The sequence below is a fragment of the Hakea prostrata genome, chromosome 8 (genome assembly GCF_041222555.1).
Source record: "Hakea prostrata isolate BN-2017 chromosome 8, UWA_Hpros_2, whole genome shotgun sequence".
Classification (NCBI taxonomy): Eukaryota; Viridiplantae; Streptophyta; class Magnoliopsida; order Proteales; family Proteaceae; genus Hakea; species Hakea prostrata.
In genome coordinates this window covers 4,979,414-5,051,502 of record NC_142607.1, presented here as the reverse complement: position 1 = coordinate 5,051,502, position 72,089 = coordinate 4,979,414, and the positions used below count along the sequence as shown (strand labels likewise).

Below are 72,089 nucleotides of genomic sequence, written 5' to 3'. Positions count from 1 at the left end.
CCACAAACTTACCTGACTAGACCTTCGGGTTCTCGGACCTGCAATACGGATCTCGGGTTAGAAATATGGGGGTTGTTACAATTGTCATTACCTTAAATAGCGTTGATGATTATCCAAAGATCAAAGAGAGAGGTTCCAAACCTAGCAAATAAACCCTAGACAATCATAGATACAACATTAGGAAAGAAGCCTAAAAGATTGGAAAGCAAACGAATCAAATTGAGCAAAAAATAGAGCTACTGACTTGCTTGGTCGATTGGTTGGTCTACTGACCCAGTCGACCAATTGAGTCAGTACGAAGCAAATCAGTGGATTTTGATTCGAAACTCAATCTACAAGATTCAAAACTTCACGAAACTTGGAGGAAACCTTTAGAACAGTATTCTAACACTAAAGAAGTATAGATTAGGCAATATGATTAAAAACACTACCTTCCAATATGAAATCATGATTCCCCAACTGGGTGAAAATCCTAGAATTCGATGAAAAATATATTATGAAATCACGGAAAATACTAGGTGATACGGAGAAATTATGATCAAACCGGGTTCATACCTGGTTCGACCCGAGAAATTATGATCAAACCGGGTTCATACCTGGTTCGACCCTCTACCCCGGTCGAGACAGAGGGAACCGACTCGCTCCCGAGCGAACCGGATCCAAAAGATGGCTTGCTAAAGAAGAAAACTGATTCAGCTACAAGCACGCCCTAATCCTACTTATGGATTAGGGTAATTACCCTAATGATGGCAGACTCGAATTGACGGCTGCGGCTAATCATTATCGAAGGGATAATCATCGCATAACCTAAAGAGTTATCTCAGGAGTCCTTTACTAGTCCAAACTAGTAGAAGTCTGTTGCTCAACGGATCTATCTGTTAAGATCCAACGACTACCCGAAGAAGGCTCAAGTGCATCCAACGAAGGAGATTCGAAGGTACACTCTATATAAACCTCACTACCATACGAGGTGAGGGAGATCGAAAACACACAATCTGAGACTCAGGTTCAGATACATACTAATAGACTTAAACTATCAGCGGCTTATGATCTAGATCACCTTTCCCAATTCTTCATTCCTTAGCTCTGTGCTTCTAGCAGAGCCGTTTGTGATTAAGTTCATCAACTGACTTAGCCTTCGGAGGTGGACTCCCGACCCCCGCGGTCGGGCCACATCTGACGCTTTCGTTTTGCAGGTCATCACGAGGAGATCTAAGGGCTAAGCAGATTTTGGACGCATCATTTGGCGCCGTCTGTGGGAAACAACTTGAAAAGCCATGGTGACTAGATCAGCAGCCGCAGCAGCCGCTGCACAGTGCAATTCCGGTGTTCAAATCCCTGGAACGAATAATCCAGATATTCCCCAGGGAAGCCAAAATCCTATCGAGGTAGATGATGGTCAGAGAGGACGTAATCCTCCTGATACATTCCAAGATCAATTGGATCAAGTAAAGATTCAACTTTTGAAGGTGAGCCAAGCACTCCGCCTGCTCACCAGACGAGTGGTTTTACCACAAGAACTTGATCAACGCGATTCAGGGAGACGTGCGTTACCACGTGATCAAAGATTGGCTGAAGACCGGAATATCGGTCAGAATTTTCGTGAAGGAGACCGAGGACCTAGGAGGATTGATGATCAACCTAGGCAAGACGATCGGTTCGACAGACCGCAAGAGAGTACAACTGATTCAAATACAAGGTTGGATACAGGGGTAAGAACTCACTCACCAACTGTCAGAAGAACCGTTCGCGATGATCGAGCAGTTCGCGACGAGCAGAATGTTCGGGAAGGACGGGCTGTTCGTGATGATCGGATAGCACAGGATGATCGTGTTAATCGAGGTCGTGATCATATTGCTGAAGATCACCCGACCCAGATTGGTCAGGAATTGGCCAACATCAATGAGAAATTAGGGCAGTTGGCTAAGGCAGGATTGTTGAGGATATTTACTCAGTCATTCGGAAGACCCCCTTTGCCAAGCCAATTGCGGGATATCAGTTTCCCAATAACTTCCGTTTGCCTACCTTTTCTACATTCGATGGCTCCGGAGATCCAACAGCTCACATCGGCTATTACCAACAGACCATGGCAGTTTCAAGTAATTCTGATGAAATTTTATGCAGGGTTTTTGGTTCATCTCTAACTGGAGCAGCACAAAAGTGGTTTTCAAACCTCCCCTCTGGAAGGATCATAAACTTTGATGAATTGGCGCGCAAATTCATAGGGCGATTCCGAGTGGAATACGAAGTCAAGAAAACGGAAGAAACCTTGTTTACTGTCAGACAAGGAAAGAACGAATCAATCAGAGAGTTTCTGAAAAGATTCAACAAAGTAACGATGGAGATAGAAAATTTGGATGAGCAAGTAGCCAAAACTGCTCTATTCACGGGACTCACTAATCGGAAAATCCTGGAGTTATTACTACAAGATATGCCTGCGACTTATGCTGAGTTGGTATAGAGATGCCAGAAGCAGGCTGAAGTCATGGAGATTCTAGACGCACGCCAAGGAGATAATAAAGTTTCCAATAAGGAATGAAGGCTCTGAGCGAAAAGCGAAGCCAAAGAAAAATGTCCGTGATCGGGCTGGAAAATCTCAGGCTTGGCGCCAAAGGTCTCCCAGTAAAAGTGAGTATACTCCATTGAATGTTCCTCGGGCTGATATTTTAAATATCATCAAAAGAAAAAATATCTTGAAGTGGCCGCCTAAAATTCTTTTGAAACCCGGAGAGCAGCAGGATCGAGAAAAGTATTGCCGATTCCACAAGGACTATGGTCATTATAAAAATGATTGTCGTCATCTGAAAGCAGATATTGAGAGATTAATATCTCAGGGACATTTGTCCAATTTTGTTAGCAGAAGGAGGGAGGAGCCACATGAGCCACGTGCGGCTGCTCCTAAAAGGGATCGTTCGGTTAGTTCAGAACGATCAAGGGAGGCCCCGAAGTCTAAGAAGGGCAAGGAGGTGATTGAAGCTACTCGGTCACCGATCCTTACCATCTTCGGGGGACCAAAGCCCGAATCACTCCGGAGTCTAAAAACAAAATCCAAATTTGTTGGAACCGGGAGACGCCAGAAGCGAAAAAAGCTGAATGGTGAAGATTCTATCACCTTTAGCGAGGAGGACGAAAGAGATGTTTGTTTACCTCATGATGATGCCATAGTCATCAAGGTAGAGATTGCACGTCGGGAAGTGCATAGAGTTTTGGTTGATACAGGGTCTGCAGCTGACCTAATTTCTTACGAAGTGTATCAAAAATTGAAGGTGGATCAGGACTTGATGAAACCTTCATCCACACATCTATATGGTTTTGCAGGGTCATCTGCAGTGGCCGAAGGATCGGTCCAGTTGGACTTATCTATGGGAAGTTTTCCTAAGGAAACAACCGTCCGAATCAATTTTTTGGTGGTTCGGGAACTGCCAGCTTATAATATTATCCTCGGGCGACCATCTTTATCCAAGATAGGTGCTATTGTTTCGACAAAACACCTGAAGATAAAATTCCCGACTGATATGGGAATTGGTCAAGTCTCCTCTGACCAGAGGATCTCTCGGCAATGTTACGTTGCCTATTTAAAAGACAAGGAGGGCCCGAGGAAGGTAACTGCCCTACCTATAGAAGTTCGAGACGATCGGGAAGAGGCAGAGATGCAAAGACCCGAACCAATGGAGAAGCTGGAACAAATCCAGCTGTGTACCAAGGATGAGAAAAAGATTACTTATATCGGGTCTGAATAGCTGGAGGAATTTAAAGATAAGTTGAAGTTATTTCTTCAACAGAATAAAGATGTATTTGCATGGTCTGCTGAAGACATGCCAGGAATCGATCGGGCTGTCGCAGAGCATAAACTCTGGGTAGATCCTAAGGCGAAACCAGTGATACAGAAAAGGAGAAATTTCTCCATTGAAAAATATGAAGCCGTTCGTAGAGAAGTTGAAAAACTCAAGAATTCTGGTTTCATAGAACCAATTGAATGCCCAACTTGGTTGGCCAACGTGGTAATGGTAAAAAAGGCGAATGGGAAGTGGAGGATGTGTACAGACTACACAGATCTTAACAAGGCTTGCCCTAAAGATTGCTATCCGTTGCCTCGGATTGACCTCTTGATAGATGCGACTGCAGGATATGAAACTTTAAGTTTCATGGATGCCTACTCAGGGTATAATCAGATCCTTATGAATAAGGAGGATGAGAAGTTTACGGCTTTCATGACTGATCGTGAAAGCTATTATTATAAGGTCATGCCTTTTGGCCTGAAGAACGCAGGAGCAACATATCAGAGGGCCGTCAACAAGATTTTCAAAGAGCTGATAGGAAAGAATGTTGAAGCTTATGTTGACGACATGCTAGTGAAAAGCTTTACAAAAGCAAATCATATTGCAGATTTGACTAAGGTATTCTCAGTACTGCGAAAGTATCAAATGAAGCTAAACCCAGAAAAGTGAGCCTTTGGAGTCTCCTCAGGCAAATTTTTGGGCTTCATGGTATCATAGAGGGGAATTGAGGCTAATCCTGCCAAAATACAAGCTCTGGTTGATATGGAGGCTCCCAAAACTGTTCGTGATGTGCAGTGTTTAACAAGGAGAGTTGCTGCTTTGAATCGATTCATCTCCAAGTATGGAGAAAAATCTTTGCCTTCCTTCAAGGCACTTAAAGACTTGAAGGGCAGCAAGGAAGCAAAATGGACTGAAGAGTGCCAGAAAGCTTTCGAGGAGTTAAAAGAAGCACTTGGACAACCACCGATCTTGTCCAGACCAGAGAAGGGGGAAATATTACAGCTATATCTAGCGACGTCCCTTTCAGCGGTCAGTGCGGTACTGGTGGCAAAATCCTCCAACTCCAAAGGAGAGGAGGAGGATGCCAAACAAGCACTGGAGTTGGAAATAGGAGCAACGCCTGCTAGGACCACACCTTCATCAGACGCCAACATAGTTGCCTCAGATGCCCGAAGAGTCTCCTTCTGGGGTGCACCAACGGTCTCTACAGCAGGGGCGTCAGCAGCGACATCAACAACGGAGTGATCAAAATCTTCCTGGGAAAGACGAGCGATCACTTCGGGCAAAAGAGGCGTACGGGCGGCATCAATAGAAACTGTGGGAATCTGACTTGAAGATTCACCAACAGCAGTCGCCTTACGCTTGGAGGATTCACTAGCTGAAACCACCTCACTGGCCCCAACCACCGCCGATGGAACGATTTTCTTACTAGATTTCGCTCTGATAAAGTTCGGGTTGATCTTGGGAGCCACTATGCAAACAGAAAAGCCGTATCAGTACAGATATCCAACGACAACAAAAAAAAAAGGGAAAACCCTAGTTCTCTATCACTTCAGAAAAACCCGATTAACTAAACCCCAAGTAATACTATTGTGCAGTTTACTCAAGGGGGAAAGTGGGGAAAGAGATGAGTAAAAAAAAAAAGACTCACTTGTTCAGAAGTTGATAGAGCTATTGTTGGAGTACGAGGAATACGGAAGCAGGCAGAAGGACGGAATGTCGCTTTAGCACTTTAGCAAATCTAACTTGCAGATAGCAGGATAGATGGAGAGTACCCATGAAGGCTTTAAATAGCCTCAGGTATTAAGACGACGGTTGAAGGCTAAGGACAACCAACAACCCAGATCGAAATGACGCTTCGAAATCCGTAGAAAGCAAGATCAACGGTCGGAGGGATGCCACATGGAATCATGTGGAAGCGAGCACCCGATGCAGAGATACCTCCAATCGTCACACCGCCATTATAATTATGGGAGTAATTCCAATTCATTGGAAACAGTGAATGGTGTACAAAAGCAAGAAAATGTTTGGACTTCGCAGAAGGGAAACGTGTGGACTTTGCAATAAATGAAGTAGTGGGGAAGATTAATGCATCTTTCCGAAACGCATCTTCACAATATTTCTACAAGATTATTATTCGGCGAGGAATGTAAAGTTAAGTGATAAGTTTTATCATTTATACTTTGATATTCAAGACAAGATTTCGGCAGGAGACAGGGAAATGGAAAGGCCAACATGAAAAAGAAATGTCTATTCATTAACAAGGAGGTCAATCTTTACAAAGAAACAAAAGATAACTCCCTAAGCCTCTTCTTCATTGTTGCCCGAGGGACCCTGGTCGGGAGGACTTTTCTCAGGATCTTGAGAAGAGCCTTCCTCAAGAATGACATTGGCTGAGTCCTCTATGGCAGCAACTTGAGACTCGGCTTGTAATTTCTCCTCTGGAAGTGCCGGCTCGTCAGCCAGGTATGCCTCATATTGAGGGTCAGCTGGAAAAGGATCATCTTCTTCCCAAGCCCAGTCTGGGAGATCCATGCCAACTTTCCCGAAGACCTCTTTATGGCACACCTCACGAAAGGGAGCAGTATCGAAGGAAGGGATTGATGCGAGAATTCGCTCCCAAACGTCATTCTGCCCCAAGCGATAAGCTTGAATGTTGTAGGCACCTAGCAACTCGGAGAAAGGTACGCTATTCAGGTATTTCCGAACACACTCCTTCCAAAGCTCTGGCTTTATATGCTCGGGCTTGCTAGGGATCGCCAACTTCAGATATTCTTCGTTCTCCCTACATCGGAATTCAAGCCTGTCACCGAACAACGTGGCAGCTGCTTTTTGCTTCCTGGCCTCGTGCTCGCACAACAGTGGCACGAATCTTCGAAGCATCGAGGGCCTCCTTGAGGGAGATCACTTCTTCCTCATGCTTTCTCTGCAGCTCCTCAGCAGCTGCAGTAAGCCGATCTATCTCAGAATTGGCCTTGGCCAAATTCTCTTCACAAGTTTGCGGCAAGAAGGAGTCGGGTGCGGCCAACCCGGCTCAATGCTTCCATGTGTTGATAGAAGCTCAACACAGCATTCCTGGGAAGGCGGAAAATATTATGAGAAGTCATAACAAATTATGAAAAAATAAGTAAGCGAGAAGACCGGTACCTTGTGGATTGACTAACAAGGGAAATGTCATCCAGGGCTTCAAATTCCTGGCGGTCAGAAGGAGCAAGACTGAGGGAGCTCCACTCTACAGCTTTCTCAGAATCCCGAGTCACCCTGTCGGTCAACTTCAGGGTCCACTGGGGGGTGAAGACCTCCTCACAATCCGTTGAAGCTTTGGATTTTTTATGGGAGGAAGCATCAATTGTGTCATGCCTCCTTTTGGTTCGGGCGAAGGAGGAGACATTAGACCTCTCCACCATTGGCTTCTTCCCTTTACCCGAAGCATCAGCTACGGGCCTGATATTCTTGATACCCCTGTAAGAGGGGTCGGGAGAGGGAACAGAAGCCTCTTGATCTATGGTCAAGGCTCTGGGTGATCGTTGCTCGGCTGTCACAACGGCCCTAGCAGCCTTCGCTCGCAGGTTCTCGGGGTTCATCCTTGGAGGCTCAAAGAAGAACAAGGGTCAGAATTAAAGACATATCACTTCAGTAAAATTGAAGGATGATGGTTAGAAGCTCACAATGAGCCAAGCCCCAGTACTGAAGAATGGAGTTATACTCCACCTCAAATCCATGTATTTCTTGATACCATGGAATGGATTTGATCTTCCTGACGGCCGCCTCGTCTTCTTTGGATAAGGGGAGGCCTCGGTTATTCTCGGAAGAAGAAGTACACCGCCTCCAGGCAATTGGGAAGTTAAGATCCGATGGAGGCGCTCGACAGAAAAAGTATCATTCGCGCCATCTTTTGTGGTTAGAAGGGCAAGTTCCTTTGGCAAGGATGCTGCCCCTCCAATCAAGTTCAGCCTTATTGCGTTTGAACAGAAAAACCCATCTGGGAGGATGAGAGATAGAAAGAACATGAAAATGTACAAAGAGAGAAAGAGATGGCATAATGCCAAGTTCAAAACACAAACCCAAGAAGTCGACAATGAGATGCCAGCTATTGGGAAGGAGCATTCCGGGACAAATGTCCCAATGATTCAGAACTGCAGAGAACAAAGGATTAAAAAAGGGAAAGCGAACCCCGCTTTCCAGTGCATCTATGTACAGAGAAAATTCACCCGAAAGGGTTGAATCAACCCTCTCATCAGGAAGGGGAGCCCTAACCTAATAAGAGGAAGGAAAATCAAAATCTTGGATGGCTGAAAGAAGGGTTTCCTCATTATAAATGGAGGGAACAGAGCCAGGTCCACCATCGGACCTGGAAGTTTGAGGCTGCCTAGAAGACTCGACAATCTTGGAAGATCCAGACTCGAGGAAGGCAGAAGGAGTTTCGGTTTTTCTCTGTAAACCTTTTTGAGAAACTTCAGCAAACTCGCGCTAGAGGACATTTAGGGTTTTGTTATCACTATCCGACTGTTCGGAAGGAGGAGAAGCAAAAGCTTCACTACTATTACCAACACTGGATACCAGAGAAGCCCTATTATCTGCCATTACTTGTTTCAGTAAACTACAAAAAGAAAAAGACCAGTAAACTTACTGATTCAATGAGGCAGAAGCTTGAGAGCAAGAAGGCGTGAAGCAGACAACAAAGGTTCAAATTCCAGACAGGAAGAGTGAAACCTACGAAGACAACGAACCGCTTTGAAAACACCCGCACGAGTGTTCGGGAATCTGAACGAATCAAGATTGATTCAAAATCAACGATCGAGATTGAAAGACGTTTTGAAAGTTTGAACTCACGAATCCGAAACAGGAGTTCGGAAACTGTCGCTTGGATTACGTGAGCCACGACAGATCGACTGCAAGGTGACATGTGGCCTTACCCTCACAACGCTCGAGGAAAAGTGACCACCGCATTAAATGTGATATGACATTTAATGGAGCACGCAAAGTCTATCGCCTGACGAAGAACCCAGTTAAAAACCAAGCCCTCGGGATCGACCGAACGCTTGGTCTGGGGGGCTCATGATACGGAGAAATTATGATCAAACCAAGTTCATACCTGGTTTGACCCTCGACCCCGGTCGAGACAGAGGGAACCGACTTACTCTCGAGCGAACCGGATCCAGAAGATGGCTTTTGCTGAAGAAGAAAACTGATTCAGCTACAAGCACGCCCTAATCCTACTTATGGATTAGGGTAGGGTAATTACCCTAATGATGGCAGACTCAAATTGACGGCTGCGGCTAATCATTATCGAAGGGATAATCATCGCATAACCTAAAGAGTTATCTCAGGTGTCCTCTACTAGTCCAAACTAGTAGAATTCTATTGCTCAACGGATCTATCTGTTAAGATCCAATGACTACCCAAAGAAGGCTCAAGTGCATCCAACGAAGGAGATTCGAAGGTACACTCTATATAAACCTCACTACCACCATACGAGGTGAGGGAGATCGAAAACACACAATCTGAGACTCAGGTTCAGATACATACTGATAGACTTAAACTATCAGCGGCTTACGATCTAGATCACCTTTCCCAATTCTTCATTCCTTAGCTCTGTGCTTCTAGCAGAGCCGTTTGTGATTAAGTTCATCAACTGACTTAGCCTTCGGAGGTGGACTCCCGACCCCCGCGGTCGGGCCACATCTGACGCTTTCGTTTTGCAGGTCATCACGAGGAGATCTAAGGGCTGAGCAGATTTTGGACGCATCACTAGGGATGATCAGATCTCATCCTAGAAGAAGGTAATCAAAATCAAACACAAGTACGTCATGAGAATTGGATTCAATCATGTTAAAAAAGTGAATCAAAAGGGTAAAATTGGGGTTTCAAAAGGTGTTCATCAAGGATTAGGGTTAAGATTATAATGTTGATCATAAAACCTTAAGAAAAGAATGAGATCATGGAAGAGATGGTTGCAAGAATGCAGCATCTTCTTCCCAATCTCAATCAAGAATAAGATCGTAGAAGAATAATTCACAACACAGAAGGGATCACTAACCTTGGATTGACAAATCGGAGATGAGAAGCTTCAAATCTCACGAAGATCCTTCGAAATCACCAAAGAGAGCTTTGAAAGAGTCTTCCCACGTTCTCTGAGAGTTTTGGAGGCAGAAGATACTAAGAAACACGAAGTTAACTTAAATAGAAAGTAAAAAACCCTAAAATTGGATTTTCTCGGATTTAACACCCTGTTGGTCCAATCAATCAACCAAGCTGGTCAGCAAGGCCCAAATAGGGAATTGGAGGCCCAACTCAAGTCCAAACCTCATGGGCTTCTCCCAACACAACATATGACTTATCTAGTATAGAAAAATGCCTTCAAATCATGTCTAACTATACTTCAAGTCCATCAATTAGACTCACCTTCGTCAAGCTGCAGCTTTCTTTCCAAATCTGCACAAACTTCCAAGTATGGAACTCCATCATCAATCTCCATGGGTTCTGGGTCAAACACCATGTCTTCTACTGAGATGGCCCAAAGTTGGCTTCTTCCTTTGCTCCAGGTCTTTGAACCTACAAACAACTGGGTTTTTCGGGTCAAGGTCAGGGTTAGGATAGGGCTGGATTTCACAATAGGTACCTTGAAGTCCACTCCCTTCAATGCTACCATATAATAAATATTCCGCATTAGACCAAATCGGACCAACTGAGGGTCAGTCCGTCTATGCACCTTTCCTTCTCCAACCTTATTCATTCTATAGGGATAAAAAACCTAGCAATCGAATAATAAGCTCGATTTGGATCCGAAATGGACTATGGACTCCTATCATGCTACTCTTAGTAAGGAGTTCTTCACTAAATACAAGGTGGGAGACTTTGGGACTATGAGGATGGGGAACACTACTATCTATAATATGTGACTTGTGAGCATTGATGATGTTTGTGTAGTGACAAACATGGATTACATATTAATTTTGGAAGATGTACGTCATGTTTTTGATTTGCATCTCAATTATAAAAACATAAACTAAAAGTAGATAGCTACATTTTCTTACTTAAAAAAACCACTTAATAGGAATGATTAAATCATGTTCAAAAATGTAATTCTACATTTTACATTTAATAAGTATGAATTGAATTAATATCAATTACATCCCCTTTTTTAAAGATCATAATTAATCATTTTAATTTATAATTACCTAATAAATTTTAATAACTAAATAACATTAATAGATTCATTTTTTTTTTCATTTGAAGTTTTTCTTTATTTTTTATATAGATTCATTTTTCTATGCCTTAAAAATAGGAACCAATATCTGTTCACTTTTCTTGGTCTTTGTACTACTCCTACTTTTTTTATTCTTAAATTTTTTTTTTTAATAATACATGTAGACTCACTCTTCATATTCTAAAAGAATAATTAGCATCTTAACTCCCTTCTTTCTCTCCAATCAATTCTTAACAAATCTAACTCTTTATATTCTAAAATAAATGATTTATCATAAATCAAGGCTTCTCTCTCATTTTCCAAAAAATGTCTCATCAATTTAGGGGGAAAAAATCATGAAAATCTTTATAAATGTCTTTAGATCCTCTTCTAGAGTTTCATGCATCGATTACAAAAAAGAAAAATGTAACTTTCTAAATTCCATCCTCTCTCTCTTTCCCTCAAAACGAAGAAAAACACAAAATGCTTCAGCCACTGCCAAACTAAAATCCTCCTCCACCAAGACCAATAAAAAACACATATTTCTCTTGACATCAATGGCCATATTGTCGCTAGCGCTAACATTATTTTCAAATCCTTACTATCAACTTTACAAAGAGAAGCCTCAAAAAGTTGTCGTCATTAGTTCCATCATCCAACTCCACCATGGAAGAATAGTGGAAGCTGGCCATTACCAAACTCTCCTAGAAACTCATCTAGACCACACGAAAGAGAGAATGAAGCTATTTTCAAAGCATCTGGGCTAAATCAATTCAAGACAAAATTGAAAGAAAAAAAAAAAAAAAAAAAAAAAGAGCTCAACAACTTCACATCTACTACCATAGACTGAAATTAGGTATCTAGGTTTATTTCTCATATTTTATTCTTGAAAATAGAAAAAGTTAATGTACAAACCTGTTATTGCTTATTTTAAATATGTGAAAGCTCACGACAGGGTCATTTATGGTTGCTAGAGGATACGTTTGTTGCTCTTTGTACTAGACTCAAGTGAAAATATGTGAAAAGTGAATTTTATGCAACTTAAAATAATTCCTTACCTAATCTATGGCATAGGAGATTGGGTCATATGAGTGACAAGGGGCTGTAAGTTTTGGCAAAGAAGTCATTGATTCCTCTAGCTAAAGGTACGACTTTGAATCCTTGTGATTATTTTTTATTTGTTAACTAACATAGAGGTTTATTTCAAAAGCATCATGGTAGGAAATCAAATTTGTTAGAATTGGTACATTCTGATACTTATGGTTCAATTAAGGTCCCATTATTAAGTGGTAATAGATATATTATTACTTTTATTGATGATGCTTCACGAAATGTGTGATTTTTTTTATTGAAATCCAAAGACTAGACATTCCATTTTTTTTTCCTGTAATTCCATGTCATGATTGAAAGAGAAGTAGGGAAGGCTTTGAAATGTCTCCACACTGATAATGAAGGAGAGAACACATTAAAAGTGTAATAGCCCCCAAATTTCCAACCCGGAATCTCTATTGCAAGTCCGAGAAACTGAAGTTCCAGTTGGAAGAAGCTGTGGGGCTATCCAGATTGAAGCTCATGATAGACTCTAAGCCTATGGATCTAGATACAACTAGTGAAGAACTTGTCTTATTGGGAACCCAAAGAAAATTCAATAGGAACCTAGATGGATTGGGCAAATGGATTTTCAGCATGACGCAGATCAAGTTGGAAGAAGTCCATGAACAAGGTAAGAGCCCCCCCCCCCTCACATGTTGGTTTAAGTTAATTTGGTGTTAGGAATCAACCGGGAGAGCAAAGCACCCAAGTACATAAAAGTACTAGGGGGTGGTTGCTTAAGACGATTGATTGCCTAACCAACCACCCTAAGTGCCTAGTCAATTGTGCTATGGGATTTAAACCCTGTTTTTCCCCTAGCACCCTATAAATAGCCATCCACAACCTAATGCATTATTAAATTCGTGGAGGCTGCTATGGACTGAGTAAAAGATATATACATGTGGTTGTCAGTGAAGAACCCTTGATTCATGAAGAAAGCTTGGATTTTGCTTTGACTTTCATATCTTTCATAATTTAGTTAAGCACTCTCTTATTTTGCTTGAATTTTATATTGTTAGAGAGTAGTTTCTCCCTCTAAAATTCTATAGTGGTGAGGTGAGTTGGAGTGATTAGATCATTTTCCATCAATGATCTCAATTGGATCATGCCAGGAGATGGATTTTCATATCCGAATCAAGGGTTGATCTTGTCAAAGAAGATGATGGGGATTCAAATCATTCTTCTTTTGTAATCTGATGTGTGGTGACTTTTCTAAAGTTCTAGGGAGGAAATTTGGATTTGGATCAACCCAAAATCAGATCGAGGATGGGTGATCAGAAGTCTGAATTTCGGACTTGGAATTTTGTCCGAGAGTGAAGCGATCGCTTAGGGCGGTCGATGACCCAACCAACCGCCTTAACTGACTAACCTACTTCTAGAGGCTATATTGACGTTGTTCTCACTTTGTTTGGATCTATGACTTTGATAAAACTTCTTAATCCTAATCTAGGTGATCTCTAAGGTCTATTGGAGTGGTTATTTGAGAGATTTAATATGATTTTCCATGAAATTTCCTCTAAGACAGGTAAGGTTGCAATTGCATGTATGACTGGATTTAAGATATGATGATTTGACTTCTTTTCTAAGTGTGATCATACTTTTACTACTTGTTATGGTTGTTGTTGTACATGTTTAGATATGAGTATATTGTCATGTTTTATGACTTGGGCATTGTATCATTTTGTTTATGTGGATGATGTGTTGTGTCAGTGACTATGACTGAGAATTATCCTAGTTGGGTACTCATAAACTTGGGATATCAGGGGCTGTGGTATGGGACACTGTCCTCTAATGCCTCTAGCATCTTCGTAGTTGTTGTCCTACATACCTAGGGCTTCTATAGTGCATGGTTAGGTACCCCCACATGCTACTACCCTTTTGGCAGAGGTATTGAAGTTGAATGACCCGTGATGATAGTGACGTGACTCTATGTCATCCAACAACGATTGCTAGTCCGTGAGGAGACTCAGTGGTCCATTGTTGATCATGTTATGGTAGGGTTGCTTATGTTAGGGTTGGGCTTGGGTGTTGTGAGGAGACATGAGAGCATTCGCCCAACAATATGAGGATGACCATAGGGTTATGGAATGGAATCCAACAGAGGTAATCAGTCTGTGAGGATTCTCATTCCTAGGTGGAGAAGGATACTAAACTGAGTTAGTTGGTGTCATAGGGAAGGTATCTGGACTACATGTAGCATGTTACCATAGGATCTTGCATTGGGATAAAATCCCCGATATGCGCCAGTACTCATGCCAATGGTCGTGGTGAAAGAGTGTAGACCTAAACCCCATCCATGGTTGATTGATGAGGACCGAATCCCTTGCTCGGGCTCCCAACAAAGGTAGCTAGTCTGTGAGGGATTAGAGTGACAAGACCTACCCAAAGGAGGGCTAAAAGCATGTCTACCTAAATAGAGACTTGCATAGTTAGCTATTAGTTGCATCCATATTTCAACATATCATTGTTTCATCATTGCTTGTCATGTGATTGCCATATCGAAGTGTACATGGGATTGTTGCCTTACTGAGTTCGTTTTAACTCATTCTTGTGGATTATGTCTATTTTTTTTCAGATAACTATAAAGAAACAGGAGAAGTTCCATATGAGTGGGAGAATGCCTCTGAAGAGGTACTGGAGACGTCAATGGGATTTGGTGCTACACAACACGAAGTTTCCTGTGGGTGCATGGAGTGCTCTTATAGCACCTATTGACGGAAAGAAAACCCAGGTTGTCCACCATCTGGAAAATTCTATGAAAGAGGGTCTTATGACTCCATGGATTGAGAAATACGAGATAGAGTACCTTTTAAAGGAGAAAGCGAATAACAAGATATAACTTTGATGTTTCCTTTTAGCTTCCGCTAATTCATACATTTGATACATTCCTTTGAATTTATCCATTGATTTCATTCCAAGACAATTTCATTGGATTTTGGTACCTTTTATCCTTTTAATTTAATTATTTCTTTCTCATTGATTTTGGTGCTATGTATATTTATTATTATTGAGAATGTGAACTTGATCTTGTGATGTGGGAATCACACCCAAGGGTTGTCAAGTGGGTTCGATAGCAATGGGTGGGGTGTGACAAAAAGAGTTTAAAAACTATAGTTCGAAATATGGCATCAGACATGAAAACATAGTTTTTGGAACCCTCAACAGAATGGAGTAACCAAAGAGGTACAATCGCACCATTGTCGAGAAAGTGAGATGCATGTTGATAATGGTTTTGGGAGAAGCTGCTAGCAATACTTTTTATTTGATGAATAGGTCTCCATGAGCTCCTTTAGAGTCTTCCAAAAAAGGGTGTGGAGAAGGAAGGATCCCTCCAGTTCTCATATGAAGGTGTTTGGTTGCAAGTTATAAGATCTAGAAAGAGGACTTTCAAAAGCAAAGATGTAATATTTCATGAAGTTGAATATATTACACATTTTGAAAGTTTGTGAAGCCTACTCACATTGAGAATGTTTTGTTTGATCTCACATCCATCCAAAAGGAGAATTGTTCATGAAGAATATGTTGATCATGTTGATTCAAAGATAATGACAGATGATTTTATTGAGCATAAGGATACTAAGTAGGAGGAGCTGTAATATCCAGCCCTATTCTAACCTTGACCCTGACCCGGATCCACTGTTGTATTCAGGTCCGAGGACCCGAAGCGGTGGAAGAAGAGATTTATGGACCATTCTGATTGATAATCTTGATTCGGAGACCGAACCCATGGACATTGACAATGATACCCCTTGCTTAAATGCATTGTCAGTGTTTAAGGAAAATCTGCGCATCGGAGAAGATTAATATGGTTGATGTACCAAATGACCTCCTGTGCACAATCCGAAGGTATTCCCCGAAACTAGACTTCTTGATTGAATTGTGGAAGAAAACCTCACTCAATTTGACCTTGTATAGCCTTTCAAATCCCTACTTGAAGTTGCTGTTCTAAACCTGAGTTTTCTGCTGAAATCATTTTAGTCGATCATTTTGGTCGATACCATCGACCAAAAGCATCGACCAAAATGTCCCAGTCTGCCAAGTTAATGATTCCATGGAATATTCCTTTTCTATTTAATATGACCTCGAGCCTTGAGCCTTTTGCAATCATTTTTCTCACCTGGGAACGTGGGGAGAGCTTCCCAAAGCAGCTCCTTGGTTAGTGTGAAGGGTATCTCATCAAAGACACTTAGTTTATCATTGATTCTTGCCTTCATCTTCTACACTAAGGTAAGACTCTTCATTCCACTCTCTACCCTACCATTTTCTACTCCTTCCTATTGTCATCTTGCTGATGGGACATTTGGAATGGTGCTGCAACCTTGCAACCACCACTCCAAGTGCCTACTCATGCTCAATCCATGATTCCCTTAGCCATTCATTGATGCTAATGCTTATATCTCATGCCTAGCATATGTATTCCATGCTTTACCTATTAACATCATACCATTTGATATCAAACTGAGCTATAAAGTGTATTATGTTCATGTTTAACATTGCCATATGATTCCAATCGAATTTCTATTAGTTCCTCTAGCTATTGCATGATATTCCTCATCAATGCAATCAATTCCAACTCATGCCATGATGTTTATCACTTGAACTTGATAGCTCAAATTGGGGCTTTTTAATTAGACCATTGGATTGGGTTAATTCCTTGATTTATTGTGTCATACTACTGTTGTTAAGTATGCCTCCAAGTTCCAGATTGATCCGAATACCGGAAGACTCATTTCGGACCAAAATCCCCAAAATCCACTATTCTGCCCGAGGACTATTTTGGTCGATACCATCGACCAAAGTTGTTGCTCAGCAACCTTGGTCAGTTTTGACTCGAATGACATCCGATCTTCCCGACTTCTTTTCTAACTTATTATTGATGTTTGTTTAGGGCCTTAACACTTCTATTGGACTATTCTTGGTATTCTCAATTCATCATCAACTCATCCAAGGTAAGGATGGTTATATCCATAAACATATAAGTCATCAAATATTGAACTATGCTTTATTCAAGGAATGAAATCCCTAAATTTCTTTCAATCATTATGATATTGATACATATGTGTTAGAACAGTAACATTTAAACCTTTATACATTTGTTGTGTTACTCTATCATTTTGATTTGCTTATGTTTATAATGATTCGTTTCAATATCATGATTTGAGTACTATTATGAATATGCATTGGATGCATGAGAAATGATGAGATTTGATGTGTGATTGCTTACGTATGACTTGGGATTGGAGGGTGTCCTACTGATACTTCTGTCCTTGGGCATCGGAGGGAATAGTATGGGATGTTCTCCGATGGTGCCTATCGACACTTTCCCGAGTTATTGGATGACATACATAGGAGTGTCTAGTTGTGTGGCTAGGTTCATCCTTGTCGTGTCAGACCCGAATCGGAAGGGCATTGAGACCGAACAACCCGTGGTAGTGTATGGTTGGATGGGCGCTCTAGGCCGGTAGCCAACCCGGTAGGGGACATAAACCATGCTACGGATACCTGAAAGGGGCCATTTATTGGTAGAGTTGCATATGGATAGACTTGGGCTCACGGGCGCTCAAGACCGGTAACCAATCCGTGAGAGGACGTGAGAGCTTCCCGTTTACTATATGTGGATGACCAATAGGGTTGATGAGTCCGAAATCCGGGATTTCGCTGACTCTAATGTGAAGGATACCGGAAAGGATCGCCGGGGGCGAGGAATGGACGTATCTGAATCGACTTGACCGACCGAGTAGATGACTTGCATTGGGCTAGGCTTTACTGTGACATGCGTCAGTACTTGACCAAATGGTGATGTGAGAGAGCGGTGACCGATTCCCCTTACCATGGTTTTTGATGACTTTACCGATCTTCCCCGGGCATTCCCAAGATATGGAAATGGGAGAGTGACTGACGACCCAGAGAAGTACGGTGCTATGACTTAAAGCATGTCTACCTTAGAGACCAGCATTCATAGAGTTAGGCTCATATTTGCATCATATGTTCCATATCACATTGCATTATTATATGTTCTGAATGTGTATGATTTCTAATTATGGAATAACCTCCTTGCTGAGTTCTTCGAACTCATTCCTTTTGTGCAAATGTTTTAGATTACATTCCAGGTACCGAAGATTACGATGGCACCTCCTATGAGGCGGACTATGATTCCACATACTACCCTCCGGGTAGTGGCGTCGGTGAGGATTCGTATATTGGAGCCGAGGAGGATTATTATTCGCACTAGGGTTAGCCCCACAGCTGTGCGGGAGCGGCAGCGCTGGGTTTACTTCATCCGTACTGTTGAGGAGACTACTATTAGTATAGAAGAAACCCTAGCATAGTGCCCCATTCCCCTGGTGTATTTGTGCAACCATTGGTCTTGTAACTAACTTATCTTTGAGTTTATCTTTTGACACTTAGACATGTATTTGACGTTATCACACTTCTTTTCCGCTGTTCTGAGAGAGTGGTTATCATACCTTCTCTCACCCTTATGATTATGCTTTAATGTTATTGCCTTCCGCACTCTGATTTATTTAGTCTTATCTTATTCATGATATTTAGTATTAACTGTTTTTACCATTGATTATTACTGTTCATGATTGTGTTACCGTGTATGTGGGAGGCATGGACCTCAGATCATTGATCCTTGGACTGTGGATCACATCCCGGGTATTCCAAATGGGGTACCGGCTGGGTGGATGTGACAGGAGCAACCCCCACAAGAAGAGGTTGCAAAACCTCAAGTGAGGTGATCCTCAAGAGACCATAGACCAACGCAAAAAAAGGGTGAGATATTGTTAGAATGAGGTTAAATGTTAAGGGAGTGATTGTGAAACTTAGATCTTCATATCGAATAGTCAGAATATCATTCTACCATAGTTTTCGGGAAGCCTTTTAGGTTACTTTTCTCCATGCTTTCTCTTGACTTCATTTTTTATGATGTGTTTGTGTTCCTCTAGTATTATCTAGAGTAGAGATTGAATTGTGTACCCATTATTATGATTACTTAGTGAGAGTGAAATTTGGCTGGACTTCGATAACAGTCCCATGGTTTTTTCCATTGTGGGTTTTTCCACATTAAAAATTCTAGTGTATCTAATTGATGTTTGATTGTTGAATGTTTGATCTATTATTGCTTATATTTACACTAACTTTATTATTTGGCCCCAACATAGCCAAGCCTCATGAAGGAGATTGATATTTCAAGGAGATTTGTAGAACCTCCTTAAAAATGAAGTATGATTTCACAAATTTTTCTAAGCTACTATGTTGACAGGTTTATCAAAACTGAACCTCTTTCAAGTTCAGTGCTCTGTTTTGAATAGAAAATAATTTTCATATAGATCTCCACAAACTAGCTGATAAACTATTTAACAAAGATGATACAAATCTCAATACTCTTGATGGTAATTCCTGTATTCATCAGAGAAATTTGTAATATAGACCACAATGAAATTTGCGAGTAAGAACTTTAAAACTAAACTAAAGAAAAAAGAGAGAGAAGGTTTCAATTCTATGTTAATTTATTCCAAACAACAAGCAACAACTGTAAATAATTTATGTTTTTATTTTTTAATTCAGATACACACTGTGGTATAAAATAATTAATGGAATTAGAACTACAATTCAGTTCCTCCTATCTTCAGAAATGCTCTTAAAGGGCAAAAGATTTGCTTTAAGCATTCTATCCAACATCTCAACCAAAAAACTATTAGGGCTTTGAAGTATTCAGATAAGGTCATACCCCTCTAGAACTAGGAATGTTGTCATAGCAATGATATCTTAGCTGATGTGGTTCAACTTTGTTGTTCCATTGGCTGAGATTGCATATGTTGTCAGTGTTGGAAACCAAAATGCAATGTGTTCTAAGAGTGCATAGCTTGTACTAAAGTGAAGGTCTCATAAAAGGCTTTGGGCATTCGCTATGTTTTTAGAGGGTGATTAACACTATTACAATGGTTTTGAATTTTTATGAGAAGACTCAAGTGTTTTGGGTGAAGTGAAGATTCCTTAGGATGGTGTAATTCACAAGTCATTGCATAAGGATCATCTTGGATGAATTTTTGGATAGTCCTCCAATTGTTTTCTGGGTTCGACTTCAAATGAATAAACATAGTTCATGAAGTCTTCTTGCCAACCACATTTTGTATTGTGATTCCGATATCAAACAACGATGTTATGAGGTTTCTCATGAGAGTGTGCAATATGGAAGCAAATTTGGGTAGTGAAGAAATAAGATGAAATTGGCCTCTGTGAGAAATTCGGTCTCTGTGATGTAATCTACATTCAGGGGTTCGAAAAAAAATTTTAAAATGTTTGGAGATTTTTGTGAAAGATGTTTTATATCTCAGGGGGGAACATATAATTTTGAAAGATTGAATGGTACCAATCTAATGGTCATTAGAAGGACATGGATGAAGATCCAATTTTGAGGTTTTTCGATTGATGTGCTTGGTTTTCAAGTGTCCAAGACGGAAAAGATTCCATCGCGTGCTTTTTGGTTGGTCGGGAGCATAAAATGTGGTGCACTACAAAGTATAATAATCAACATGATCCTGTGTGTTGTAGATTAAAAGTAAAATTAAAAAAAAATCCAATTGAAATAATCTGGTAAAGGGTACCCTAATCTTACATTACTTAAATGATCAAATGACCCTGATCTCACCCACCATTTTAAAGTGGATATTCAACAGTTGTGAGATTAAATTCTCTTTGGGACTCATACAAAAGATGAAATCCAACGGTTCTTGTCCTCCAACCGTTCATCCTCTTTAAAAGCTCAAATTTGTGAGAAACAGAAGCGGTATTTTGAGGTTTTTGGCTTGTAGAGACTAAGAAAAACAAAGACGAGAAGCTAAGAAGCAAGATTGGAATGGAGAACAAGCACACATACATATTTTGGTGAAAACATTGAAGAAGAAAGTGAGTAATCCATTGTAATCTCCCTCATTTGAAAATTTTCGTCTTTCAAGTAGTTGCTTGTTAGGTATGAGTTGTTTGAGGTTGTGGTTTTATACTCTTGTGGGTGCAAGAGTTCATACTGGAGTGAGTGCTCCATGTTTTGAATGCATTGAGAGTGGGTACTCTTTGATCATTATATTAATCAAGATTTTAGTTGGAGAGTATTGAGTAAATACGAAGCTCTATTTAAGATATTACTTCGTGGATGTAGGCAATCTGGTCAAACCATGTAAATTTGGTGTCTTTTGTTTCTAGTTTATTTTTCATTGTATATATTGGATTGCTTTGATTGTAAAGTGGTGGTACACTTTTTGGTAGACCCACCACATTGTGGTGTGTGGTGGATATGCCCTTATCTACTTCATAACCATAGGATCATCTTGATCAACCTTGTCTTGAGCTTAAAGAAGTGTCACATCACAGAAAAGTTTATAAAATATTGATTCACCCCCAGTGTCAATCTAGGAATAATAATTGGTATCAGAGCAAGGTTCTTGTGGAGAAAAGTTGAACCACTTTGGAATTTGATCAAAGAAGTCGTAAGAATTGCCACAAGTGAAAGCAACTCCAAAGACTTTGGGAAAGTTCTTGTTTTTTATGGTACAAGATATGTTTTTTGGAAGAAAAAAAGAATACAAATATACATTGGATCACTTGGGTATGATGTATGGTAGTTACTAATTAATGGTTATGAGAAACCAATAGCTCCACTTACATATAATGAGGCTAAAATGGTTTACGCACACAATCTCATAGCACTAAATGCTATTATGTCTAGGTTGAAAGAAGAAGTTATAGTTAAAGTAATGGATTGTAATACAACTAATGAAATCTAGGATAGGTTAATAAACATCTATGAAGGGGATGTCAAAATTAAGAAAGCCAATCTGCAAATCTTTAGAGCAAAATTTGAACTCTTAAAATGATTGAAGAAGAAGACATAGACAGCTACATGTCAGAGTCAATGAAGTTATTAACTCCATTAGATGAGTTGGAGAAAAAATTGAAAATTTTGTGATATGTCAAAAGATTCTCAGATCTATGCTTCCCAAATATGACTCCAAAGTCTCAGCCATTGAAGAAGACAAAGTCTTGGATGCAATCACTCTTGATGAAGCACATGGAACACTTAAAACATATGAGAGGAGAACTGAAAAGGGCAAGTTCACAAAGAAGGAAGCATCATTCAAAGCAATGAAGAAGCTAAGGGTTAAAGAAGATAAAGAATCTGAAGACTCCAATGATGAACTAATAGATTACTTAGCTAGAAAGTTTCAGAAAGGAATAGGTAAACACAAGGGGAAATCACCTTTTAAGTGCTTCAGCTGTGGTGGAATAAGACACTTTGCTAAATGTCCTAAAAGAGGAAAAATAAATGAATCAAAAGATGAAGAGGAAGACAACAATGATAGGAAGGGAATGAAAACTTCTTACCAAAGAAAAAGAAAAGCCGTTTAAAAAGAGAAGTCTTTTGACTAAGAAGGAATGCTACTCTTCTGAAGAAGAATCAGATGAAGACAATGACTCAATTGATGAAGTTCTATTTATGGCTATTAAAGATGATGAATCTCCTCAAACTCAAGAAAGTCTAGTGATGATGGAGACACTAACTTCAAATTGATTATGTTGGTGAGTTGTACTCTGCCTTTGCTTGATCTCAAAATGGAAAGTAAGAAAAATAAAGAAATGAAGAATCAACTTGAAAATTCTGAGACAATAATCAAGGAGTTGATAGTCACAATAAGTGAATTGGAGCATGTCATAACTGACTCATCATCTTTCCTCTCTCTCAAGTGAAAAGAGTGTGAAGAACTTAAGGAAGAAGTTGAAAGGTTAAGATCAAAACATAAAGGTGAACAAAAGAGGAGTTATTTAGAAATTGCCAAATCATCCACTCTAGTTACTTTGAACTTCAAGGACAAGACAGTTGAAAATCAAGTGACAAGGACGACTCATTCTACCTCTAGTTGGGCAAGAGATAATGTACTAGATGAGATTTTGAGCGTTTAGAGGTCACCTCATATTAAAGCTGGACTTGGATACTTTAAAGGGGAATGCTCCAATGTAGAAAAGACCAAAGGAAATGGAACAACAACAAATCCAATGAGTCTTGATGAGGAGCATCAAAAGAATTCATTTGTTTGCAAGATCAATCCAAAAATGGGTAAATATCGCTATATTGGAGTTTATCATAGAAAATTTAAAGGTCAAAGCTTTAATGGGTATTGTTATGGATGCAACAACTTTGGACACAAAGTGGCAAACTGCAGGAAATAGAATAAGGATGTGGCATTCAACAATATGAAGATTTGTACCATTGGCTGAGGTTAAAACAAATTGCTTTAGGTTTTCAAGTTGGGACATATTGTAAGATATTGTTAGACTCTTTTTCCTCACAGAAGAAGAGAAACCTTCCACAAAAGCAAGCTCAAAGACATGCACAAATAATTCAAAGAAAACCTAAAGAACCTATTACTATATCAAACAAAGCAGTTTGGGTTGAGAAAAGACAAATTGTTTGGTATTTCAAACAAATTTCAAGGCTCATAGTAATGAGGCACCTTGGATTCTTGATAGTGGGCGTTCCATCCATATGATAGGTGACAAGAACATGTTATCAAGCCTGGATGTAGTGAAAGGTGGCTCAGTGAAATTTGGCAACAATGATGGAGCCAAGATTTAAGATAGAGGTTCAATTAAGCAAGATAAAAAAAAGTTGAAATCCAATAAGGTCTTATATGTGAGTGGGCTCAAATACAATGTTCTTAGTGTAAGCCAAATTTGCGATGGTGGGTATGAAGCTGTTTCACTAAAGAAGGTTGTGTAATCAAGAAGTCAAAGAATTACAAAACAGTGGCTCAAGGAACTAGGACTACAGGAAACTCATGTCTTATCAAATGCTAGTGAAGATAGGTCTAGTGAAGACAGGTGCGTGGGTGAGTCAAGAGATAGAAGGCTTGTTATTTCAAGAATCTTGCCAAGCTCAGTAAGAGTGAAGTTGTGAGACAAAGATCAAGAGGTCTACAAATCATGTATGTAGGTCTATGATAATAGAGGCTATTCGAGGTGAAAGGTACTGTGGACAAAAACCTCTATGTGATGGTTGAGGATCATACTAAGTTGGTAGTTGTTGTGTATGTAGATGATATCATCTTTGGAGGTCACTGTGATGAAGTCTATCAAGGTTTTGCAAGGAAGATGAGGACATAATTTGAAATGTTTATGCTGAGAGTGGTAGCTCCAAGGGGGAGCAAGTGAGAGAGTGCATAGAGAATGATCTATCCATAGGACAAGAAGATGAGGTGGGTAATCCTATGGAAGTGTGGGAGCTCTATGGTAGGGGGAGCAAAAGCACCCTTCATACTTGTTGTCAAAGGGGGAGAGAAAAGAGAATAGATAGTTGAGTTGCCAACAACTCCAAAGGGGAAGATTGTTGTTCCATTGGCTGAGATTGCATGTGTTGTCATTATCGGCAACCAAAATGTGAGTTCTAAGAGTGCATGGGTTGTACTGAAGTGAAGGTCTCTAGAAGGCTTTGGGCATTTTCTATGTTTTTAAAGGGTGATTAACACTATGACAATGATTTTGAGTTCTTATGAGAAAACTCAAGTGTTTTGGGTGAAGCGAAGATTCCTTAGGATGGTGGATTTCATAGGTCACTACACAAGGGTCATCTTGGATGAATTTTTGGGTAATAATCCAATTGTTTTATTGGATCAACTTCAATTGAAAAAACGTAGTTCATGAAGTCTTCTTTCCAACTCACTTTTCGGATTGTGATTCCGATATCAAGCAACAATTCTCATGAGAGTGTGCGATATGGAAGCAAATCTAAATACTATAGAAATAAGATGGAATTTGGCCTCTGTGAGAAATTTGGTCTCTATGATATAATCTACATTCAAGGGTTCAAAAATAATTTTTAAAGAGTTTGGGGGTCTTTGTGAAAGAAGTTTTATATCTCAGGGAGGAACATTTAATTTTGAAAGATTGAATGGTACCAATCTAATGGTCATTAGAAGGACATGGATGAAAATCCAATTTTGAGGTTCAAGATTGATGCGCTTGGCTTTCAAGTGTCCAAGACAGAAAAGATTCCATCGCGTGCTTTTTGGTTGGTTGGAAGAGTGAAAATGTGATGCACTGCACAGTATAATGATTAACATGATCCTGTGTGTCACAGAATAAAAGTAAGATTAGAAAAAGATTCTATTTGAAATAATTTGCTGAGGGTACCCTAATCTTGCATCACTTAAAGGATTCGACGGCCCAGATCTCACCTACACTTTAAAGTGGATATTCAATGGTTGTGTGATTAGATCCTCTTTGGGACTCATCCAAAAGATGAAGTCCAACGGTTCTTGTCCTTCAACATTCATCCTCTTTAAAAGCTCGAATTTGGGCGAAACAAAAGTGAATTTTTGAGGTTTTTGGCTTGAGGAGATTAAGAAAAACGAGGAGAAGCCAAGAAGCAGGATTGGTATGGAGAACCAGCTCGGATGCTTATTTTGGTGAAAATATTGAAAAAGAAAGAAAGTAATCTATTGTAATCTCCCTCATTTGAAACTGGAGTGGGTGCTCCATTTTTGAATGCATTGAGAGTGGGTACTCTTTGATCATTGTATTGATCAAGATTATAGTTGAAAAGTATTAAGTAAATACGAAGCTCTATCTTGGGTATTATTCCGTGGATGTAGGCAATCTAGCCGAACCACATAAATTTGATGTCTTGTGTTTCTAGTTTATTTTCCATTGCATATATTAGAGTGCTTTGATTGTAGAGTGATAGTGCATTGTCTAGTAGACCTAACCACATTGTGGTGTGTATTGGACATGCCCTTGTGTAAATGATAACAATAGGATTATCTTGACCAACCTTGTCTTGAGCTTAAAGCCTCACATCAAAGAAAAGTTTAGAAAGACACTAATCCTAAGAATAACAAACTTCATTCAACCTCCACATCAACTATTTCCATTTAATCAACAAGTTTACTCTGTGGCTGTACTTGTACTTTTCTTGTTTCTTAACCAAGTTCAACAAATAAGAATTTTCAAGTCCTCCAGAAATTTCATGCTCAGACCCTGCCAAACATAGGAGTCTTGTGCACTGGATACAACATTTTTTTACCCTTTGTCTCTATTTGTACCTTCGCCACTGTTTGAAGTGAGCTCAATCACATAAGAACCACTAGGGCCTTCAGAAATTCCATGCTCCAGTTCACCACTTGTAGGCTGTTCATTTTGTTTTGGTGGTTCCTTTTTATACAAGTAGCATGTCATGATAATTGCCCACCATAAAATTTGTCTTTTGGATGTTTTCCTTGTTTCCATTATTCTTTTATAGACAAAAGACAAAAAGAATAAGATGAGTGCTAGGGTTGAAGCTAATCCTAAAATGATGTAGATGCTACGAAAGCTACGAAGATGCAGTCTACTTGACGTTACATTAGTTGCAAGAGGCTCAACACATGCTTCATTCCCAAACCATTTGTTCTCAAGGTTGTTTATATGGTCTCCTTCAGTAAAGTTAAGGACAGCCTCAGAAATGTTCTCTAGAAGAGGAAAATCTTTCGCAAACACCTAGATTGGAGAAAGTATATTAATCAGTAAAAGGAATATTACCACTAGACAGTAAAAAAGGGGAGTGGGTGGGGGGAGAGAGAGAGACATACAAAGCCAAAGCCTCCTGTTCTGTATGTTGGTCCTGCAACAGTGAATTGACGACAATACTTTGAAAGGAAGACATTAATGTATGGTATTTCATCGACAATTGCTGAAACACTTCCATTTTTAAGAGCGTTTGCATAGTCTTCTATTGAAGAAAGCTTCCTGAGCCTTGAATCTTCAAATCCCCTGCTTTTTAGAAGATCAAACACAAAAGATCCATCGTGATATCCAACATGCTTTCCATCTCTATAAATAGATTCCAAATTTGTTACAGTCGGTTGTAATTTTTCAACAGTTAAAATAGAGGTCAGATTTGCTGTATAACTGCTCACAAGTATGAACACAGCAAAGGTCCACAGGCTCACAATGAATCTAGAATAGTTGCTCTGGAGCTTCTCCTCTGCAGCATAGAATGACGTTCTGTGAGTTCCTTTTGCATACAAACTGAAACATACATACACAAATGATGGACTAAAACCAGAAGCAGAGAAAATATACAAGAAACTTACGACTTGAGAAAACATATATGGAGAAAGCATATGACAAGATCTTTCCAACCAACTCGGAAGTTGTGCCTTGGAATTCAGGGTTTTTCCTACACTCAAAGATCCAAACCAGAAACCCTTTTAAGATAATGATTAAAATTGTGGTCAACCACAGTTCTGTTGTTAATGGCTTCATGAACCACCATAAGCTCCCAGTGTCATCTTCTTCCTTTATAGGCACAACCATGCGAACTCCAGAGACAGTATATGGTTGGGTGAGGCCAACATATTTTGATCTATTTGCTAAGATTGTGATATCTCCAATAACTGCATCATATACCTGTTAATAATCTCACCTTTCAGTCATGTATGAATGAAAAAAAATAAAAATGAAATGAATAACTTAAATTAGGTTGATATGAACAGCTTCTAATGTTTTAGCTCACCTTGTAATATACTTGTTGTATAAGTTCATTATAGTCTCCTTTAGGATCACCATTCTCATTCTCATACGGGAAAAATTCATAAGCGCCTTTGTATGGCAAGCTCTTCATAACATTTTCAAAGACTTCATATGAGAAACCAGTCACAATTGGCTTCTTGTCGTTGGGACTGCGACTGATGTTAATGAATTCAGGAAATGCTGTCTTGACAGGCACCCCAATTTTCAAAACATATTCACTGGATGTAGCTTCAAGTACTGATCTGGGCTGTTGAACAGCCCGAAGATTGTTCTTTCCTGCAGTACCAATTGAATCAAAACTCCAAAACAGACCGTCCCTTGGATTCCAATACCCAATTTTCTGACTTTCCTCTTTCACATTAACTATCTCAAAGCTGGAAGATTGTAACTCACCATTCTCCAAATGAATTTCACCACTTACTCCAGTTCTGTATCTGGTTGCTTTGATATGTTTCAAAATGTCTGAACCCATCTTTGAAACACTCATATTAAACAGTTCTATTGATGATGAATGTAGTGCTGGTGCCCATGGTGGCTTTCCTTTTAAGCACAAACTAGCTCTATTAACTGCCTTTGCAGTCACAAATGTTGCATCATATGCCCATAGCCCGTACACATTGAGCTCCAATCTCTCCTTTGAATGATCTTTTTCAAATTGCTTCCTCCACTGTGACATAAATCTTAGGTGTCGTCTGGATGATGGTACATGAATTTGAATGCCTACAACATCTTTCATTGAACTAAGTACAGAAGTCTTCATGTACTTCGTGAGTTCTGCAAGCTCATTCATTAAAATCCATTTGTATGAAAATCCAGATTTCATCATCCCCATCTCCTTGACCTGTAAAAAAAATCGATTTCCAAGGGGCAAATTTAGATGAACAATGAAAACTCCTCTGGTGGTTTTACCTCCTAATTCGTGCAAAATAGCCTCAATCTCTGACCCTTTCATATCATGGTGCAGCACAATTTGTCTAACAACTTGAGTGCCAATTTCTTGAATGTCATCAATAAGGTATGGTATTGCTGCAGTCCCACTATGGCTATCATCATGGATAAGAGTTACTTCTTTGTATTCATAAGCTTTAAGAACTGCAGTAATGGCTTTAACTTGAGATGAATCATTTTGAGCAAATCGGATAAAATAAGGGAACCAAGTTGGTGAAAGAGAAGAGCTAATAGCAGAGAAAGATATGATGGGTACATTAGCCTTGCTTCCCATCTTAGCCAAGAACTCTGATTCATCTGATGTTTGAGGTCCAATAATTGCTTGTACTCCAATATTTTTAATCAAATCCAGTGCTGCATGAAGTATCAATGAGACTTTTAATATTAAGAGACATGAAAGTGGAGAAATTAGATTTCTTCATTTTTATTTTTTAATGGACAAATATGAATTTTCATTTCTATTACTTGAATATGTTCATCAAAGCTCAGAGGAATTCAGATCCTCCACCCGGGCAGGCCGTCCCCCCATTCTGCCATCCTCACAGTTGGGCTGACACAAGCCTACCTGTGTACTATGATCAGGCCATGTGTGAGATTGGATGGATGAGAGGCAGGCCGCCCGGTGAAGGGGATCTGGACTCAGCTCTGAGTGAGGCACAGATAGATTTCTACTTTTTGGGAATTGAGTTTTTAATTTTCTCCATTGCTCCTGATCATATCTTGACTTCATCTTTGTTCAATGGAGACAGTTTTTCAACTTACAAATCAGTAGTTGTTAACAAGAAAACCCCCAAAATAAAAATGGATGTGAGAGGCATACCTGCAGATGCCGCACTAACTGCATCTCCTCTTGAATCTCTGAAATGAAGAACAATCTTTGAGTTATGCTTAGGATGAAAAGCATAGAAATCTGAGACTGCCATGGAGATGCATCTTTGTGCAACTTTTCCAATCACTGAATCCAAATCAAGAACCACACCAACATGAAACAAGTTTGGTTTGTTGGGATTGCAATCTTGAACTGTGGTGGGAGCAGCATGAGAACTCATCAAAAAAGTGAAGAAGAGAACAAAAAAAGAGAAGCTATTATTCTTCATCTGAAACAAAAATTGCAGTTTTGAAAAGACTTGAAACCAAGTTCCATATATGGAGTGCCATGAGAAATTTCGTGATCAGTTCTCTGAAGAGTTGAAGTGAAGCTCCGTCAAGGTAAAAGGTTCAATTCTTTGACTTCGGAGATATTCGATCTGTAGAAATTTGTAGTCAATCATTGCGTGCTTCTTCTTCTTCTTTTATTTTATTTTTTTATTTTTTTTGTGTGGTAAACAATATTCCGTCCATTTTCTTTCTTTTTCTTTTTTTTCTTTTTTCTTTTTCTTTCTTTTTTTTTTTTTTTTGTGGTAAACAATCATTGCGTCCATTTTTGGTAATATCTAGTTTTTGGTAATATCTAGAGTCAGCTTAAACAAATAAGATTTTCTCCTTTACAACGTCTCTTCTGTTCCTGACTTCCTTGTTCCTTCTGCAACCCATGCTTTTGCCCTTTTGCCCTCCCTGGACCGGGTCTCTCGGCCCATCTTCAATTCACAAGCTCATTTTTCATTCGTTATCGGATTCACATCCTCTGTAATTCCATTCCCTACAATTCCCTGCAATTCCCATATAGGATTGTGTCGTATGGCATTAAGTAATCCTATGGTCACCCAATTCAAATTAAATCTGATTTTTATTTAAACCCATTCCTCTCTCCTCTCTCTTATTGAAATTTAGAAAAATCCTTAAATCTCTGCAATTTCTTCTCTCACTCTCTCTTCTATGTTCATGGCTCTCACTTCTCTTTTTACAAAATTCAAAAAAAAAAAAGCCTTGGATTTAGGATACCCTAGATTTGCAGCAATTTTCTCTCTTCTATGTTCACGGCTTTGTCCTCTCTCTCCTCACGAAATTTAAAATACCCTGGAATTGCAGTGAGGATAGAGATTGAACTGGAGACTAATTTAAATGAGGCGACAAAAGCTTTGCAATTAGTCGTACAGATGAGGGTTTCATTTACATATCATCTGCTGTTGATGATAAAAACAAGAGCAAATTGCACTGACACCCCAAAATGAAGGATTTAAAGCACTGACACCCCACTTTATGTTTAAAAAACACTAACACCCTAGTTCATTTAAACATGTTAGTCCATTTTGTTAGTGAAACCGTTAACTCATTATTATTTTTTTTTTAAATTTCAAAAATACTCTTACCAAAATCTGAGGAGAAAAAATGGGCCAAATCTATTCTCTCTCCTCACTCGGTTCTCCGCTGCTTCACATCTCTGCCTTCAGTTCCCTCCAGCAATGTCGCAGCCACGATTACCGCCTCTGGACTAGAAGACCATAGAGCCTAAAGAGTTTCAAATACTAAGAACAATGAATTCATTACACCAGATGGTCTTGGCTTTCCATTCTTCACTGGATTCCACCTCAGTAGACCATATTATCACCGCTGAGAAGCCCTCCTTTAACCCTAACATTTTAACTTACCTTTGGTTCTCTCCATGTTGGAATTGAGATTTCTACGTTTTAGGATGATTAAGCCTACCATTGAATTGAATATTGATGTTATGCTTTGAATTCTTCAGTTTTGTTTTCTCAAGGTATTAGGTGTTACACCCTGTGCATCCTGATTATTGAAACTATTCTAGTTTCTTGAATATTTTTAAATTTCTAGCTTTATGAACCCTAGCTTTGCAATTCTGTTTCTTGCCGATTCTTCCATTCCAGAAGCGGTAATCGTGGTGGCTGCATCGTTGGCACTGCCGGAACTGAAGGTGGAGAGGTGAAGCGGATAACTGAGTGAGGAGAGAGAATAGATTTGGCCCTTTTTTTTCCTCAGATTTTGATAAGGGTATTTTTAGAATTTTAAAATAATAATAATGAGTTAACGGTTTCACTAACGGAATGGACTAACATGTTTAATGAATTGGGGTGTCCGTGTGTTTTAAATATAAAGTGGGGTGTCAGTGCTTTAAGGCTTCTATTTTGGGGTGTTAGTGCAATTTGCTCTAAAAACAATAAACTTACATCTACACGAGCAGAACTTGGAGATCTGTATATATATATATATATATATATATATTTTTTTTTTTGGCTAGCACTTGGAAATCTTTACAAGAGAGGCACGAAAGCATCTAAGCTCCCGGTGATCTCAAGAGCATCAAACCAGAAAATCCTTCCATGGATGGTTTCCTCAGCAGGGGCAAAACGTTGCTTTGACACGGTATCCACAAGTTATCGTTACATCGCCATGCCTTGCGGCCAATTTCCATCCATGTATTCATGTGGGATTGCACATTGGATTCTTGTAAGGAGGCAGTGGCAAGTTTAAGGTCAAGCACACCGCCTGCAAATCCAGGGCTTTTTCCCAATTTCATGAAGAGAGGAGAGAAAATCGCTGCAAATCGAGGGCTTTTTTCCAATTTCGTGAAGAGAGATGAAAGAGTTCATGAGCATAGAAGAGTCGAGAGAGTGAGAGACGAGAATATCTCAAAGATTTAGGGATTTTTCTAAATAATTCCTAAATTTCAGGAAGAGAGAGGAGAGAGGAAAATATGGGTGAGTTTAAATAAAAATCAAATTTAATTTGAATTGGGTGACCGTAGGATTACTTAATGCCACACAGCACAATTCTATATGGGAATTACAGGGAATTGTAGGGAAGGGAATTACAGAGGATGTGAATCCAAGTCCTTCGTTATCTGGGCACTCCCCACCTATTTAGCCCTGTCCATAGACCTTCTTAGTCCATCCTGACCCCTATCTACCCCTCTCCTTTGTCTGAGTCTCTTTCACCTACTATTGATCCTTCGATTCTTTGGAGTTTTAAGGCTGGATGGCCAATAGTGAAACTCTTCACCTCCGCTTTGGAGTAGCTGACATAGCATTCATTCTAATCAAGGATGCCACAACTTGGATGGATTATATAGTCGAGTTCAATCTTCCAGAAGAAAAAGAAGAACGATATGAAAAGCTAGCTCTCTCTCTCTCTCTTGGATGAAGATTATATAGTCGAGTTCATTCTTCTAGAAGAACAAGATGAAAAGCGCTTATATATATAAAAGCATGTACTCCTCTTTCATAGCAAATCTTTTGTTGTCCTTCTCTTTTTTGAAATACGTTTCTTTTTGTACTATTTTTTCCTTTTCTTTATTTATTTTTGTAGGGATATTTTTGACATTTTAGTTTTAACAATTAATAATAGTATGATTTATATATATATATATATATATATATATATCATATTATTTTATTATAAAAGTATATCAGAGTGTGGTTTTTATCGATCATTTTATGCATCCATTTGCATCCGGATATTATGAAGGTAATCTTTCTCTTAAAATCAAACTCTGGAAATTATGGTTTATATTCCATTTAGAATGCAGTCTAAAAGTAAAACTCTAGATTCCAAGCATAAAGCTTCAAAGTGGGGTAGCACCTATAGCCTGTCGCAGCAATAAGTGTGGATCTTTGAGAATTACTTGGTGTACAACGTTATAATGGAATTTTACTTTAAAACGCCAGTAATGACCACGAGAAAGTCACTCTTTCAGTATCTTTGCATTCATATAGTGTAAATTTGCATTTACTCTAAGCCAATGAAGTCTCATCTCAATTATGACGGTAGTACTGAGTAGGAATACACAAAATTATTGTTCACGTTAAAATTTTCTCTGCTCACTATTCACTTACTATTAAGGTACTATTCTCTTTCACTATTCATGTTCACTATTCACGTTCACTATTCTCGATCACTATTCACTATTCACTATTCACCTTACTATTCACAGATAGACTTTTTGATAAATTACAATCATAAGTGATTTAATAAATTTACTATTCATCTTTACTATTCAAGTTTTTGTTCTCCACAGTACTATATTAGTTTCACTGTTATTAAATCTTCTTTTGATTGCCATTAATACTATGAGCACAATGAAAGATATGATCAATTTATATACTGTGTATATTGCTGCTTTGCATAAGTGTCATTCATTAAGTGGAATAGCTTTAGTATTTGATAGTCTGATCGAATATTATAAGTCTATTGTGAACAATATAGAGATTTCTAAACATTTCACTACAAGAAAACGGATTTACGACGGCGTTTTCAGCCAAAAGACAAAAAACGCCGCCGTAAACCTTTCCCGACGGTTCGAAGACGCCGCAACAAACGCCGGCAAAAGCACCGCCGTATTGTTATAGCGGCATTAAATTGAAGCGCCGGTGATAGGCACCTACGACGGCACTTTTAACGGCATTTCTATAAAACGCCGTTAAATATGTTTGTTGCGGCATTTTTAAAAAAGCCGTGAAAAGTTATTTTTGCGGCGTTATAGTTATTTTAATGGCGGCGTTTTTGACAACCACCGGCATATACTACTTTATGCCGGCGTTTTTTATAAACGCCGGTGTATAATACTTATGCCGGCGTTTGTACAAACGCCGGGATAGGTTTTTTAAATTAAAAAAAATATATTCCAAGAAGCCAAATTTAATTCCATCAATCTAAATTCAATTTACAAATGATTATCCAATTCCATCAATCCAAATTCAATTTTACAAATGACTTCATTTACAATCTACTTTACAATTTTCATTTTTATACTTGCCCTCCAGTGAGCTTCTTCACCATAGATAATATCAACTCCATATCATCACTTCTCCAACTTACTCCAAGTGAAGACTCTTTCTTTTCCCTCTCAACAAGACTCTGAGCACTCAAAACAAACTTGACACCTCTTCAGCTATGTTGATGATCTGACAAATTAACAAGAACACAAAACAATATTTCAATAGTTATTCCCTTAAAACATTCCCTTCATTTATATGAACAAAATGACTACAGTACTGGCCATGGACATAAAATAATCAATCCAACAGGCAGTGAAAATATCCCTTCTAACCAATATAAAATTAACATAAACAACAGAAGAGTGTAATACATCTTTTCCATGTGTGGATCCCTACATGGTAGACAAAAATAAAAGTTCCAGCTTGATAGGGGAAAAAGGAAATAGAAATGCATAGATAATCCTATAAGCAAGTAAAAATTATTTCACGATGGAGAAGTTTCAAGTACCTCAAGTTCAACTTTTTCACTGCAAAAGGCCATTTCAGACATCAGCTCATATACAACTGGATTTTGTTATATTCCTTCCATGCACATGCCAACCCCAACCTATTTGAAGAACATGGACAATAAGATTTCAAAGTAGTTGAAACTATTGGATGAAATTGGGGAAGAAATCAACAAGCATTAAGAAAAGGATACATGTTGTTTACATACTGAAAGAAAGAAGCTCTTCCAAACTTAATTAGATGCGACGCTTTGGTCATAGTTTACCCTATGCTATAGATGAATAATAAAGTAAAAAAGAATCAAAACCATAGGTATGAAAAACAGCACAAGGGAGAGTTCTTCCCAAATTGAGAAACTAGCTAGATCCATAGTGCAACAGTATACTCTGTATGGTTAGTACAACAGAAACTTATGTATGCTAAGGGTGAAACATGAAGGAGAAATAAACAATTTCCAGACAAATCTAAATGATTGATGTTTTGAAGTCTGTTTGGGACTTTATGCAGCCGCACAAGAACACTTTCCTTTTATTTTTTGAGTCCCTAGAGGACTCCTATTGTTAGGTTGTTAAGCCCTTCTATTTATTCCCCAAACATGGTGGAATAGAGTAGCCAACTTTATACTAATTCTGAATTCAGTTTTGACTGAGAGTAACTACCATCATGGAAAGTGTTGGTGTTAGAAATCCAAGACTGTTTGGGGTATTGGTGTTCAAAATCCAGCCAATGCAGCCGAGGTGTTTTAATTCGTAGGTGTAAAGAGAAACTTGGTGCTTAAAATCCATGCCTTCAAACAAAAGGAAGCTCCAACCTATCCTCTTCAACAGTCCATCCTCCATTGAAGCAAAATTTGGACCTAATTCCCCTGCGCTCTTCCTGATTATGCTTTCTTATTTTGAAGAGACCCATTGACTTCTAGTTGCGCTCCATTGAACCTGCAAGTATTTCTTTCAGATAGCCCTTAACCATCTCCTCTGAATTCTCTCACCTTTTTATTAGGTTAAAGGGTATGAATATATATAAAAAGTGAAAATGGTGTACTAGCATAGTTTTTCCCTTTCAACATATGAGGAATGGTTTCTTGGATGACCCCACATAGGAATGCCTTCAACATTGCAGATTAGATGAGCACATTTAGTAGGCAACTGTCCTGAAGGCCTCGTCTCAGTTTTTCACCTTGAATGCCTTCTAATACCAATTGGACCTCTCCACTTGGCTGAAGCTTTTGGTTTGGAAAGCTTACCATGGTATCACAACCATCTTCAATACCTTGATAATATGTTAGTGTACAACCAATTATGAGAAGCCGCTAGTGCTCTATGTGTAGCACCAAAGAGGACCAACAAGTGAGGGGGGGTGTCTATGATTGATCTGACATCAACCAAGTTGGGAGTTTGGATGACCTTGTATGCCAGTTGGGCCTTTCCACCTAATAGCTTAAGCTTTTGGTTGGATGACTCAATATTCAAGGTGGAAAAGGCTGATATATTATTGTTTTTTTTTCTTTCTTTCTCCCCCTTCTTCTTCTAACAGAAAAATAACCATCACTGTAGTTGATAGCTTAAAAAATCTCAAGATGAATCAGATGTCAGAAAAACAAATGCAGGTAGTTGATAGCTTAAAAAATGAAAAAAAAATGCTTGAAAATCAGGTTTCAGAAATGGAGGAAGTGATAGAAGCATTACAAAACAAAAGATCTCAGCATAAATCAGATGTCAGGAAAGCAAATTTCGGATATGGAAGGGGTGATAAAAGAAATAAGAAGGGAAAATGAGTTCCTAAGAAATCATCCTTTATCTTCCAATAACTTTATTGATCAACTGGAAAGAATTGTGCTGAGTGAGGACTTAAATGATCAGTAGGACCTGCTCAGAGATGCTAGATAATTTTCATAATGCTATTATTCAAGTACACAGTATCATTCTGTAATGTATGAGTGAATCCCAACCCCAAAATAACCATCACTGTTTAGGTATTTAGCATAAATGGCTATCATTAGTAAGTCTTGTTCTGTTTTAGTAATCCTAATGCAACCTTGTCTTTTATGTGAATATATTCTTTCTTTTTCACAGCAAAAGCTTCTTTTCCCAGAAGGTGAAAATTGATGTTTCTAGCATCAATCCAATGAACTCCTATTTTCCCGACAGGTTTCCAGCCTGTTGGGTTCAGGTTGAGCTTACCCAGCTTGATGAGCATTTTGTCTTAGTGAGACCTTCCTCATTTCTTCTATTTTATGTTTCACTATGTGAGACCCCGTATATTGGAGGGGGGGGGGTGTTAGGGCTTGAATAGAAGTTCAAACTCAATGACTGGCTGTAGATTTAGCTTACCTTAGGTGAATCATGTAAATCTGTGTTTTGAACACATGCATTTGATCAATCGTAGACTCCAATACTTCCTTCATTGTCAATTACGGATGCATGCTGCATCTCTTTGCTTAATTTTTTTTGTTGGAGCCTTGCATTACTCTGTCAGGTTGCTTCAGCAATTGCTTTACTAGTTAAGGGTGGTTGCATTCACCTACTTATGGTTGTGTTGACAATCAGGTCTCAATAGCTTAGTTCTGTGACATTAAGCCAGTTCATACTGTATTTTTCTCTCTCTGATAAAATTAAGTAATTGTGTAGGAGAGCAACTATATGAGTCATTGCCTGACTAAACCTAAACACTTAATCTAAGCCATACCCTGAAAGCATGCAAGGCATTCAATTAGTCCTGTCAAAGTCCAACTGATATGAGCACCAAAATAATTTTGCTTCAAGGCCCTATACAGTTCCATCTCTGGTATCAATCTTAATTACGCTTCTAAACTCCCTAGCGCTTGTGGTAACAACAACTTCCATTACAAGATCAGCACCTCCACTGACTACTCTTAAGTCTTTTCATGGTAAAACTGATTGAATTTAAACCCAAAAAGATTAAGATTGACCCTTAAACAAATATAACCATGGCATTCTTTCACTGCATTTATATCTTAACAGCTATTTAAGATCCTGTTTTATTACAAAACACCATTTACTAGGCCCGTATGTAAGTTGTAAGCTTTGGTATATCTACAGAATTGCCATTACTTCTCATATTTGGGATGTTTAGTTTTTGGGTGAGCCTATGACCAATCCCAAGGCAGGTTTTCAAACCCAAGATTGTGTTGCAGTGTGATAGGACCCTGGAATTAGGCCATGTGCTCCTTGGGGGGGGGGGGGAGGCGAGGGCTCAGGGGTTCTAAATATGGAGAAATCGAGAGTAGAGGAATCGAGCATTTTTTGTAGTATGAGTCAGGGCAGCCTCTGGCTGAGGACGCTGTGAGGTGTAGGGGGTGACTAGTGCCATTAAAGCCAGAATTTCTTGTGTAATTCCTCTGTTTTGTGTTGAATTCCATTGGTGAATTGAAGGTTCTTATCACAGTGCCTAGGGAAGATATACAATGGCATTATATCAATATGCAGAATTTTTCTTTGAGCTGCTGAAGCTAAAGGGTAGTCATCAGGTATCTTATGACAGTACCTGGAGATTAAGAAACATACAATTTATTGCTGGAGATTAAGATTAAATGATGTGTTCTCAAATAGATTAGGTTTTAAAAAACCAGACTTGAGAGATTAGAACTAATTTCAAGAGTCAACTAAAGTGATACACTTCCACTTTTATCTTTTAAGGATTCCTGTTGGTCTTATACAGAACTGGTGAACCCTTACTAAAATGAAGCCCTCTTTTTGTTCTTCCTGGTTGGTTAGCAGAGTGGACTTGTCTCTCTCTCTTTCTGCCTTTTCTGGGTTATGGAATGGGAAAGACAGGATTTATAGCTCTAATGAAAGCACCCATATAAAGATGAAACGGATTCAGGCAAGGAAATCCAGTTGATATGATTCAAAACTAATAGAAAGAGCTAAACAACATTGAGATTGGATCCATGTATGATAAACAAAACACATAGAAAGAAAAATAAAAGTGTCCTCTTAGATTGACAAAAACAAAGTGAATCATATATTTCACATGCTGAAGTGTCTTTAATCTTAAACAAGAGGAAGAAGTTGAAAAACTAAGGTACAGAGAAGAGACAAGAGGAAGAAGTTTAGGAAGATGAAAATAACCTTCAAATTTTTGTGGATTCTGCAGTCCAACTCTAGCAAGGACACGGCTTCAATTATCAGCTGTACAAATAAAATGTCAATAATTTATAACATAAAGAAACCAATAAAATTCATAAAGACATTTCACACTTACATAAGTGAGTTGAACCTTGTGAACCAAACCTATCCATTACAAGTTGAGTTAATCGGGTGATGTCATGTCTCATGTCTTTGACCTCATTCTCCAACTTTTCAATTTTTTGCTGACTTTTTTCTCTTTCCAATCGTATATCAATGTCTTTCTGAGTGAGGCATCGACTAGCAAGTGTAACTCCTACACCTACACCACGAACCCGCCCCGGACGTTCCTTCCCAATGACTACCTCAAAAGCATTGTCTTGGGCAGCAGAAGTGTCTCTTACCTCTGGAAGTTGTTTCTCTAATTCGTTATCAAGTTTTTCCTATAAACAAATATAAAATAAGTTAGTTTATACCATGATAGAAAATATTAGTATTCTCTATAAGCTAAATTTAATTGAAACAAAAGATCATACCGCAATCTCTCTGGCAGTTGGATTTATGAAGCTACCATCTTTTCTTTGGCGAGTTCTCTTATAAAATTTAACTCTGGTAACATCCTCACCTTTAGCCTTCTAAACAACCAAACATGACAAAAGATTAAAATCATGTGAATAAGAAACTCACCATCTCATGTGCAAGTTGTGTACTGGTTTGTGAATTAAATCAGTTACAAAACCAAAATCAGATAATTGGACTAGGACAACAGGTGGCTGACTCAACTTAGAAGACATAACTACGTCACATGCGTATTAAGTAGAGTGAACCCGAGCACAACTACTTGACTTTATCAAATTAACAAAACAAGGACACAGAAATGAAACCAAGTAAAATCACAAACAAAATAGTAGCAAATTAAGCCATGGTTTGGTCTGCTCTCTTGACTTCTTGGGAAATGTAGCTAATGCTTTCTTTTTTTGACATATCTTACTTTAGCTTACTTTTCTTGTAGATTTGTTCAAGAAAAGTAGACATTGATATTAAAGGACAAGGGGTGGGACTGAAAGTGTTCCTAAAAATTAACCCAGCATATGAGACGATGTAGACATATCAACTAAATTTGATTCTTCAATGAACAACCCACATGGTAATTATGGCTGGTTATCAAGTAGATTAATTTCTGATCCTTAATGTCACTAAAATCTCATCGACTTCATAATTTCTCCATTTTCACAAGATGTGAATAACAAACTTACCATCTCATGTTCAAGTTGTGCAAAACTCATCCGACCAGTTGTATGAGATATATTTTGTTTTTCTCTGGTCCTTTTATTCTTTGCAGACATTTCCTACCATATATCAAACACATGTTTGTCATATATTTTATAAGTAAATGGGTAAAGTAAAAATAGAATTCTATTATGATAAAAAAATATTAAAATCACAGGACTGCTTAAAAAATTGTATACCTTCCACTCTTCAGATGTCCACTTGACTTTGAGGTACTCCCATTGATTTGATGGAACCTCTATGGGACTAGTAGGACGAGGAGCATCATAAATGTTCGCGTATTTTTCTTTTGTCTCTCTCAATAATTTTACCTTAAAATCCTTCCATGCATGACCTAACTTCATTAAAAAAATGTGTCGACCTTCATCTGGCACATTAAATTTATCCTAATAAAGAAGATACATTAGTAGATGTCAAATCCCATGAATTAATAACATAAATAAGATAATAAAGGATGTCATTATACCTTAAGTCTGGCCCATGCATCTAATTTGTGATGTAATGGAACCTTTCTCCAATCTGAATAGTTCAATGGTAACTTGACTGGATCCCTAGCAAGTATCCCTATGTACGTGGATGCCTCAGTACTACATTTTCCAACCATAGTGTTGTCTTCATTGAGACCCACATCTTTCTTCCCAACTATGTCGTTGATTTTTTTTCCTATGGTACGCCCTCGCCCTCTTTTATGCCCTACATTTGAAAAATGTGACAACATTAGTGTCTATCCCAGTATAAGTTACAACAATCATTTTATGTATGCTTGAAATTGAAAAGTAGAATCAAATATTGTACCTGAAGAGGACGCAGTCGTACCATGGTCAACATCGCTTTGGTCCTCGTGGTTCAAAGCATTATCATAATCAGAATCTTCATAATTCTCATCCATCATTTAACAAGAATCTATGTATCCAAACAATGATCAGTTAAAAAACCATCAATATCCAACACAAAAAAATACATGTTAAGAATTATAGATCCTCACACTAAGAATGAAACTAGTTAGAACAAAAGGTGATAAGATGTTGAATTCCAATCCATAATGACAAACACAAATCTGATATGAATAGGGTAACAGGGAGGAAAAGGCAAAATTCGAATATTTTCAATCTTCATGGGATGTAACAAAAATAATGGGGAAAGGATAACCAAGATGAAAATCAAAATATGGATTGGATCCTAAAAGAATCTTTTCTATCTCCTTGTTCTTTCCTCTTATTTCTTTCTTTTTATTCTCATTTTTTCCTGTCTTTTCATTTTTAAACATAGCATACTATTATTACATTCAACTTTAGGAGATCCAATCAGATAAGGATTCTAATCATTCTATTACATTCAAAGTGGACTCTTAATAAAGAAACAATTCCTGACTAAAAAAGATAGGGAATCCTATCCTACGTCAACTATGACTCTTGACTCTTTCAAACATAGCTTCAACTCACAATAAAAGACTCCAAACAACTTCAAATTGCATTCAGACTGACTTGAATAATTTTTGAAATAAAACCTAATTTAATTTCAGGAGCAAATTGAGGGCTAAAATGCCCAAAATGCCCCTCCTGTAGAGTTTGGCCAGCTTAGGGTTTCAGTCAGGGGATCTTTGTGTTCACATCAAAAGCTTAGTTTGAGAGTTTAATTTCTAAGTCCAAATTCTGTTTTAGCCATAAACAGTAGCTTGATTCAGTCAACCCAAGTTTATTCACTGCTAATCATCTGAAGATCTTGGAAGAACTTGTTCTCATTCACACGAGGCTACATCACTAAGCTTCATCAATTCTGACTGTAGCATCTGGAGATTCTCATGAGCAGCAGTAGCATGATCATAAGAATGTCCTAGTTTATATCCATATTTTGAACAATGCAAGTAGATAGGCTGCATAAGCATTGCTGCAGGGGTATCAACTCTTCGCTCTGAAAATCTTTTAAAGCAGCATTGGAACTGTTGGGTTTGTTAATGGCTTCACTGAAGAGGTATAATTTAAAAACTCGAGAAACCCTAGATCTCTTTCAAAGTAATTTTGTAATCTAATTTGTTACTGCATTGGATCAAGATACAAGTGAACCTATGAATTTGTTTCCCAACAAACCTTGTACTACGAAGATGTGGAAGAGAGGGAAGATGCAGGAACACCACCAATCATCCAGAAGTTAAGAGCAGCACTTGCTTTCTGGGTGAAGGACTTCATTGGCTACAATGTGATAAAAACCAAGAATCATTTCCATATAAGTGCAGCACTTGAAAGACTGCTTCCAAACCCTAACATATCAGTGTTAGGGAACACAAGTGTGCCAAGACAAGCAATCATGTCCTTTGTGATCTTCTCTAGGACTAATCTTCCTCTTTGAATATGATATCTGAAAATGGAACTCATGGTAGAGATGGAAGAGGTAAGCCTCTCCATGGGACTTTCATCGCACAGCTCCTCAGTGACCTCTTTGGCATCCAAGCTAGTCCTGCACGTTATGGCCGCCATTTGCTTGGCTTTGATGAGACACAATCACTAGCTCTTCTCTCTGCTATTCAAAAGGTTCTCATTGCTCCATTGCCGTGTTCTTTCTATGTTGCTTGCTCAGTGATATTGTAACTAGTTTGTCTTGGTTACTCTTGCAGGGCTACAATGATGTAAAACCAGGATTAACCAGTTTAAGTTTCCCTTACTACATGTCAAAAGAGGAGTTTGAATTCATTCTAGCTGCAGTGGAGTTCATTGTGACATATGGTCAGAGGTTCCTTCCACTTTACAGCTTTGATTGGAAAATTGGAAATTGGACCTTCAAATCCAGGGCTTTCATTGAGAACATACTAGGAGAGAATTACCCAGTTGATGATTCAAGAAATTTTTCATTCAGGGAAGCTATTCCTGGCTTACGTATCATTAGCAGTGGCTCATCAAGGGATGGTAGAACTGATAATGTTGATGAGGAAGCCCTTGGAAATATGGGTAAATATGCCCAATACTTAGAGACTGCTAAATATGTGGCAAGCTTCCTCCTCAGTTTCCCTCCCCAGAGGAGGCTTCCAAAAGATTTAGATCCCAATCTAGTGCACTTTAATTAGAGTATAAAGAAGATCTCATTTTTTTTTCATCCATCACATTGAAAGGAAAATGTTCATATTAATGGAGGATTGGTAACCAGTTTATTGAATCTCTTGTATCATGTAACAGTAATCGAATAAATAAATTAGCAACATGAGAAGAGAAGAAGAGCATGATGGTAAAAAGAACAATTCTGTAGTTTTGCAAAAAGCAGAGTGACGTCACCTTTAAGGCTTTAACCATACATGTACACCAATGTTACAACTTCGGGGAGTCTAAATCAGACTCAAAATAAGGAAAAACTTTTCTATGAATATGGAAACATGAAACACCTACCAAATAATGCCACAGACCACTAAAAGAAAGTGTTTTGAAAACAGCGATGACTGATTCTTAAAACTTCACATACCTGCAGGGTGCAAACAGAGTCGGTTGCAGAAAATATTTGCTCCAATTGCTAGAGACAATGAAAAGAATTAGAGTTGATATAACAAGCAGGTTTACAGCATTCATCAAACAAAACCAAAAACAAAAAAAAACCTGCGAGCGTGAGCGAGAGCCCGACAAGAAAACTAATTGAAGCATAAAAGAAATTCATCGCCATTGTTGATCTATACCCCCACAAGAAAAACCCAAAATCCCAATGATTAGAAGGTAGAGCACAGATCTACCAAAAAACCCAAAGCTTATAAAGGAGAAATTTACCAGCAAATGAGAGCAGTGCTTGAAGTCCGACTGCAGTGCTGCAAAGTAGATTATCTACTGCAGATACGGCGACGGCAAATCAGATACCCTTTTCTGATGTCCGACTCTGAAGTCTCATCTTCTAATTGGTTGGTCCAACCTTTGAGCTAAGAGGGCTGGAGAGATAGCGCGACCGAGAGAGACCTGCGAGAGCGTGAGCAACCAGAGTCAGCAAGAGAAAACGTGAGCAAGAGACAGAGCTGGGGATAGTGCGAACCAAAGGGAGAGAACGAGAGAGCTGGAGGCAGTGCACCAGAGGGAGAGAACGAGAGAGCTGGAGGCAGTGAACCAGAGGGAGAGAGGGAGAGAGCTAGAGAGCTGAGGCAAAAAGCGAGAGTGAGAGAGCTGGAGGCAGCGAACCAGAGAAATAGAGTAAGAGAGCGTGAGTGAGGCAGAGATAGAGAGCGATCGGGAAATAAATAGTGGGAGAATGAGTGGGTTTATTCGACTCCCCATCTTCCAAAAGTGAAAAATAGGCGGGAGTGAATTAGAGCAACCAGGCGTTTTACGGAAACGCCGTGATAGACGGAACGATACATTAGGGGCAACCACGGCGTTTTTGTAAACGCCATTAAAAAGACACATACAACATAAAAATATGGGTAATTTTCATCTGGACCCCCTGAGGTTTGGGCTATGTCATTTTTAGTCCAAAAAAATTGAGACTTTGCATCTGCCTCCCCTGTATTATAGAAAAAGTCAATTTAAGGACAAATTATCACTTTTGTGACGAATTTGCCCTTTTTTTTTTTTAATTAAATTTTTTTATTTTTACATTTTAGGGGATTAAAGTTAATTAATTTACAAAATCAGACCCTCTTTCGTTATTCGATTCCCAAATCCCTATCTACCCATTCTAAATTCTTATTTTCCAAATCTTGAAGAGTAGGGAATGGAAAACCAGAATAAGGCAGAAAATCTTGAGTTTCCAGACGAAATAATATGAATAAGGCAGAAAACCTTGAGCTTCCTAATTCTTTACTTTTCAAACAATAATACCAATTCCGCCAAGGCCACAGGACCAGAATGCCATGTTTGCAAGCAAAGTACCTCAGATACACACAAGTAAGATGGGAAGCGGTAAAGCCAGGAAAAACAAAAGAACAAATGTAGGAGAAGCAAAGCCCTAACCTTGACGAGAAGCTTGAGATAAATATCATCAGATTTTGGAGCGGTCGCTTAGTTTTCTTGCTCTTGCCTCCCGCAACCAGATCGATGCCCTGAATCAGAGGAAAATTCTAAATTATCAGATTATGGAAAGTAGAGGAGCTTTAAGCAGGCTTGACATTCTATATAAACCTAAAAGAATGAAACGGCTTTCAGGATGATCTAAGGAGGGATGGAAAAGAAGGTGGATTTTTTAGATGTTATTTCTTCACAGATTAAAGAGATGCAGATAAATCAGATTCACAAACCATTGTCGCCCTCCACGAGTATTAGGGTTCAAACCGAAGGAGACGATGGAAAGTGACTTTGTCGAATATAAGCAATGCAAGCAACATAGGTTAGGATTTGGAGAGGGTGATATCATGACTCGTCTTCTGCTTCGCTCATCGTCTCTTCCTTGGAGACCTGCAACTAACTAATCTTAACCTCTTCGCAAATTAAATTTTGATCGTGGAAACCCTAGATCTCCCCATCGCTTTTCCTGCTCCTCAAAAATGTATAGAGGAAGAAGGGGAGGAGTACATAGGTTTTCATCTATCACTATTCTCCGTCAATCTTCAAATCTGCTTTGGTTCCCTGTAGGTTTTAAGCATTCAAGCGTTGCTGGCATTTGTTACGATTGACATCAATTGGACTTCTAATTTCAGCGTCTTGCTGTTGTTGAATTTGCAGAATTGGAATTCTCGTATTATTTCTTCTGGAAACTCAAGGTTTTCTGCCTTATTCTGGTTTTAATTTTCATTCCCTAATTTTCAACTAGGATTTGGAAAATAAGGATTTAGAATTGGTAGAACCAGGGATTTGGGAATCGGGTAATGAAAAGGGTCTGATTTTGTAAATTAATAAATTTTACCCTTAAAATGTAAAAAAAAAAAAAAATAAGGGCAAATTTGTCATAAAAGTGATAATTTGTCCCTAAATTGACTTTTTCTATAGTACAGGGGAGGCAGATGCAAAGTCTCAATTTTTTTGGACTGAAAATGACATAGACCAAACCTCAGGGGGTCCAGATGAAAATTACCCTAAAAATATTAGAGGGTTGGAGTGAGGTGGTGGTACGAAGTGAGTGTTGGAGTGAGGTGGTGGTACAAAGTGAGTGGACATACCAAAAAACGCCGTTATAAATATACAGACAACGGCGTTTTTTGCTAAACGCCGCTGTAGTCTTACCCGAAGTGCCGCCGTAAGTCCGTTTTCTTGTGGTGTTTGGTAGAACAGGAAATAACTTTACCCATTGAAATTCATGAAATAATATTTGATAAATTAACATCTTCTTTAGAAACAACTCATCCAACCTTATTACAGCAAAAATAACAATTAAAAATTGCTACAAAATTACAAAGACAAAAATTATATATATATTATCTTACAAATTTCTTTGATAATCCCGATAATGAATTACTCTGGTATAAAAATATGAAAATTATAAAAAAATAAAATAAAATAAAATAAAATAAAAAGAATCTATCCCTTTGAAACAATCAAAGTTGATTCTAACAATCCCTAAACAAATACAATGGAAAATACTAAAACAAAAAATAGAAATAAGATATTAGCGAAATATTAGTGATGAAATAATAGAACTAAAAAATAAAATACAACAAAATTATCAAAAAGTACATAAATTAATTGAACAAACTGAAGATCATAATTATGTAATACCTCCTAAAATAAGGAAACAAATAAAGAAAGTTGGAAACAAAAACCAAAATTTTTGGAATAATATAGCTGGACTTATGAAATATTTTGAAACTATTCAAACTAAATTTATAAATTATTTTGAAGAATATAACTGAGAACTAGAATATAATCCTACTTCGACCTTTCAAGAATTTAACTATAATTGTGACTCATTATCCATATAAAATGGAACAAGAAAATAATTATTATAAAAATGAACTAGTATCCTTTAGACAAAATCAAGACTATATAAAAAGTGAATTAGAACAAATCATGTCTGTAACAAACTAATTAAAATTACAACAATTACCGACAAGGGAAGACATACAAAAATTAATATTTTTCTTTGAACAAGAGCAAATTCGACATATCAAATATAAAGAAATATTTGAATTATTAAATAAAATATGTGATGATGTAAATATTAGATGTGATGAAATAATGCAAACAATAGAAAGAGTAGAACAAAAAATAGAAAAACTCGAACATTTAATAAAATTAATTGGAACATGAGTTCTCAAGATAGGTTAAGACACTTAAGAGAAATAAAAAACTTAAGAGATAAAATAAAAGAAACCGAAAATGAAGTAAATTATTTTAGAAGAAAAATGGCAGAAATAAATCATAATGAACCCATAGTTAATATCCCAGTTAATTTATTTTGGAGAATAGATAATCAACTACCAATATTAGTAAAAATATACCAAATAGATAGATTAAAAGTCATCTTAGAATATAAACAAAAAGAATTAGCATAATTTGCAACATGAGTCAAGACACAAATCTTTTTTATTTACAAATATTAAATGAAGCACAAACATATCATAATGATATTGAATGATTAACTAAATATGAAGTTCATCAACAAGTAAATAATATTATGATGAGACAAAATAATGTAATTATATTATATAACTTAGAATGTTAAAATAAATGGATCAACTTCAACAAGACATTCTCCAATTACACTCCATACAACCAAAGAAAACAGATAAAAATGAAATACTTACAAAAATGTAAAATTTAAGTATTAATAAATCAATAGGAGAATCTAGATCCCAACAAATAAATAAATTAGCAACTTTCTTAATAGCAAAAAGATGAGCAAAATGCTAAAAACACTTTCCATAAAAAATAATATGATTGGACAATCATCTAAAACATATGAAAGTCCGCAAGAAAACAAAATAATTGAAATAATAGATATAAATGAAAATATAGAAATTTTTAGGAATGCATTAAATCTATTAAATCCCAATACATTATATAACACGGCTAAATTTCCAAGAGATACAGTATTCATAAAACATAAAAATGAAGAAATCATAAGTTGTTTAGAAGGACAAACAGTTAGATTACCAATAGTAGACAAAGAACTAAAAACATTATTAAAACCAAAGAATATTAAACTAATACATACTAGAATATTTGTGGTTGGAATAAAATCTCTTATAAAAAAACATTTAGGAACAAAAACCTTAGTAACAGTATACGATTCAAGATGGAAAAATACAAATTCAATAATACAATTAATGGAAGTATATATGAACAACAATGTAGGATTAGTATTCTTCACACTTGATATGCTAATAGTTAAAGAAGCATTTATAAATAATATACAAATTGGAATACAAACTAAAGGATATGAAGGATTTATAGGAAATAATCTTATAATTGGTAAATGATTTTTAGGAGCAGGAATGCAAAACTCGACAACAAATTATAAAATAAATATACAAGATATAGTTGAAAGTATGGCGAGTAAAGGTGTTAAAGCCAAAACATCACCCAAAATAGATTTATTCGAATATGCAGGATTACCTTGGAATATTTCACAAATAATACAAAATGAAATTCAAACATTAACTCATTCAGAACATTCTACATATCAAACAGCTAAAGGAGACACAATAATCAAATTCAATAATTATAAAACGGTATCACAATTTAAAAATGATATAGATACAGAATCCGTTAGTGAATAAATAAGTATACATAGTGGAAAACTTTGATGAATACATGGAAAAAATGGATAATCACTTTTCTAATATAAAAGAAAATTTAGCAATATGTCTTAAAATTATGGAAGAAAAAAATAGAAAAACAGAACAAGATATAATTAAAAGATTACAAAAAGAAAAAAATAATAGAAACACACTCTAACATAGAAACATAGTCTATTCTAGAACCATATAATGAATATGTTATAGATCCTGAAGTCGAATACATACAAGAAATCTTAAACAATGAACAAAATGATAATGAATACGTTAATGAATAGGAATCACAAAATAGTGTTGGTCAAAACCAAACCTATGACTCACAACAAGGAACATCAGGAACAAATTTACCCAGACCATCTGCAAAACCATCAGATGTATATTGGTCACCAGCATATAGAAATAATAACCCAACATCATTACAATGGAAATCTAGAGGAATAAGATACCCAACAGATGAACCAATACAATTCCAAAATATGGGAAAATGAACAATATTAAATTTAACATATCATGATCCACAAAAATGGAACTCAGTAATTAATGTTTGGAAACAATTAGTAGTAAATGATCTTATAAAAATTTTGACATAGAACACTTATCTTCTGAAGAATTGTTTGCATACTTAGAAACTTATCTAGACGATTCAGTAAAAGCAATCTGGGAAAAATATAAACAACAATTTCAACCTGAATACCATCATTTACTAACAATGAGAAATAATCCATTTAATTTCCTAAATTATATAGGACAGATTATAACCGGAAAATATCCAAATGTAGGAAATATTGCTGAACAAGCAGATGCTCTAAAAACAATAGAACAAATGCCATTAATAGATGATAAATATATTAAACAATTTTGTAATGATTATATTTATCATAGTGTAAAAACATGATAATATTTTGACAAGGACATTAGCACAAAATTATTTCTTAAACTACCAGGTGAATTAGGCCAACAAATATTAGAAGAATGGAATAAATTCTATGAATCTTTAGATGAACAAAGAAAAAATAGATATGATATACGAGGTCTAGGAATAAAAATTGAATATATAATGGAAATATTAAAAGCAAAATGTGCGGATCAATTAGCACAAAAACAATTAAAAAGAGAAAATAATTATTGTGATATAATGTATGTATCACAACAATACAATAGAAATATACCGTTTCATCGGAAACAAGCAAAACGATATAAACAAATGCGAAACCCTCAATATGAACAAAGACCACAAAGAAGCTATAATAGTCAAAATAACCATAGAAAATCTAATTACTCTATAAGAAAATCTATATCTAAAAAACCATTTTTAGATAAAGATAAACATGTTAGGAGATATGATGTAAAAAGAACATATAGTAAACAATTAAAATGTTATACATGCGGTAATACATGATATTTTAGTAATAGTTTGCCCAAACTTACAAAATAAATATACTAGAAATGCTTACTTAGTACAAAATACGAATCAAGCATTATTAGAAGTAGATATTGATGTATCCGACACAGAAAGTATATATAGTATAATAGAAATACAACCAGATGTTGAAGATCTTGAACAGGAAATCGAGGAAATACCACAAGTCGAAGAACAACTCCACAACCTTACATTAGCTCATATTTATTAAATAACAACTTGTCAACATACTTGGGAAAATAATAGAGGAAATTTATACATAGGATGTATATACTGTGGCTTTTGGCCATCTCTTCTAAATGAATATCAATGTAATATATGTTATAAAGAAGCATGTAAATCTTGCTTAACAGGGAAACCTTCACCCTTCCCTAAAACATCAACCTCTCCTCCGAGTATAATTCTTTCTCAAAATCTTCCATCTACAACAGCTCCCTCAGACTTACTATTTATTCAATTAGAACAAACCACACAGTTACATACCCATCAAATTCAACAATTAAATACCAATGTAACACATATTGAATCTGATATTGTTAGTATTAAAAATGATGTCTCCGATATTAAAACACAACTTACAAATATGAATACAAAGTTTGACACACAAATGGCTGAATTAAAACAGCTTTCTTTGGCTTTTGTATGACCGTCTTTCTCTTCCCTTCCTGTCTATCTCCTTCGGTCAAATAGTTCTGCTTCTAGTGCCGGAGGAGGGGTAGAAGCGCTCGAAGTCTCTTCTTTAGCCTATCCCCTTTTCAATACATAACCAATATGCTCCGATTTTCTCAACCTTCTGAACAACCACCAACCGAACAGTTCCATGATGAATTAATCACTGAATCTACTTCTTGCATTGAACAATCTACCTTTCAGTGCTCTTCAAATCCTACAATTCGTACAATTCATGTCAAGGTTAAACTCACAGTGCCACATAATAATAAAGAAATCTTTCTTATGGAAACCGTTGACACTAGTTGTACTAAGAACCTCATTTCTTCAAAATTTGTCGTTGATGATGATATTAAACCTATATCCAATCCTAAATCTACTCTTAGCTATGGGATTGATAATATTCCACATTATTATACTCATCAACTAAAACCTTCTACCATCTCTTTTAGAGATCATTGTAAACACTATAACATACAATACCCTATCCACATGATCTTTATCAAATATGACATGCCCTCTCATATTGATATACTTCTTGGACTACAATTTCTCCTCCTTAAGAGTTCTGGTATACTTCTCACCAAGGAAGCTCTTCTTATCTTCGACAGTTCACCCTTACTCCCACCATTTATGATAAAGAATTTTTTGCATCAAAGTCCGTAGCTCTTCGTCGTGGTATAGTAACAACAACAACCAAACGTCAAAAACCCATACCACAAAACACTCAAACTCCAAACTGTGCGTGTTCTAGAAATCAATGTGGATTACCTCCACTACAACTACAATCTAATGAACACATTGAAGAAACCTTAGAAAAAGGAACCATAGATGATTTTTGCATAATAGAACTCGAACACTTTGAAAATCTAATTGTTGGAAAATCCTTATACTATAGTATAGAATCAAATAATGAAATACAACAGATAATTAGAAATCTAGAAAAAATAGAAATCATAGGAAATGAGAATCCCGTAAAACATTGGAACATATTAAAACCAATATGTAAGTTAGATATAATTAATAATGAAATGAGAATAGATACAGGAGAAGCTAAATATACCTCAAAAGATAATGAAGAATTCGAATTACACATGAAAGAATTAATAAAACTTAAATTAATTCAAAAGTCAAACTCTAGACATTCTAGTGCCGCTTTTATAGTAAATAATCATGCTGAACAAATTAGAGGAAAAACTAGAATGGTTATAAATTATAAAAGATTAAATGACAATACTCATGAAGATTCGTATAAAATATTTGAACGAGATTATTTGCTAAGTTACATACAAGACTGTACAATTTTTAGCAAATTTGATTGTAAATCAGGTTTTCACCAAATAAAGATGCATAATGAATCAATTGAATGGACAGCTTTATCAACAACCTTAGGTCATTTCGAATGGTTAGTTATGCCATTTGGATTGAAAAATGTTCCATCTGTCTTTCAAAGACGAATGAACGAAATATTTCTCAAACACAGGAAATTTGTTATAGTATATATTGATGACATATTAGTGTATAGCAAAACTCCCCAAGAACACATAAGCCATCTGAAAATAATTTTTTTCTGAATTTATGAATAATGGCATAATCATTTCCAAAAAGAAAATGGAAATATGAAAACAATACATAAAATTTTTAAGAATGGAATTAGGCAATGGAACAATAAAACTACAACCACATATTGCCACAAAAATAAAAGAATTTTCGGACAAGTTAATTTCCATAACACAAATTAGGTCATTTTTAGGATTACCAAATCAAGCTAGACCTTTCATTCAAATTTTAGGAAAATATTTAGGACATTTATATCATAAAACATCACCAAATGGAGAATATAGATGGAATAATCAAGATATACTTTTAGTACAAAAGATTAAAAATCTTTTTACTAATATACCATCCTTACTTTTACCCACAGATAAAGACTATATAGAATAATTGAAACTGATGGTTGTGAAGATGGTTGGGGAGCCATTCTGAAAGATTAAACCATCAGAATAACATCCTAAGTCTACTGAAGAAAATCAGTAGATATAATTCTGGGAAGTTTAGTGTGAAGACATTAACTTCTATTGAATATGAAATTGAGGCCTTATTAAAAGGACTTGATTGTTTTGAAATATTTTTAACAAATAGATCTTTTACAATTCGAACAGATGGTGAAGTCATAGTCAAAGCATACCAAAATTTGAATGAGCGAAAAATATAGCATAGGAGATGGGTGATTTTACGAAATCACTTTTACAATAGAAGATATAAAATTACAATAGAACATATAAAGGGAGTAGATAACAAAACAGCTGATTTACTGTCTAGGATACACCAAATTTTACAGGACCCTGGTTAACTTTCTCTATTTTATGATTATACAAGAGGATGACATGCTCTGAGATCTCATACAAAGGAGTAATACAACTCCTGAACAAAGCTCTACAGTTTCTCCTCTAATAACCCCCTCACAAATATTGAATAATATTCTCATCACAAACACGACGTTTACTGCCAAGGATAATGGGAACAATCGGTAATTCAAATACTAGTGCAGCTTGCACATTCCCTTCTTTATCACCACACAGATTCCCTCTCCCCCAAAAACCATAAACTTTGGACGTTATATTCTGTTCAAAAATTCTCACATGAAGTTTGAAAATAGTAATGGATATATGATCAATGATGAAGAGAAAATATGTTTGGACAACATGTGGTCCCTTTGACATTATTGAAAAAGTTGGACCAGTAGCTTATCGGTTGGCTCTGCCTCCGTCTCTTGCTGGTGTGCATGATGTTTTCCATGTGTCTATGCTAAGGCAATGCTTGGCAAGCGCAGAGCAGTTGCTCTAGTACGAACCGGAAGCTTTGAGTCCGGATTTAACGTATGATGAAGAACCGGCTGAGATTTTGGATTGGAAGGACAAGCAATTGAGAAACCGGACTATACCTTTGGTGAAGATCAGATGGAAGAATCATTCATTTGAGGAAGCATCTTGGGAGAAAGAAGATGAGATGCGGTCCAAGTATCCTCACCTTTTTGGACCTTCAGGTACATTGTAATTTCGGGGACAAAATTTCTTTTAAGGAGGGAGGGATGTAACAACCCCCGTATTTCTAATACGAGATCCGTATTGTAGGTCCGAGAGCCCGAAGGTCTAGTCGGGTAATTTGTTGAATGTCCAGATAGAAGTCCATGATCCATACCCTAAACCTATGGATCTGGATCCTTTGTCTGAAGAGCCTGCCTTGCTTGGTAGTTGGTCTTCTGGAAGACAAGTGTTGTTCAAAGATGTCCGGAATGAAGGTAAGATCTCCCCCATCTCTTCTTTAGGGCTAGGTTGTACTTGGATATCAACCCCCTAGCAAAAGCACCCTTGTATGGCAAATTACATGGGGGCGGTTGCTAGTGGCGGTCGATCAAACCAAGCGACCGCCCGGTCTGTTTTCGGAGTTTTTGCCCTATTTTGCCCCCTGACTTCTATAAAAGGTAACCCTCGTCCAAGTAACGAATATTTTATTCGTGGTTGCTAATTTTGGAGGTTAGACGGCTGCGGGAAAGTTCTGAAAGTGGATCTGAAGTGCTGGCAGTGATCTGAAGATCAGTCCTTCCCTTTTTCTGGTGTTCTGAAGTGAGGTAATGGATTCACCCTTCATCCTTTATCTCCTTTGTTTATAAATTTAGTGTTAACCCATCCCCTCATCATGGAGGTTACCCTTTTTGATTCATTGTGACTCTCTTTCCAATCTACTTGAGGTGATTCATCCGAAAACGAAACCCTGCTTTTGTGAAAAGGATAATCCAATCAAGGGGAGAGTTATGGGTAACCCAATGATGGTAATTGTTAGGATTTCCTTCACCCTTTGGCTTTGGGAGTATTAGATTTGAGACTTAGGCCATGATCACTCGAAATCCGGATTGAAAACGGGTGATCGAAGCCCTGAGTTTTGGATTGAAACTCTCCATTTTTGGGGCGGTCACTAGTGGCGGTCACTCAACCTAAGCGACCGGCCCGAGCGACCGGCTGGTAAACAGTGACCAAATGACTTTTGGTTCTGATTCACTTTGATTCAATTAACTCATATAATATTGTAACCCTGTGTTTAGGTATACTCTGTTTGAAAAGAAAGTCTTGTAATAGTTAACGGATCTCTTTTTACGGACAGTTTACTTATATGCAGGTAAGGACATTCAATCCTATCTTTTGAATAAACTTGAACATGCTAGTCCTGTGTCTGTTAGAATTAGTATTTCTTTATATATATTGCTATAATCATGTTTTCTATCCGAATCTTGTTATACTACTGCTGTTTGCCTTGATTACATATATACTTTGTTGATTATGAATGTTATATATTGTTAATGGTTAATATATGGTTCTGATGGATGAGGTATTCTTTTGGGATATCTTAGCTTGGGATATCAGAAGGCTGTGGAATGGGACACATGCCTGCTGATGTCTCCAGCATGGTCATGACTGTTTGATGACATTAATTAGGTAGAGTCTAGAATTGCATGGCTGGGTACCTCACATACTACTACCCTTTCGGTAGGGGGATTGAAACCGAGTGACCCGTGATGACAGTGATGTGACGTTGGTCCACTATTTGTCATATAAATGGTAGGGTTGCATATGTTCGGGTTGGGCTCATGGACGTCCAAGGAACAGACCGGGTGTCGTGAGGAGTAATGAGAGCTTCCGCCCCAATAATATGTGGATGACCATAGGGTTAAGGAGTGGAGTCCAATAGTGGTAGCCAGTCCGTGAGGATTTTCATTCCTAGGTTGCGAAGGATACTGAACCGAGTTGGTTGGTGCCATAGGGGATGTATCTGGACTTCATGTAGAAATGTTAACAGTATGACCTTGCATTGGATTAGAAACCCCGACATGCGCCAGTACTCATTACCAATGGTCGTGGTGAGAGAGTGTTGACTTAACCCCAGCTATGGTTTGTGAGCCAGTGTGGACTTTCCCTTTTTGCCCAGGATCCCTACAGAGGTAACCAGTCCTTGCCGGATCAGAGTGTTGAGACTTACCTAGAGGAGGGCTGGTGTATATCTTAAAGCATGTCAGCTGTTAGAGACTTGCATAGTTAGAAATCATAGCATCATTCATACCTTGCACTCATTCATATCATTTATGCATTTATGCACTTATGCTTTGTTGGATAATTGAAGGGATTTGTGATTGTTTCTTACTGAGTTCTTTAGAACTCACTCCTTTATTTTGTATATGTTTATTAGCCTGCATAGAAGAAGGAATTGTACAGGAAGATGGACTGGTTTCCTATGAAGGAACCATCCCGTATGAAGAGGATGTGGCACCGTCAGTGGGAAATGGAGATAGCATGTGTGGGAGCTCTTGTGGGTGCATGGAGTGCGCTTATCGCACCTATTGATGGTCAAAGACGGAAGGTGGTTAGAAAGTTCGATCAGCGAATGAAGAAGAACTGGAGGACTCCTCACCTTGATAAACTTGAGTCTAAGTTTATAGCCTTAAAAAAAGAAACCGAAAAGAAGATAATATAACTCTTTTGTCTACTTCTGCTGAACTCGTATTCATTTTTATTTATTATTCTTTCCTTTTATTATTGTTATAGTATTTGGACTCTTGTAATTCCTTTAATTCATTTATTGAACATTTATTGCTCTTGATTGTCTATATTTGTATTTATTATTGTTGATAGACTAAAACTGTGGATCCTATGATGGATCACTCCCACGGGTTGTCGGGCGTGTAACCGAGACCGGAGGGTGGTGTGTGACAAAAGGAAATCCTAACAATTACCATCATTGGGTTACCCATAACTCTCCCTTTGACTGGATTATCCCTTTCACGAAAGCAGGGTTTCGTTTTCAGATGAATCACCTCAAGTAGATTGGAAAGAGAGTTACAATTGATTAAAAAGGGTAACCACCATGATGAGGGGATGGGTTAACACAAAATTAAAAGACAAAGGAGATAAAGGATGCAGGGTGAATCCATTACCTCACTTCAGAAAGCCAAAAAAAGGGAAGGACTGATCTTTAGATCACTGCCAGCACTTCAGATCCATTTTCGGAACTTCCCCACAGCCGTCTAACCTCCAAAATTAGCAACCACGAATAAAATATTTGTTACTTGGATGAGGGTTACCTTTTATAGAAGTCAGAGGGCAAAATAGGGCAAAAACTCCAAAAACAGACCGGGCAGTCGCTTGGTTTGATCGACCGCCACTAGCAACCGCCCCCATGTATTTTTCCATAAAAGGGTGCTTTTGCTAGGCGGTTGATATCCAAGTACAACCTAGCCCTAAAGAAGAGATGGGGGAGATCTTACCTTCATTCCGGACATCTTCGAACAACACTTATCTTTCAGAAGACCAACTACCAAGCAAGGCAGGCTCTTCAGACAAAGGATCCAGATCCATGGGTTCAGGGTATGGATCATGGACTTCTATCTGGACATTCCACAAACTTACCCGACTAGACCTTCGGGTTCTCGGACCTGAAATACGGATCTTGGGTTAGAAATACGGGGGTTGTTACAGGGGTGATATAGGTGGTTTGTTCATCCGATCATAGAGTCGAGGGGTCACGTCTATAGCAGATCTACAGGGACCACGTGACTATCTACAGAGGAGGGATCCTATCTTAGAGCAGGATCCTAATATTTTCTGAAAGAATGGGGGCCAAACAGTCTAAGAGTACAAGTGCATGGAAAGGGATGGCAAAGAAAATGAAGAGGGAAGTGTCAAAGTGGATGTACTACAGTTTGGTTCCAACAAATACGGCACAGGGTCCTTATTACAGGAATATGATTGACACTATCGTAGATGCAAGTCCTGGATATCGTGGTCCCACCCCTAAAGAGGTGATGACCACCTTACTGATTGAGGAGAGGAGGAGCTGCAGCAGTACATCAGTGGTTTGAGATAGATGTGGGGATCATATTGATGCACCATTATGTGTGATGGATGGACCAGTCCGAAAAGAAAGTCTATCATCAACTTTATGGTGTATGTGATAGGAGGACCATTCTTTTAAGATCTGTGGATGCTACTAGGCAAACAAAAGGACATAGGTATATACTTGGACTTCTGCAAGACGTTATTGATGATATTGGGAAGAATAATGTGGTGCAGATTGTCACTGACAATGGCTCCAACTTCAAGAAGGCATGTGAGATACTGATGAATACACCTGGATATAACCTATATTGGACACCCTGCACAACTCACTATATCAACCTCATGTTAAAGGACATCGGTAAGATCAATATTATCCAAAGCACAGTGGAGAGGGCCACACAAGTAACAAATTTCATCTATAATCATACTGCTACTCTAGATATGATGAGGCGAGCATGCGAGGGTGAGCTAGTCCGACCCAGTCCTACGAGATTCGTCACAAATTTTGTCGCCCTTAGCAGTATTCAGTAAAGGAAGGCGGGCTTGAGATCCATGTTTGCATTAGAGGAGTAGTTCTCATGGGTTGGATCAAAGTAAGTTTTTCTTTTCTTTCTCTCTCTCTCTCTCTCTCTCTCTCTCTCTTCTATTTGATTTAACAAGTTCTTAACTTCTTAATTCTTATATTATACTATTAATATCTAGTATGTAGTATTTATTACTAACTTAATGTGCTTGTGATAATTCAGTACTAGTAGTGGGCGCACTGCACAGACGACAATCTCGTCTGATGAGTTTTGAAGGAATGTGACAATTGTGCTGGAGACCTTAGATCCCATAATAAAGGTCTTACGTATGGCTGATTCCTCCCTTAGAGGGCCCACTATACCCCACATTTATGCAACCCTTGAGCGAATGAAGGCAGCAATCCAAAGAGCTAACCCTAGAGGTTGCATTGCTTACTAGAACATTGTGCGTGCTAGATGGACCACTCATCTAATGCATCCGATGCATAGGGCGGGTAAGTAATTAGTGTGGGTTATTGTTATTAATTTGTAACTTGTAGTATATGTAGTATATATTAAGTCTCTAACTGTGATTTTGTGAATTGTGCAACCTATTATATCAATCCAAAATATCAGTACAGTGAAAGTTTGGGGTTGCAATCAAACCTACTCGGTACTGTTATGGAGGTTATTGCAAAGTTAGGGCCAAACCCAGTGGTTCAATCAAATTGCTACATGGAGGTTAGAAGTTAGAACTTAGCACTTGCTTTTTATTTGTGAAAGAATTTAACTAACCATCAATACAAATTATTGCAAATAAAATTGTTTAGGGATCCACTGGGGGCCTTTGGTTCTGTTGTTGCTTTACATAACCGACAAAATTATGATCTAGGTTAGATGCATGGTTACTACATTATTATTACATTTTACATATAAGTATATAATTATATAAGAAGGATTTTTGTTAAGCATTAAAGTATTAATTAATTTATTTGTGATAATGCAGCTAAGTGGTGGTTTCTGTATGGGGCCGATGCAGAGAAACTCCGGAGAGTGGCAGCAAAGATCCTCTCCCAGACTTGCTCTGCCTCTAGGTGTGAGAAGAATTGGAGCACATTTGGCTGATTCACTCCCAGAGGAGGAACAAGTTGGGAAATGAATACCTAAATGACCTCGTGTAATGCCACTACAACATGAGACTGAAGTTAGAACATGTCAGTTTTAATGGTACCCGTGAGATGGATAGGGACATCTAGCTTGATGATATCTTCGAGGTTGCTACAGATGAGCAGCATCCCCTCACTGATTGGTTGTTGGATGGGGGTGAGCCAGCATTATACCAGCCTAGAGGTAGGCCAGACCTAGTCATTGCTCAAGCTGTGGGAGTTGATGTAGATGAGTACATGGCATCTTGAGAGGGGCAGGTACATGTACAGGCGGCTGCCGCCATTGCGGGTGAGAATTGGATGGTACAGCCTGGCACACACGAGGATGATCCAGATGACACCCTTCTCCCAGTCCTAGTCAGACTCGGAGGGATGATGATGATGATAACGACGATGATGACAATGGTCTTGGTGGTGGTGGTGGTGGAGGAGTACATGAATGATTACATGTTCCATTATCAGAGACATAGCATCCCCCCTAGAGATACATTGGAGAGACTTAGTACACGCATGCCACCCGGATGATGATCATGGTAGTGAGCTTTATCGTGGTCGTCCTACAAGCTACACTTGGTTTGAGAGGGGGCTGACTCATTGGGGGAGCAGTAGCACATGCATGGTTATGGGCCATATGGCTATGGTTATAGTGACGATACTCGATCATATAATATGGCTCATATGGTCATTTCGATGGTTGTCGGGAGTGATGGGGTCCATGAGCTTGGAGGAGTCTGTAGGCTCCACACCTGCTAATGGTTATGTTGTCCCTTCCGCTTATGGACATGATGATACACAGCTATCTTCTAGGAGTTCGCACTACCATGGGTATAACGATGGATCTTCCATGAGCTTGGGTTCGCAAGATGGCAGCACGTATGGGGGTTATAATGGTTGGGGTCATCATCATCATAGTGTCCCGTTTATATATGCCTCCATTTGGCTCTGGGACAACTTCTATGTTGGAGGCAGCATACTGATATCCTTTCGATCATACAATGCCAATTGAAGAGCTCCGTTCATGTTACCCCCCTGATGGGATCGAGTAGTTTTACGACCATAGATGATGCCAATTACAAAGCTCTGGTTTCTATGTATGTCAACAACCATTAGACTTTGGGGGTGTAAGTTTGAAGTTGTAGCCTTTGGGCCTTGTACCACACTATCATGGGACACAGAGCTGACGGATCCACTAAGGCATAGTACTTGGAATTGAGTATTGATAGGTAAGTAGTTGAATACATGTATTTGTATACTAGTATTGTAGTATTTTTTTTAATGATGTTTATCTCTCTATTGTCATTGTACATATTTATGTTGGTTTAATTGTTTAAAATAATGTTATATAATTATAGTTTTACCAGTATGCAGTCGGGTATATGCTGATCGAGAACACCAATTTGCTGAGTTTTTCAGCAAAACCAGCCATTTCACTACGGTTTATTGGCATCAAATTAAGGTAGACACCAAGTTTCAACCCAAATTGAACAAAAATACCCCCCAAAATTGGTGGGGGGGGGGGTGAAACTTACAGAACCATGGGCAAAATCTCGCCAAAATATCAGCGATATTTCGCACCTTGCTTAATAATAGGGGCGTCAATAATTTCAAGCAAAAGCAAAGGGTATTGTTAGATTAATAGTTTTAAAAAGTACAGGGGATAAGATAGTGAACAAGCTATATTTTGGAAGGGAGGGGTGCTAAGGAATTACCCTTGTTTAATATCTTCAAAAACAGGAAGGAATTTTATCATGTGTGAGTTAAGGAAATTTAAATTGGCGTAATCCATCTTCATTTTCAATGAGAATTTCTTTTTTGATTTTGAGGATGGCAAAACATGAAAAGCCTTCTCAAGCACCTACCTCTAACAACCCCCTTCAAACTAGTGGCCATTGTATATGATATGAGGTGTTTAGCCTACCTCACTCTATCTTGTGAGTTCCTGTATGTACCCAGACTTGCAAATTGTATGGTGCATACCCTACCCCAAGAGGCTTTGTCACTTGAGACAGCGACTAAATGGCACGTCTCCACTGCTTGGTTAAAGGGGATCACCCTCTTGCCAAGCCCCAATCTCTCTTTGAATAAATTCGGTTTCTTCTAAAGAAAGAAAAAGCATTCTCAAACAATTTGGATCGGTTCGTTTTCTGAGAACGTTAGAACAACCTGATTTAGCAAACACATTTTGGTCTTTCTGAAGCTCCAAGAACTATAGAACGTCCAAAACAATTCTCTTGCCCGCTAACAAACATGCTAGAGCCCGTATAAAGTTCAACATTGACATCAAGCATCATTCGCATATTCTAACATGTTATCTTGTTTGAATTTTCACCCAAATAAGAAAAGTCTTTTTTGAATAAAGGCATTGGTCGAAACTTGGAAGTGACAACTGATGGGAGTCAAGCCAGTGTATTAGATGAAACTTCTACACAAGGGGATCTTTTGCTGGTCATGAAAACAGTGTAAACTTCTATCCTTCAATGAAATTTCCTTCATTACTTTTCATAGAACAGAGTATAAATTTTTACATGAATAGACCTTGCTGCAACCTCACTGAGAGTATGAACTTCTTAATTTCTACATTGAGAAGATACTAATTCTTCTTCAACAATGGCTTCTTCGGTATGCTCAGCATCATAATGTATATGTTCCATGGAATGTTCTTCAGTTTCTTGGTGCAAGTCCTTGGAAACACTTACAATGCGACTGATCATATATTTTACCTGTTGCCAATGTCTTTGCCACCTTCCATGTGCAAAAAAGAATCCTTCTATTAGCAGTGCAGTGATTGAAACAACTGCTACTATGGAGAGAAGACCTCCGAAGCTTTCCAAGGAGAGGTAGTCGGTTGACACTGATGAACTATCTCCATTGTTGCAATTTGTTTGATTTTCTAACCACCCTTGCTTAATTTGGTCTAGTGCTCCATCATCAGTGAGATTTAAGATTGCCCTTGACATGTAAGAGACTAGGGGGGAGCCTTTTGGGAATACCTAAAGAATTAACCACGACACTCTCATCAAAATAAATTTCTGACAATGTAATGAAAGGAACCACCTAGGTAACAAGATCTAGCGTATGGCAGACCAGATGGGAAGAGAGAGAGAGACTTACAAAGCCAAATCCTTCAGAAGAATAGACACGTCCGACCATGGAGTAATTACAATATGCATTCCGGAAGACTTGAATATATGGAATTTCATCAAAAATGGCATCAACTCCTCCATTAGCAGAGCCATTAGATAAAGCATAATGATATTCTTCTGGTGAGCCATAGGGCTTGAGTTTGGACTTATCAAACTGCAAATAATTTATCAGGAAATCTTCCACAAATGAACCATCCTGATATCCGACATAATACCCATTTCTCTTGAGGACGTTAACATCTGTAATTGTTGGCATCAACTGCCGTACTGTCAACGTAGATGAAAGGCTAGCAGTGTAACTCTGTGTTATGATTAGCACAAAGAACACCCAAGTGAACAACACTAACCTGGTTAAGTTGCTCTCAATCTTCTCTCCTGCAACCATTAAAATAAACACTTCTTATTATTGTCGGGATGAACATCAAGAAATCATGACCAAAAACTGAAACAAATTGAGACAATACAGAGATCTAACATTGGTCATTCACTAGTGTGATGTGCTATGTCCATGGGCGAATAAAAAAAACTTTCACCATGTTTGAAGAAGATTTTAATGGAGATCTCTCACCAATAGCTAGGATAGCATTACAAACACTCAAAACCCTAAGGCGAAAATCCTCAAATCTAACAATGACTCAATAGGAGAACATAAGGTACATGTTTATTAAATTTCAATTGGGTAGACATGTCAACCGGAGTCCTTTTATTTTATCACAGATCTCATAAATAGGTCATTCACGTTGTCCACCAAAATATGTCGGTGTGGGTCAATCTTCAAAAGTGGGTATAAGAATTCAGGTCAGACATGAAAATTATGTTGATCCTCATAGGTTAGAGGGTGACCTTGGTGCAATAATCAATATGCTCGATTGTGATCAAATGGAAGCGGTCAAAGTGACTGGAAGCAGCTTCTCAGAGAAGTATGGATAAGGCTGCGTACATTAGGACCCTGATGGTGGTAGAAACCTCGTGTACTTGGTAGTTGGTACACCTTTTGCCTTTCCAACTCAGTTCCCTGGTTGCTTGCAGATTTGTGATTGGGTCTACTGTGAAGTGTTTTTTGTTTTTGCTTTCATAACACCCCATGGAGTTCTTTAAATAAAGTGATATCTCCTATGAAAAAACCCAAAAGAGATGGAAGATGTATACTTACGTTGGGCAAATACGAGAGTTAAGAAGGAGAACCAGATGCTTGTTTGAATTTTTTCTCTACGAGAGCTACCAAGCTCGGGATTCTTACGTTCAAGAATCCAAACCACGAAACCAATGTAGACAAAACCTAGCATAGTCACCACCCAAAGTTCTGGGCTTAATGGCTGTAAGAACAACCAGAACTCTTTCCCCAAATTACTTTGCATTGGCACAACCATTGTCACCCCAGAGTCTGTATAAGGCAATGTGAAATCGACATACATAGATCGATTATACAAAATCGATACATCTCCCACTACTGCGTCGAAGTTCTGCTTGTTTGAATCATAATAAAAAAATAGAATGACTATTTATTCATCTAGATTGAAAACGTATATGTTAATGCCTTTCATGAACATAATAGAAAAGAAACCATAAATCCACCATACTCACATTGAGATAAATCTGATGAATTAATTCGTCATAGCTCGGAAGATCATTTCCATCCAGTGGGAAAGCTATATACTCACGGGGGAGATCGAAGGGTAGTATACTTGCTATTTTATCAAACACTTCTATACAGAAACCTGTGATATTAGTCATCTTATTGGTGATGTTGTCTCTTTGCATGCTCACAAATTGATTAAAACCAGTCTTAACTGGCACCAAAACTTTTAACTTATCTTGACCATTTGCTGGTGAAGCCCAACCTTTTGGCTTGGTTACTGAGTCTCCTGGCCACACAATAGCTTTGAGGCTGCTCATAGAACCTGAAACTGTTCGGTTATTCATTATGTTTAACTTGCTTGAATTTCCTCCCATTGGGGTCCAATATCCAATCACTCTCTCCCCTTCTCCAATCACATTGAATATTAGAAAAGCAGAAGATTCCAACTCTCCGTTGACCAAATGGAAATTGCCACTGAGGCCTTTAAATCTGGTGTTTAAAATCTCCTGGAGAAGTTCTGGGCCAATTGTTGAGTATCCAAGGCTTGAAAGATCTGTTAAGTTACTAGGAGTGCTACTACTCAGGAACTGAGGATTCAAGGTTTTAAGTTGCTCAACTGCCATGGCTAGTGCCCAAGCTGTATCATATGCCCATATATCATAAAGGCTTGGCTCAGATATTTCATTGTAGTTTGAGTAGAACATTCTTTGCCATCTGGTTTTGAAATCTTCAAGCGCTTTGGATTTTGGTACATATGGCCTTACACCCAATACACCTTCCATTGAATCAAGAACACTGGAGTTCATGGAAGCCATTAATCTTGATAATCCAGCTGTAACAATCCAAGCATAACCTTGGTTCATCATTCCTGCATTGTTTGCACTAATAAAAAGCCGAGACCCAACAGAAGAAGACATGTGGACAATGAAAACCCTAGTTGGCATGGTTTTCAATTTCTGAAGCTCTATTAATATTTGATCATCAGTTGCATCCAGTGGAATGGTACTCCTATATGGCACATGAACGTCAATCTCTTGGAAGGCATCAATGAAATAGGGTATTATCCCATTTCCATAGTCAGTATCTTCATGTATCAAAACCACTTCACTCCATTCAAAGTATTTAACAATGCCAACAACAGCTTTAACTTGAGCAGTGTCATTAATAGCTGTTCTTATAAAGTATGGACTTTTAAGGGGCGAAAGAGAAGGACTTGTTGCAGAGAAAGAGACAATTGGCACTTGAGCTTGTTCTCCAAGCTGAATCACAAATGAAGCTTGAGTGGATTCTTGTGGCCCTATGATAGCTTGCACCTTTATTTCTTTCATCAAATATAAAGCTGCATTTGTAAAATCTAGTAAATAATTGCACCAAAAAAGAAATCTAGTAATGAATTGAAGGGTGTATTATTTGGGCCAATTAAATTAGTAATAGTTGCAATATATATATATATATATATATATATATATATATATATATATATATATATATATATATATATATATATATGACTTTTGATGGTAACAAAATCATCGAGCTAGTTCATATTTGAAAAATCCTTTTCACGTATGAATAAATAAATTTTTGAGAACAAGTCGAGGAAAAAAAACAACATTACATCCTGTTGTATAACAAGATACATACATATTGGTAATTAACCTTCTTTCTCTAGTTGCTTCTTCATGCTTTCAAAGAGCTCTCAATAATGAGGCATGTAGGATTAGTATCATAAATATCTTTTGTTTTTTCCTTGATCTATTGCATTCAAAAAGAAATTTATCAGGTACTAAATCTCTTTACTAAAATTTCTTTACTGGCAACTCAAGAAATATAGCGAAAACCATAGGAAACTCTATTAGTATTTGCCGTTAGGTCATGGTTATATAAGTTTGTAAGCTCTAAACTGCTTCTATATTCTCGTGAGTTTATCATTTTATTTTAACCTTCATAAAAACATAAGGCTAAAGTGTAGCTGAATGGACATGTGAATAGGTTAACTGAACGACTCTAAATATTTACCGTCAAATTTGTTAAATTAAATCTAAATCGTCCAGTAAAATTCCCACCCCATTATTTATGAGTTAGTTAAGTTGTACCTAATATCACCGGTTCTCAATTCTCGTTGGCGGTAACATCTATTTCTTCTTCCTCTGTTCCTTCTCTAATATAGTTTTTCTATAAGTACAACACAACAGATTTTCTTGGGAGACTTAGAGGAAAAATGTTAGATTTTGTGGGCAATTCACTGAACATAAATATGTGGGAATTTCTTGTTTGTATCCTTCAAGATGGAATTAAAAACAAGAAACGAGTCATGAGAGCAAGGAAGACAAAAAAGACAAAAATTACTTTTTCACTTCTTCAAAACAACATCAAAAGAATTACTGCAATCAAAGGGTCCAAACTTGATGAATGCAGATGAAAGAGTTTTCAATGATGTCGATGGAGACTGGAGAAAGAACAGAGGAAGAAATAGAGAAGGATTAAAAGGAAGAAAAAAGAAACGTTATTCTAACCGCCATTGTTTTCTTCTTTTCTTTTTGAAAATTTAACCCGTGATAGAAGGTTATCTTAACTAACCCATAAATAATGTGAGAAAAAATAGGAATTTTATTGGATGATTCAAATTTAGTCAACAGATCTGACGATAGAAATTTAGAACCGTGCAGTTAAGATATTCACACATCCATTCAACTACCGCCTTCCCAAACATAAAACTTGGAAAGTAAACAAGGCAGATTATTAAAAAATGACTACTTTACCCTCCATAAACATTGTCTTCTTGGTTTCTCTATTCAACCTTGGTATATCTCCCTAAAACCTCCACCTCCATCGCTCGTCGAGTAGTAAATTTCATTGTCGTGTTTGCTCCAATCTGGGAGAAGCCCATGCGAGAAGAACCTGTGCCTAAGACACTGGTGCTATTTCAATGGATTATGGCTAAATGTTCACTATTTTCCTCAAATTGGGAAGGGATTTCAAACTGGATTTGCCTTTGCTTGTGTTGTGTCTCTACTTGTGGCTATGCCAGTGATGGCTTTGGAAATGATGGGTGTACTGCGTAGGGATCTGTATCAGGTCAGAATGCTGCTGTTAGTGTGGTTGAGATTTCTAACTGGATTTGCCTTTGCTTGTGTAAAAACAAAAAGGCCGGAAGAACAGATTGATCAGAACTGATCAAAGTTGTAAGTAACCGAGAAGAGAGGTGCGTAAACAAAATGGAAGAGAAAAGAGAGGAGTTGTAGCCGTGAAACTTAAGAAATGGAGACAAGCAAAACCGGAAATGGAAGAGAAAGAGAAAGGAGGGAGGAAATCGTCATTTTCGATGTTGAGGAGGGAAAAGTATTACGGAATAATAATAACCATTTCAAGCTAGAAGAAATTTGTTGTCCCCGGATACTTTAGACTCTTGGATTTGGGACAAAACAAAGGATGATATACAATCTCATATGATGAAATCTCAAAGGGCTCATGGGGATTCGTATCCAAGGCCTAGTCACATCATTGCTAAAGAACTTGCTCTTTTTCAAATTTTTGTTGATGGATCATGGGATAGTACTTCACACAAAGGAGGTCGAGGGTGTATCATGTGGGATTATAATGGTGGTTTTGTAGCGGCTCAAAGCAGGTTTGGTCATAGTGCTTCACCAACATTGTTGAACTTGAGCAATTAGAGATGGCATTGTTCTGGGCTCTTCTTTAGGAGCGGTAGATTTGCATCTTCATTCGGACTGTTTACCCGTTGTTAGGGCTCTTCTGGGTCTCCAATCATCCTTGGATTGGATGTGTCTCAGTTTAGTAGTAGATATTTTGAAGCGTTGTTCTTTTTTCCATAGGGTTTCTTTTAGTTATATTCCTAGAATTGGCAATGGCTATGCGGATTTTCTTGCTAAGAGTGCTAGCAGGTTATCTCTAGATAGATCTTGGTGGGGTATACCACTTTTGTTTATTGTGGATCCCTCCCGTTTGTATAGGTCTTATGACCTTAACTCTTTCATCTAATTTAATCGCTACTTGTTTGTTTTGGCAAAAAAAAAAGAAGAAATATATAAGGGTATGATCATAATTTTTCACCATTAAGGGCATAATGGTCTTTTTCTTTTTCCAACTTGTGGTCATAGAAGGACATTTCGGCGAATTTCGGGCAAAATTTCATAGAAAATCGCCCGGTTCGCTAAATACCAAAACTTTATCAGCACCGAAAACGAAAAATTCAAAAGATCGGTGATATTCGCCAAAATATCGCGATAAATCGCCGATCGTTATCGACCATTTGACGATTCTTTTGCAAAATATTTCCAAATTATCAATAAATTCGCTAATAAAATCGATTTTACAGTGAATTATCAACTGTATTTTTGTGTATTCTCTCTTTCTCTAGAGCTTCTGCTTTCCTACTTCTTGCATTCTTCCCCTATTTTCATTCGATCTTTGATAAATGCCAATAGATCTTACTTCATTCTTTTTAATATTAAAGCAATCAATCGCACACAATCGAACAAAAACAGGATGAAAAGAGACATAGATTTTACCCTAGTTCACTTTAATGTGAGGCTAAATTCAGTATTAGGTTTTTCACTATATTCTTTTCAAACAACTTGTTACAAATGTTATGTTACAAGATCTTTCTATTCATAGGCCCAAGCTCAAAGTGACATAGGACCTCTATAGGCTCTAGGGCAACCGTGTTCATCAGCAACATAATTTGAAGCGTGAGCCATACTAAATAATTCTTGATGGGTATAACATTATTTGTGACGATCAAGTGGGATTTCACCCAGATCTAGGAGTTCTATTTTTGCATGTATGAAGTCAAGTATGTGCCAATCATGAACAAAAATTTAGGCGATGTATTAGGCCAAACTAACGATCCCGGTATATTTATTAACATCAAATTATGCTAGATGCCAAATTTGGCCCAAAAAAACCTAGAATAAATACCCCTCAAAATGGGGAGACTGAAATTTGGCAAATTTCGCTGCTTCGCCAAATTCTCCAAAGGGCGAAACGGTGAAATTCGCCAAATTTTCGCACCTTGCTTGTGGTATGGGAAGATAGTGATCATCAATTTGGCAAACATCTAGAGTGTGTATGTTTTTCATCATATATCTTAGGGTGTCCTTGAAATTCTTTTGATCTCCTTTTATTTGTATATTTTTTTTATCAAATAAAAAGATTTGATCTCATTTTACTCCTAAAACAAAGAAATTTTATCTTATTTTTTTAAGGCAAAAAATAAAATCCATTCAACCATAAGAGAACAAAACTAAATTGGTAACCAATTAAAATAAGGAAAATTTTGAGCACCATCCCCTGAATTACTCCTTGAAATTAATTCCACCTTCTGAGTTATTCGATTCACCAATCAAATCTCCTATAGGGCACAAATATATGAATGACATCTCTATCGTTAGGAAATCACACATTTAAATGCTAATGTAAGCAAGTTGAATTTTTTGAAAATGACAAAAATACCCTTGAACTGAAAAACCCTCCACAACTCTTCCTCATCTTCCTGTATCATCTGCAATCATTGCACTCTTCTTCTTCTTACATTCTTCCATCTTCTACATGATTTATGTTCTCCCAAGTTTATCTTTTTCTTTTTTCTTTCCTTCATCTTCTTTCTTTAGGATGTTGGGATAATAATGAAAATGGATAAACAAAAACTAATTAAGACTAACAGTGTTAGAAATAGAAGGTCTGATTGTTAAAATGAATAACTCAGGAGATGTCATTAAGTTTAGAGGATAACTTAGAGGGTGTAGCTGAAATTTTTCCTTAAAATAAAAACTATATAAAAAACAAGGGGAATAATGGTTAAGAATTGGTTTGCCGAAGTACCTGAGGCTGCTGAAACCACAACACTATTTTCAGAATCCATTGGGTGTAGAACAACTCTTGTTGTATAATTTGCATGAATTCCATAAAAATCAGATAGAGCCATATAGATACAGCTCTGAGCAATCTCCCCCATTTTGGATTTTGAATCGAGAACAACTCCAATATGAAAGAAAGATGTATTTGAACTAAAACTTCCATTTTGAGCGAGTATATAGTTGATGGAGAAGCTGGAAAATAACAAGCAGAAGAGGGAAAGGAGATACTCTGATTTCACCATTTTCAAGCTTATGTTTTTCTTTTCTCCTCTTCTTTTTGATAATGATTCTCAAGCTTAAGTTTAATATACAAACAACCTTCCCGGGACACCTCATGCATGCTTTGGAAGTGGTCCTGCAAGCGGTGTTTTCTAATGGTGCTACAGTCTAGTTTGCTTTCAGTTTTGAGTCTTTGACCTTGCTTATGTACCCAAAAAAAATTAAAAAAATATTTTAACTTTTATATATAAAGGGAAGAATTTGAATACTACTTTCAATAAAAAGGAGACATGCTTCACACATAACAATATTATGGATACATTACTTTCTTCCCCAAAAACCCTAAATCAGACAATAGGAATGGAAGAATGGAAGAATGGCGACAGGATTTATGGTATTAATCTAGTGGTCTAGTGGTCAATGATTCGTCTCATTAAACAAACAAGCAAGGGTAGTCAAGTATGTTCAATTGAGTGGTTCAGCAATTGGAATTTTCTACCCACAATGGTAGAAGACTGTTCTCCCCTCTTATCCTTCCACCACATATTTAGAAAGAGGTCTCACTTTTAATTTATCTTATCATAATATAGGCCGGTGGTATACCCTTTGTCCTAAATGTATGGTGTTTTAGGGGCGTGAGGGAAGTAAAATTCTCTATCTGAAAGTGTAAAAGATATGCACTCGTGGTTGAGTGTGTAAGAGACTATCACCTAAGGAAACATGAGGTCTTGAATTCAACTCCTTATACGTTTTGGGCCATTCATGTTAGAATGTTTAAGGTACTTCTTGGTTGCACCATTGGAATAATCCAATCTTTCCTTACTCATCATCTTCATTGATGCATGTTATCATAAAGGATTAACTGTAGCTTAGGGGCTGTAGGTTTGATTAAGCCATTCAAGAATAATTATAAAAATAATTTTTCTGGCATGATCCTCACCATGTTTGCCTTGACTGTTTATAAATGTATAAATGGGATTCCCACAAAAATAAAATGTATAAATGAGACATTACCTATCAACATGGCATAAATTAGAATGAAATTCGATAACCAAAAACAAAAGCAAAAAACATGAAATTTAAGTCTTCAAGGCAATCCCTTCAAGTCTTGGTCAAATGAGAAGTTGATTCATACAAGCACCTCTAAAGAATCTTAGAAAGAAATAAAAAACAATCATGTTTTTTTTGTCTTTGATTACATTAATATGTTAGAAATAAAGGAAACTTGGTTATAAGTGTGAATATTCTCAAAGTTGAATGAGATTAAAATGAAAAAACTAAAATCATTGCATCATTATTTTTTTATGGGAGAAAAAACGAGTTTGTAATATGAGAATATATCATGTCTTCGTCCATGACCTTCGTCCATGATGTCAAGTCAATAGCCTCTAGGTGTTACCAAACGGAGTTTAATGTGAGACTCATGGCAAAATCAATTTCCATCTGACCAATCACTTGAAGACATTAATCTTGATGTAAGTTCCCTTTAATTTGTTTCGATTAAAAAACAGTTTGATATTTTTATATCTAAAAAATATTAATATAATATATTTTACCCCCAAAACAATTTAATATTATGTGAAACAAAGACCTCTGATTACCAAAAAAAAAAGAAAACAAAGACCTCTCACATTTATAGGAAATGCACAATGAATTATCTGCTCTTTCTCCACCTAGGTTCTCCCTTATTTTCTCCTGAATGAGTACCAGGCCGCCAAGCATAAGCTTGGAAGGCCCACGGCCCTAAATCCATGAGGCTAACAAGCATAGCTTGTAAGGCCCACATGGTCTATATTGGGCCAAGTTTGACCCACTAGTCAAAAGATTCTATATTTTTGGAAACTATCAATAGTTAAGACCTTGTAGGCTCTTTCAAGATATCTTATATTGGAAGGTGATGCGTCCATAAAATGTTAA

At 37.6% G+C, this 72,089-nt stretch overlaps 4 protein-coding genes across 9 annotated transcripts; 1 reads left to right on the top strand and 3 right to left on the bottom strand.

Annotated features, from left to right (window-relative positions):
• Window positions 1-25,690: 25,690 nt before the first annotated feature.
• LOC149006443 (glutamate receptor 2.7-like) lies at window positions 25,691-29,816 on the bottom strand. The gene is made up of 5 exons (XM_089167442.1): window positions 29,396-29,816; window positions 27,611-28,929; window positions 27,189-27,504; window positions 26,685-27,079; window positions 25,691-26,592 (listed from the first exon to the last, which is right to left on the bottom strand). The coding sequence occupies exons 1-5, from the start codon at window positions 29,670-29,672 to the stop codon at window positions 26,137-26,139; spliced, it is 2,763 nt and encodes a 920-aa protein (XP_089023568.1). The 5' UTR covers window positions 29,673-29,816; the 3' UTR covers window positions 25,691-26,136.
• Window positions 29,817-34,123: 4,307 nt separating this feature from the next.
• Window positions 34,124-44,224, bottom strand: LOC149006441 (uncharacterized). 6 transcript variants are annotated; one of them, XM_089166973.1, is made up of 11 exons: window positions 44,075-44,224; window positions 43,819-44,001; window positions 40,871-43,570; window positions 40,542-40,768; window positions 40,255-40,461; window positions 40,042-40,134; window positions 39,322-39,420; window positions 38,922-39,228; window positions 38,789-38,848; window positions 34,699-34,797; window positions 34,124-34,376 (listed from the first exon to the last, which is right to left on the bottom strand). In XM_089166973.1, the coding sequence occupies exons 3-9, from the start codon at window positions 40,965-40,967 to the stop codon at window positions 38,838-38,840; spliced, it is 1,041 nt and encodes a 346-aa protein (XP_089023099.1). In that variant the 5' UTR covers window positions 40,968-43,570; window positions 43,819-44,001; window positions 44,075-44,224; the 3' UTR covers window positions 34,124-34,376; window positions 34,699-34,797; window positions 38,789-38,837. The 6 variants fall into 6 exon arrangements, with proteins under 6 accessions (XP_089023099.1, XP_089023100.1, XP_089023095.1 ...); XM_089166974.1 differs by having other exon boundaries at window positions 38,951-39,228; XM_089166969.1 differs by having other exon boundaries at window positions 38,789-39,228; window positions 40,871-40,978; window positions 43,523-43,570.
• Window positions 42,424-43,133, top strand: LOC149006442 (uncharacterized). The gene is made up of 2 exons (XM_089165422.1): window positions 42,424-42,603; window positions 42,687-43,133. Exons 1-2 carry the CDS (start codon window positions 42,424-42,426, stop codon window positions 43,131-43,133), a joined length of 627 nt encoding a protein of 208 aa, XP_089021548.1.
• A 17,695-nt stretch (window positions 44,225-61,919) lies between the features above and the next one.
• LOC149006440 (glutamate receptor 2.5-like) lies at window positions 61,920-70,021 on the bottom strand. The gene is made up of 5 exons (XM_089165420.1): window positions 69,919-70,021; window positions 64,080-65,413; window positions 63,649-63,958; window positions 62,464-62,870; window positions 61,920-62,342 (listed from the first exon to the last, which is right to left on the bottom strand). Exons 1-5 carry the CDS (start codon window positions 70,019-70,021, stop codon window positions 61,920-61,922), a joined length of 2,577 nt encoding a protein of 858 aa, XP_089021546.1.
• Between the last annotated feature and the right edge of the window lie 2,068 nt (window positions 70,022-72,089).

Excerpts from the sequence above, each read along its gene's own strand:
- LOC149006440 (XM_089165420.1), bottom strand. The coding sequence starts at position 70,021 with ATGGCTCTATCTGATTTTTATGGAATTCATGCAAATTATACAACAAGA. Across the intron at positions 62,871-63,648 it reads AACTCTCGTATTTGCCCAAC|GAGAGAAGATTGAGAGCAAC; the intron begins GTAAGTATACAT and ends TAATGGTTGCAG. Across the intron at positions 62,343-62,463 it reads CTTCTGAAGGATTTGGCTTT|GTATTCCCAAAAGGCTCCCC; the intron begins GTAAGTCTCTCT and ends TTAATTCTTTAG.
- LOC149006443 (XM_089167442.1), bottom strand. The coding sequence starts at position 29,672 with ATGAAGAATAATAGCTTCTCTTTTTTTGTTCTCTTCTTCACTTTTTTG. Across the intron at positions 27,505-27,610 it reads TACAACAAGTATATTACAAG|GTATATGATGCAGTTATTGG; the intron begins GTGAGCTAAAAC and ends GATTATTAACAG. Across the intron at positions 26,593-26,684 it reads GAACAGGAGGCTTTGGCTTT|GTGTTTGCGAAAGATTTTCC; the intron begins GTATGTCTCTCT and ends TCTCCAATCTAG.
- LOC149006441 (XM_089166971.1), bottom strand. The coding sequence starts at position 40,967 with ATGATGGATGAGAATTATGAAGATTCTGATTATGATAATGCTTTGAAC. Across the intron at positions 40,135-40,254 it reads GGACATCTGAAGAGTGGAAG|GAAATGTCTGCAAAGAATAA; the intron begins GTATACAATTTT and ends GATATATGGTAG. Across the intron at positions 39,421-40,041 it reads CACAACTTGAACATGAGATG|AAGGCTAAAGGTGAGGATGT; the intron begins GTAAGTTTGTTA and ends TTGGTTGTTTAG.
- LOC149006442 (XM_089165422.1), top strand. The coding sequence starts at position 42,424 with ATGATATCTGAAAATGGAACTCATGGTAGAGATGGAAGAGGTAAGCCT. Across the intron at positions 42,604-42,686 it reads TTCTCTCTGCTATTCAAAAG|GGCTACAATGATGTAAAACC; the intron begins GTTCTCATTGCT and ends TTACTCTTGCAG.